A 72,089-nucleotide genomic window follows, 5' to 3' on the forward strand; every position below is an offset into this window, starting at 1 on the left:
TGGCCCTTTCGCTGGTGAAAGGTAAAGGACCAAGCGACGTGATGGTCATAGTGGACTGATGCGGTCGCACTGGTGGCACCGGTTGCGCTACTGGAACACTGATCTGAGCGGCCGGGTAGAAAATGGTGATAGTGGCAACGTCACCGTCATACTCAAAACTCTTATTTATTGAAGTAAAAACATCCGAAACATCGGAATCAAGTTCAGCAAGTACATCTGAATCAAACACAGTGTTTGGAATATCAGCAATAGCATGAGAAAAATTAAATACATCATTGGAAATTACAAAATCAGTAGGAACAACATTTGTAAATTCTTCAGCATCTTCAAGAAAGAGAGGATCAACAACTGCATTCTCAACAACCCCTTCAACAGACCTTTGGGTAGATAGGTCTTCAGCTTGAAGGACACCATCATCGAACAAGGCCTGGATACCCTGTTGCAGCCTCAAACAACCTTAGCTTTGTGCAACACAACCCAAACAACTGCTCCCACAACCTAGGAAAATGTCTACCTTTAGCAAGTATTCTTTGATTTCCAACAGCAGTGTCTTCAGTTTCAACACATCTTTAACTAATTTGACTTCTTCTTCCACCATGTTAACATTTGCTCCATTATGCTGCGGCATAGGATTGTTGACAACATTAGGAGTTGGCGCAAAGTTGATGGCCTTTGAGTCAATAAGGTCCTGAACTACGTGCTTAAAAGCTTTGCAATTCTCAATAGTGTGGCCAGGTGCCCCAGAGTGGAACTCACACTTAGCATTGGCGTCATAACCTACTGGAAGCCTGCCAATAGGAGGAGCCAAAGTGCGTAACTGCACAAGTTGTAACTGTTGAAGGTTGGGAAACAACTAGGCATACGACATCGGAAGAGGGTCGAAACGCCTATCCATCATCCTCTGTCTTTGTTGATAAGCAGGTCTGTTACCCTATTGTTGTTGTTATTGATTTTGTTGACGTTGAGGTTGTTGTTGTTGCGCTGGTGCTGCAGCCGGAATGGTCACAGCTGTAACATAAGGTTGTTGATGGTAATTCTGAAAACTGCTCCTTCGGTTACCTCTGCTCTGATAAGAAGACACAACATTTGCATCCCCTTCTCTCCTTTTCTGTCCTCCTAAGAACGACTTCTTTGACCCCGAAGGTGATCCAACCCCATTTTTGATCTTACACGTCTCCAGGTAGTTCTTTACCCTCTCACCGGTAGAGACCACATCAGCAAAATTCGAGGCGTTGCAACCCACCATACGCTCCAAATAAGATCCAGGCAGTGTGTTCATAAACATGTTGGCCATCTCTTTTTCCAACATCGGAGGATGAACACGGGAAGCCATCTCTCTCTAGCATTGGGCATACTCTTTGAAGCACTCGTTGCTCTTGAGAGACAGATTTTGGAGTTGAGTCCTGTCAGGTGCCATATCCGCATTGTACTGATATTGCTTCACAAAGGCCTCAGATAAGTTTCTCCAGTAGCGAATATGGGCTCTGTCCTGGAAGAAGTACATGAGCAGCTTCTCATCATCAGAATATGCAACCATCTTGCGGAAGTTAGCTTGTACGTGAGTCTTCGGGAAAGAGTTGCCATTGAACTTATCAAAAACTGGGACTCTGAATTTTGGTGGAACTCTCACACCTGGGACCAGCCCCAAGTCAGCGACATTCACACCAAGAGCATTCTGCCCTTCTACAGCTTTTAACCTCTCTTCCAGTCTCCGAAACATAGGGTCCATTCCATAGCCCATGCCAAAGTCCTCCTGAAGTAGGGGGAACTGATCCTCCTGATCATCATGGATGGGTTGTTGATCAAGGTTGACATGTGGGATCGGAATAGGCCCCGGCCCATTGTGTCCATTAGCCTCTCCAGCTGGAGGATCAGCCACAACCTCCGGTTGAGTAGTAGGGGGATTCCTCTGTACCAACAATCTAAGCTCCTGCTGTCCCTGAGCCACTCCTTGGACCACTTCCATGAACTGATTCATGCGAATCCTCATCTCAGCGAGCTCTGCTTGTAGACCTCCCATTTCTCTCTGTTGATTTCTTCGGGTACCGTATCGGTGAATGCCTGAGTCAGCTATCCTGCTAGTGGAATACCAAACAACTGAGAACACTGCGGCGATACCTGTTATGCAAGACATGCTAATGAATATGCAAATGCAATGACATGTTTATCAATTCCAAAGGGTATCCTACCCCTTGATTCCAGTCTCTCAATAGATAAACAGTGTAAAAAAAAACCCCGACTAGAATCAAGAAGAAGATATAAACCCCTAGGAATAGATAAACATGTGTTAAATGATATGAATGCAAAATGATGTGATGCAATGCAGTGACATGGGAATCAGGATTGCTGTATCTGCTTGAACAACGGTCAGGTCGCACTTCCCGAAGAGAAAACCACTGAGGAATATATAAGAGATCAAAGCTCTGCTGCAACAAGAATACCAGAAAACCGGGTTGGTTGAAGGTTAAGGTTTCCTGAATTTATCCCGCCCCTCACTGGTAGGTTCTAAGAACAGAAGTTTGCCAGCTTCTAGCTCTTCAGTCGAGAATAATACGTTTACCACTGAAGGTTTGGCATTATTACGAGACAAAAGACCTCAACTGACTCGCCTCAACAAGACATCCTAAAAGCAAGTTCCCATCCTCGGGGTCCTTGGATTGAGCTGCGAGAATGCGCCCACCAGAGCTAACATAACCGCGTCTCGGAGGAGAGGCCTCGACTGAGTCCTCGGGAAATGGTCACCAGAGTCGACGATTTCTAGAGGAACATACTGTCGTTACGGAACACCCGTAGGACAGAATATATCCAAAAGAAACCTCGTCTAGGTGTGGGTCTTCATGAACGACTTAACGTAGCAACATGCTACGCAAGCCTCGTGACTATCCACTCTAAAACCTGTGTGTACACTTAAGCCTGGGTAGTGAGCTTATCTCTCATAGAACACCCCATCCCAACAACCAACCAACCCCACAGATCCAACAGGTACAACAATCATATGTACACAATGCAATAAGATAAAGCAGATAAATGTTGGAAGCACTACGCCAAAAAGGTTTTTTAACAGCACATCTTAGACAGCGCTTTTAAAAGAAAGCGCTGTCTAAGGTTAAAATAAAAATAAAACACGGAAAATGTTCTAAAAAAATAATGAAAGCGCTGTCTAAGGGGGGGTCTTAGACAACGCTTTTAGAAAGCGCTATCTAAGACCCCCCCTTAGACAGCGCTTTTAGAAAGCGCTTTTAAATATAAACCTTAGTCAGCGCTTTTGAGAAAGCGCTGTTTAAAGTCTTTCAATTAAAAAAAAATTAAAACCAAAAGCGCTGTCTAAGGTGGGGGTTTAGAAAGCGCTTTTGGAAAGCGCTGTCTAAGGCATATCTTAGAAAGCGCTTTCCACAAAAGCGCTGTCTAAGGTCTAATTAAAATTAAATTTCAGACTTCTATTTTCGTTCTCAGTTCTTTTTGTTTTCCCTCCTGCGATTAAACCCCTCCAGCGAACCCTAACAGCGAACTCAACCTCTCACTATCTCAGCCATTCTCATGCAAATCGCTGTTCTCCCAATCGGAAAGTTCATGGCCGCAACTCTTCCGACGAAGGAGTACAATTTTGTTGGATGGCGTTTTACTCTAAATCCTGGACCGTTTAACATGAAGGAGCATGTTATCATCGCTATCTTCGCTAACTGTGGTGTTTCCTCCTCCGGCGGTGGTGGTGATGTTTACTCCATTGGTGCCATTACTATTATGAAAGCTTATTATAAAGAATATCTCAGTTTTCTTCTCGCTCTCCTCATCGTCATAAGCGCACAGGTTATTATTACGATTATCTTATCATGAAAAAAGTGTAGAAGATGAGTTGAATATATATCTTTCCATGGTTAAAATATTCTGTGATAAATTTGCTTTATATAGTTGTAAATTGAGTTTGCAGTTAATAGGGTTTGGATGGGCTGGGATTCTGAGGAGGTATCTGGTGAACCCAATTGAAATGTGGTGGCCAGCAAACCTCGCACAAGTCTCTCTCTTTAGGTTCATTCTTTTACCCTTACTTCTATATTAAGTCACACTGACATGTTGACACGGATACCTTAAGATGAAAACTTGCTAGTTTGTTACTACTATTTTATACTCTAGTACTAGTTTTGATTACATCATAAACCTTATGCTACAGGGCTCTCCATGAAAAAAATGAAAAATCAAAAGGACTTACAAGGATGCAGTTTTTCCTCATTGCAATGGCTCTAAGCTTCCTGTATTATGCATTCCCTGGATATCTTTTCACAGTATTAACATTCTTCTCATGGGTTTGCTAGGTGTGGCCGAATAACGTAACAGCACATCAAGTTGGATCAGGTTACCGAGGACTTGGAGTCGGCGCCTTCACATTTGATTGGGCTGGGATTTCAGCTTATCGTGGCAGCCCTCTTGTTGCACCATGGACTTCCATTGTTAATATGGGAGTTGGATTTATCATGTTTGTCTATATAATTCTACCTATATGTTACTGGAAGTTTAACACTTTCGATGCTAGAAAGTTTCCTATATTCTCTAATCAGTTGTTCACTCACGATGGACAAAAGTATGACACTACTAAGATTTTAAATGAAGAATATGATCTTAACATAGATGCATACAACAAATATAGCAAGTTATACCTCAGTCCTCTTTACGCATTATCTATTGGAGCAGGTTTCGCTAGGTTTACGTCAACCCTCACTCATGTAGCATTGTTTAAGGGCAGGTAGGCTGTTCTCAAAGCCTGTATAATAGATTTATTTCTTATCGACTTATCGTGACCCTCACTGACATAGTTTCATGTTCGCTCGCAGAAAAATATTGAGACAAAGCAGAACAGCGATGAGTAATGTAAAATTGGATGTGCATGGTAGACTCATGAAGGCTTATAATACAGTACCAGAATGGTGGTTCCTCATTGTATTATTTGGGAGCATGGCACTATCCATAATAATGTCTTTGGTATGGAAAGTGGATGTGCAACTTCCATGGTAGGGTATGCTCTTGGCTTTCGCCTTAGCTTCTGTTGTAACCCTCCTAATTAGTGTATATAGCATAGGTCTTTTTCATCTCAAAATCTCCTAGTTTAAGCTTTTTTTTTTCTTATCAATCATTATTTATGTAGTTATTTACTTTGAAATGCCTAAATAGCTGGTGGGAACTCTAGTTGCTGAAGTGATGAATGTTTTAGTGGCTTGGTGGATGTTGGATAGCATTAAGGACATTTGCATGGATGATAATGCTCACCGTGACAGTCCTTGGACTTGCCCGAAATACCGAGTGACATTTGATGCATCGGTTATATGGGGTTTGATCGGACCAAGACGACTATTTGGACCGGGTGGATTGTACCGGAACCTGGTATGGTTATTCTTGATTGGAGCTGTGTTACCGGTTCCTGTTTGGGTGTTTAGCAAAATCTACCCTGACAAAAAATGGATTGCTATGATAAATGTACCAATTATATTTAATGGTTTTGCTGGAATGCCACCTGCAACTCCAACCAACATTGCAACCTGGCTATTGACCGGAATGTTCTTCAACTTCTTTGTGTTTCGCTTCCACAAACGTTGGTGGCAGAAATACAATTATGTTCTATCGGTGGCACTTGATGCAGGCACGGCTCTTATGGCTGTTTTGATTTTCTTTGCTCTGCAAAATACAGGTCATAGTCTGAGATGGTGGGGAACTGAATTGGATCATTGCCCATTGGCTACTTGCCCTACTGCACCAGGAATTGTGGTGGATGGTTGTCCTGTATTCTAATAGAGAAGCCTCCTGGACTAAACTTTCTCTTTTGTATCTGTTTTTGTCTTCTGGGGTGGGAAACAAATTAGGCTTGGAGTATAGGTGAAAGGACTACCTAATAACCAATTGCTTAGCAATTATTTTGTATATGCTTCTTGCTTGACCATGTGAATTATTCCAATTTTGTCTAAGGAATTAAAAATATTCAAAAAAATATTATTTTTATTTTTATTGTTTGTTATTTTCTTTTTAATTTTGTCTATGTTATTTTACTAAAAAAATTAAAATAGGAGGGTCTTAGAAAGCGCTTTTGGCCAAAGCGCTGTCTAAGGGGGTGGGGCTTAGACAACGCTTTTCAAAAGTGCTGTCTAAGGTATACCTAAAAATTTTAAAATAAGAGGGTCTTATAAAGCGCTTTTGGCCAAAGCGCTGTCTAAGGGGGGGGGGGCTTAGACAGCGCTTTTAAGATTTAAAAAAGCGCTGTCTAAACCTTTAGCAGCGGAGGTTTAGACAGCGCTTTAAAGCGCTGTCTAAGGCTAAAAAAAGCGCTGTCTAAGGTCTTGTTTGTTGTAGTGAAGTAAATAACTGCACAAAACAATAAACACCCAACAAACAAGAAACTCACAAAAGCTAGGAGGGACTCACATAGGGAAACCGGATCCCCAGCAGAGTCGCCAGCTGTCGCAACTAGGCGTGAAAAAAATAACCGGCGAAAAAAAGAAACAGAAGAGTCGCCACCGTTTGTTATTTATCCCAAAGGAGGGAAAGGAAACGATCGAAGAAAACCTGAAGAGAAGGAAAAGACAAGGTCTCGCAACCAAATCTTGAGTTCGGGAGTCGATTATGCGAAGGGAAGGTATTAGCACCCCTACGCATCCGTAGTACTCTACGGGATCCACTCTTGTTGTTCTAGTCTAAAGGGTATAGGTATATCTCGTGTACTATCTGCTAAAAGAAGGGTTTAAAAGAAAATGAAAATGACTCACAAGGATGTCGCATCCACTGCCTACGTAACTCATCTGAGCATGAGAATTTGAGTCTTCGTAGCTCGGCTACCTATGGGTTAGAGAGAAGTGTGCTCGGTAAGACATCGCGTCATATGTCTACGTATCTCATCTGGAATGAGAATCAGAGCAAAACGTAGTTCAGCTAAATACGGGAACAAGGGTCTCGATTGCAACTAGGGCAAGAGAAAGGAAAGGGCTCGATTGTAATGAGGTAGAGAGAAAAGAATCACAACAAGGGCGAAAGCGATCAAGGATTAGTTGTTAGTCGTCAGTCAAAAACTCGGCAAGACATCGCGTCTCGTGCCTACGTATGTCATCTGAACATGAGAATCAGGGTTGTCGTAGTTCGCCTAACTAAGGGTTAAGGATTGCCATCTGAACATGGGCAATGTGTTCAACATCCTAGCAGTAGGGGTCGCAGCTCGCTGAATCGAGTCTTAGGTAGTTACCTCTTTGCAATAGAACGGACTGACATGCCACAAGATCGGAGACGCATGGAAGGTCTAAAAGGTGGGGAAGCTCTGCCCTAGAGTTGTCATGCAATGTGGACCTATGTGTTAGGATTTACAGAGGGGAACATCTACCTAATGTTAGCATGCAAAGAATATGGGAATTCTATTTATGTTATCACACAAAGGGTTCTACCTAGTGGGTGCTACCTAAACAGAGCAAGAGTCGCCGGATGGAGCAAGAAGAGGAGCTACGGATAAGGGTAGATGGCGATGCCTGAGGCAATCGACTTACAAAAGGTAGATGGCGATGCATGAAGCAATCGACTTACAAGAGAAATGGCGATGCGTCAGGCAATCGACTTACAAGAGGATGGATGAATACGTGTTGGTTCTGTTAAATGTTGAAAATGATTACTCGACATTGGATCGAGCTTTTGATCTTGTTTTGAAATAATTATCGGATGTTCCTTTTAATTCTTGTATTAACAGATGAATAAAGAATGAAAGAATAAATATTATACACTTCATGGGAGAGGGGTACATTTGTTATGAATGGGGATGGTTCATGGCAATCAAACAATAAGAATATATGCCTCATACATCATACAAGTAGGCAACAGTTAATCAAACAATAAGAAAATAATCAGTTATATAATCAAACCAACACATCAAAGAATGAAATAATGGAGTGTTAAACAATGCATGGGAGTATGAACATGTTAAACAATGAATCAATGGTAAGCATGGATGAAAGGAACAAGTATAAGAGATAACAGATGAACCAGGCAGATGAAAAGAAATGCACAAAAGGGTCCAGTGAATAATTTAATCGGGAAATGAGGTAAGGACCAAATAAAATCAAGATAAAAGGCCTCTAATACATGGCATATGAGATGAATAAGGGAGGATCAAAAGATCTCTTCAATTGCAATAAGCAATCCCTAAGTCAAACATCGATCATAAAGAAGTCAACTGAACATTCAATTCAACTTAAAAATTATCAAATAAATAGCAAATTAATCAAGAAAATTATGAAAAATTAAACTAAGTAAGATAGGGTCCGAACATCATCATCCCCCAAAAAGATTTCAAAAATAATGAAAACTCGTATGTGAATTAATTAAAACAAAACATAGGTCAAACCAAAAGTCAATTAACAAGACTAGGTTAGAAATAAATCAAGAATAAATAGTAAATTAATCAAGAAAATTATGAAAAATTAAACTAAGTTAGGTGGGGTCAGGACATCATCATCCCCCAAAACTATTTTAAAAATCATGAAAATTGGTACATAAATTAATTTAAATAAAATAGAAGTCAAATTAAAAGTCTACCAACCAAACTAGGTCAAAAATAAATCCACAATAAATTGAAAATGGGAAATAAAATTCCAAGAAAAGGTCAGGTTGACTATGGGACATTGGTCAACCTTCATCCCAAAAATCAAAATCTAAAAATTATTTTAAGACATAAAAATAAAATCAAGAAAAAAATATGTGTTAAAATGGACCCTTTAGAAAAATAATTAAAATAAAATACTAATATTAAATAAATACGAAAATAAATATAAAATAAAATTAAATAAGATATTAAGAAATGTGGAAAATATTTTTGGGTATTTTTATGAATAAATAAAATATTTTAAAATAATTAAAAGCAAAACAAAAATTAAATAAGAATTGAAAAAGAAAATGAAAGTGGAAGTGAATTAGTATTGATGGGCCTGGAAAAGAAGGGTGTTGAAAGTGAATGGTGCAGGGCCCAAGATCCAAACCATTATTCAGGCGTGACACCACTAAATAACATTTTAATTTTAAAAAGCATGTGAACATTTATCAATAGGGCAAGGTCACTTAAGTGACTAAAAGACAAAAATAAATGGGCGGACAAGATTAAATCGCAAGCCAAGGATCGAATGGTTCAGGAGTTGCCACACATTCATCTTCTCCACTACAACATAGGGCACCCAATGCAGTGAAAAACGCAATGAGATGAACGCAGCCATGCAAGAAAAACGCAGCCATGCAGTGAATTTTTCAAAACTTTCCCTCAAGATTACAACCACCATAGGGCACCCAATGAGATGAAATAAACACCAAAATTCAAGTACAAAATGTGTAGATCATCATGGTATCCTTGTTTGAGTAAAATAATGGCTTAATCATGGAGAAAAGTTGACCACAAGAGGTCAACATGGACACGGGCTAGGGCAAAAAATTCAGCATGCATAAACCAACATCAAGAATTACAAGCATATGATTAACATGTAAATGAATATGATGATAAGCATAGCATGAAGCAAGCATAACATAGCCATGGAAGGGATGCTTACCTAGTGGAAAATAGAAGTGGAATGGAATCTGATATGTGATGAAGCTTTGCCTCCTTGCCACGAAATTCCAATGCCTCTTAGGTTTAGGGTTTGCCTCTTTTAAATAGGGTGGACCACATGCTTCATGGGCTTTTAAATAATTGATTTATCCATAAGCAAAAATAATGCCAAAGTGAGGTGTATTAGGAATGGACATATGAGATGTTGTTATTTTGGGCCAAACATAAGTGATTAAATATCCAATGCATAGCCAAATGAGGAAAAAATGTGGGCTGGATTCATGCAACATGGCTTGGCAAGCAAGAAATTCATTTCAAAGTGGTGACTTTATGGCCATGTAACTTGATGCTCAAGCTACCAAATGATGAAGTAATGCAAACAGTAGAAAGGTCTTATGGAGTGTAACATCTTTCATGTTGAGCACAAGTTGAAATGATGAATGGAAGAAGGCGAAAAATGGCCCCAACGTCATGTCATCACAACTGCAAAACTTATTGGGCCAGTTTGGCCTAAAAGCTGCCTAGAAAATCAAGTCATGATGCCCACTTTAGATGAATGTATCTCTCAAACCATGAAACTAAATGAGATGATTCCAAAAGGAGGTGAAAGAGGACATGGCAAGGTACAGTTGTTGTGAATAAAACATTTTCAAATGATGCCTTGAAATGCAAGAAAACTGGCCAAGAAGTCTTGATAAACTTTGAAGATTTTGGACTTAGAATTTTTTCTAAGTGTCCTAAAAAAATGTCCCACTTTGACTTAGCATAACTTTCTCAATTTTAATCCAAATGGAGCAAACTTTATATCTCTAGAAAGCTTGGAACAAGAGGAACAACTATCATGTTGGAGAAATTTTCAAATGGAGCTTTTATCTTGATAGAAAATGGGCTTAAAGTGAGTGCAAAAATCATGAAAACTTGCCCTAAATGGAAAGTCAACCATTTCCAAATTAAGTAACTTTTCCAATTCTTGATTAAATGATGAATCCATGATCCAACCTTGATCAAATTTCACTTGTAGGATCCCCTAAGCATGAATTTTGAGATTCCACTCTCAAAAAGTCAGGAGTTGACTTTTCTGGCCCCACAATTGACTTTTCCCAAACTGTCTTATTCTGATTCCATTGATCAATTGAAGCACCTCTGGCTTAAATAAAGAGCTGATTTTTTGTATGTAGACCCTTGTGGACATGTGGAGGGCCATGGAAGAGAGTTTCACCAAAAGAATCAGAAATAAACTGATTTTATACCAAACCCTAGTTTCAGGGAAAAATGATCAGGAACTGATTGCACTGCTTGCCAATGGATCTTCCTGAGATAATTGTGAATCTTCCTAGGCCAAGATGCCTCTCTAATCATGACATGGATTAACTCCCTCTACTTCCAACCAAACATTTCCTGTTGCAGGTAGCCATGAAACCCTAATTTCTGATTAAATCCAGATGAACACTCTGATAGCCCTGAATCTTTCACTGATGACCTGAGGACCACAATGAGATACTTGGACCCCCTTGAGACCCTTGAGACTTGTATACTTAGAGAATGAAGTTCAATTCTCAATCTTGCTTTGTGTGGGTTCCTTCTGTCAAGGAGTGATCAATCAAAACCTGATTCCCAAGTCACTAGTGCAGTATGCAATGAGTATGACCTAGTATGATGCTAATGAAATGTGAAACATAATCCCATGCTTCCAGGAAAATTGAAGGGTAAATTTTGGGGTATTATAGGCCCAAACATAAAGTCAAACATCACAAGACCATAAAAATGGCTCAACAATATTTTTAAACATTTAATCAATTAAAAATCAATTTAAAAATCAATTAAAATACCTTTTAACTTGGTCAAATAAGGTTAAATGACCTTAGACAAAACAATTCTCTATTTTTAAAGAGTCAGAAGGATTTTTAAACAAATAAAATTATGCATAAAAACATTTAATTCATGAAAAATATCAAAATTAATCCAAAAAATAATTTTATTTCAGAATATGGAAGAGAAAAATATTTAAAGATTTTTGGGTAAAGTCCCATATTTTTTGGATTAAAAATGAAAGTTCTATGAACAAAATAAAATAAGTGGATTAAATGAAAATTTAGAAAATACAAAAAAAAGGCCATCAGATCTCCCTTATTAATTGAGGCGACATATCTGATGGCCAAACACGCATTCCAATGTGCATTGCAGTCAACGCGTAGCCCAAGTGGTAATCAGAACCAAAAGGCCTCGATTAAAACATTTAGATTGGATCAAGGGGTTGAGAGCACGCCAACACACCACCGGAGCTAGGGCTCCGGTTATCTTCTCCAGTGGACCTCATCGGACTGGTCCACCATCAAACTTCACTAAAATGAAAAACAAGGACATGATTTTAAAGGAAAAATGCTCAAGAGCACGTATCTGACCTCTATTTCTTTCAATTCCAATTATATTGAAAGTTACATGTGTCATACCCCGATTTTAGATCCATCTGCATTCATCCACTATGCATCATGCATTCATTTTAATATAAATCATAATTCACGTCTGAGGTCAATCGTTGACTTTCTGGTCAATTAGTGGACCAAAGTCAACCGTCCATTTTAATACAACTTTGAGGAAGGAAATTTTCTTATTTGACTATTAGAAAACTACGCCGAATTTCCTCTTAGTCAGATTCGTAAAAACAATAATATGCGGAAGCATAAAAGCACACACACAATTGATAACGGAGTTCGGCCAAATATGCCTACGTCTCCGGGCTGCTGCAGACCTTTTACTGAAAAGATAAAAATATACTGTGTTTACAAACACTCAAAAATTTCTCTCTCACCCACAACCCAATTACACCCAAGAGTTTCTCTTACAGAAATTTTTCTCACACTAGAAAATTTCTCTAACTCTCAAATTACAATTTTTCTGTCAAATGCAAATGCATTCATTGTCTTGAGAAGAATTGAATTTTCCTACAACTTCAATGAGTATTTATAGGATTCATGTGGTATACCTCATGTCCATGCAAAGTGACCTTTGTGATTTTCTCTTCACCAAAAACAATGTTCCAAATTCAAAGTTACTATTCTCTTGGTCAAAATTCAAAGTTACTATTCTCTTAGTCAAAATTCAAAGTCACTATTCTCTTGGTCAAAATTCAAAGTTACTATTCTTTTGTTGACTGCCATTGAAAAATAGAGGGTGGAATAGTATGGCTAGAAATGTAGGCATGTGGATCTAACAATCTCCCACTTGAAGACTGACTTCAGTCGGTCTTCACACCTCGATCATGCAGCAGCCTCTCTTGCATATTATTCTAGCAGGCCAACTGAAGTTGAGCACAACTTCAGTTTGTCAATGGTCACCACCTTTGTCAACATGTCTGCTGGATTCTTGCTTCCTAAGATCTTCCTCAATGTTAGTACCTCATCCTCAATCAGAGATCTGATGAAGTGATAACGGAGATCAATGTGCTTCGTTCGAGAGTGAAATGCTGAATTCTTTGCCAGATGTATTGCACTCTGACTATCACTGTACAAGACATTATCCTCTTGGATGAAACCCAACTCTGTTAACAATCCCTGAAGCCATATCAATTCTTTGCTAGCTTCTGTTACTGCGACATATTCAGCCTCTATAGTGGATAGAGCAACAATCTTTTGTATCCGCGACATCCAACTAACAACACTAGTACCAACAGTAAATATGTAACCAGTGGTGCTTCTTCGGTGATCAACTTCACCTGCAAAGTCTGCATCTACGTAGCCTTGTACTTTTAACTTACCTTTACTAAAGCACAAACACTTCTCCTTAGTGCCTCATAGATATCTCAAAATCCATTTCACAGCTTCCCAATGAGCTTTACCTGGATTTGACATAAACCTGCTTACAACTCCCACTGCATGGCCAATGTCTGGCCTCGTGCAGACCATCGCGTACACCAAACTTCCTATGGCTGAAGCATATGGAATCTTAGCCATTAATTCCTTATCTTCCTCTGTCTTAGGAGACTGATCCTTTGATAGACGAAAATGACTAGCCAAAGGTGTGCTAACCGGTTTGGCGTTGTCCATGTTGAATCTCTGCAAAACACGGTTCATGTACCCTGTCTGAGATAACTGCAAGGTTCCCTTTTGCTTATCTCTCGTGATTTGCATTCCAAGGATCTTCTTCGCTGGACCTAAATCTTTCATGCCAAATTCTTTTGACAATTGTTTCTTCAAATTTCTGATCTCGGTCATATCTGGACCTGCTACTAACATATCATCGACATAAAGTAGCAAAATGATATAACTGGAGTTATATCTCTTGAAGAAACAACAGTGGTAAGCATTGCACTTCTTGAAACCTTCCTTGTGCATGAAGCTCTCAAACTTCATATACCACTGCCTTGGAGCTTGCTTTAGGCCATACAAGCTCTTCTTTAATCTGCACACCATATTCTTTTTCTCTGAGAAACCTTCTGGTTGGTGCATATAGATCTCCTCATCTAGGTCTCCGTGAAGAAATGCAGTCTTCACGTCCAACTGCTCTAAGTAGAGCTCTTCACTGGCAACAATACTTAACACATACCTGATAGTATTGAGCTTCACAACTGGTGAGAAAATCTCGGTGTAATCGACTCCTTCCTTTTGCTGGAATCCTTTTACAACAAGTCGAGCTTTATATCTTTTAGACCCATCATGTTCCTGCTTCACTCGATACACCCATTTGTTGTGAAGTGCCTTTTTTCCCATATGTAACTCTTCTAGTTCCCATGTTTGATTTGAGATCAAAGACTTCCTCTCGTCTTTCATGGCAAGCTCCCACTTGTTCGCATCTACTGTCTAACATGCTTCTGCATAGTCTTCAGGTTCTCCTCCATCTGTCAACAACATGTAGCTCATGTATTTCCTGTTAGGTATAGGAACTCGAGAAGACCTCCTTAACTCCGGAGCTGGAGTAGAATGCTTTGTTCTGTCAGACTGCTGCACATTGCCTGGTTCAGTTGATTCTTCTGGCTGAGGACTATCAACTGTGGGTCTTTCAAGGACATCGTCCACATCTGCATAAACTGGCCCACTTGGATCTGAGTTGCTGGCACCTGTATCATGCTTGTCCTTGTACATTACCCTCTCATTGAAGATCACATCTCTACTGCGGATCATCTTTCTATTCTCGTCATCCCAAAGACGGTAACCAAACTCATCTTCACCGTAACCAATGAAAGTACACTTCTTTGATTTGGGATCAAGCTTGTTTCGGCCTTGATCGCTAATGTGTACATATGTTGTACAACCGAAAATTCTAAGATGTGAGAGTTTTACCTCTTTTCCGCTCCATACCTCTTCTGGTAGTCTATGTTCCAATGGCAGTGATGGACCTCGGTTGATCAAGTAAGCTGTTGTGTTGACTATTTCTGCCCAGAAATGCTTTGGAAGACCTGATTGCACACGCATGCTTCTGGCTCTTTCAGTCAATGTTCGGTTCATGCGCTCAGCTATACCATTGTGTTGAGGCGTACTTGGCACGGTCCTCTCTATTCTGATCCCATGCCCATAGCAAAACTTCTTGAATCTGGTGTCTTCATATTCACCACCATTGTCGGTTCTGAGCTTTTTGATCTTCAGCCCTGTCTCATTCTCCACCATGGCTTTCCATATCTTGAAAGCTTCAAATACTTCAGATTTATGTTTCAGAAAGTATACCCATACCTTTCTGGAGTGGTCGTCAATAAAAGTCACAAAGTATCGTTTTCCACCAATGGATGAGACTGTCGTTTGACCCCAAACATCAGAGTGAACGAGCTCGAGTCTCTCCTTCTTTGGCTTCCTTTCGTTTGTCTGAAAGCTAACTCTCTTCTGCTTTCCAAATATACAGTCTTCACACATGTCAATTTCTACTGACTGAAGACCTGGAAGTTTGCCCTTCGAGTGCATTACCTTTATCCCTTTCTCACTCATATGGCCAAGTCTCTGGTGCCATAGGTTGGGATTTCCACTTGCTGCAACCGAAATCAGATGACATTCTCCTGCCGTCTTGTAAAGAGTACCACTCTTTTTGCCGCGAGCTATCGTCATTGCACCCTTTGAAATTTTCCACTGATCTCCGTGGAAGATTGTTATGTAGCCGTCACTAGCCAACTGGCCTACTGAGATTAAGTTCTTTGTCAGGTCGGGGATATGTCTGACATTCTTCAGCTCCCAAACAGACCCGTTCAACGTGATCTTCATTACACCTTTTCCTACAATCTCGCAAGATTGTTCATTACCAAGGTAAACTTTACCAAGGTTTCCAGGGACATAATTCTCGATGAGTTCTTTCTGCGAAGTTGCATGAAAGGATGCTCCAGAGTCTAACACCCACGACTCTTCCTTGTTCTCCAAAGAGCATATTAATGCATCACCTCCTCTTGAGCTTGAAGCAACGTTTGCCTCATCTTTCGCCTCATGTCTCTTCGGTGCACTCCTGCACTGGTTTTTATAGTGTCCCGTCTTCCCACAATTCCAACACTCAATAGTCTTTGAGTTGTTAGAACTATGATGATTTCTGGACTTGGATCGCCTTTCTTTTGATTTTCCGCGTCCGCTTCCTCTGGTTGAACTCCTTCCTCTTGACTCTGTATGCAATACTGAAGAGGTTGATGATTCACCCGACTCTTTCCGTCGGATCTCCTCACTAAGAACCAACTCACGAACATCATCAAATTTTAACTTGTTGCTTCCCGATGAGCTATTCACAGCTGTGACAGTAGCATTCCAACTTTCTGGTAGGGAAGACAAGAGTATCAAAGCCCGTACTTCATCATCAAAGTCGATTCCAACTGAACTCAACTGGGTTGTGACTGTGCTGAGCTCATTTAGATGTTGCGCCGTTGATGCACCTTCTGCCATCCGTAAGTTGAACAACCGCCTCATCAAATGAACTTTGTTTGAGGCCGATGGCTTTTCGTACATGTTAGAAAGGGCCTTCATAAGACCAGCCGTAGTCTTTTCTTTGGCAATGTTGAAGGCAACATTACGAGATAACGTCAATCGAATGACTCCAAGAGCCTTTCTATCAAGAAGTTTCCAGTCATCTTCTTTCATATCTGCTGGTTTACTCGTGAGAGGTTGATGCATGCTTTTCTGATACAAATAATCCTCTATTTGCATCTTCCAAAAGCTGAAGTCCGCACCTTCGAACTTTTCGATTTTCATTTTTCCTTCGTCTGCCGCCATAGTTCCTAGTCGAACCTGACTCCTCTAGATCGCCTATGAAAATTTATGCAAACCACCGAAAAAATTGGTAATGCTGACCAATTTTCACTATTCACGAAAACACTAATCACAAAGTTACTATTCACATGAATAGTACTTTCCCCAAAAAAATTATTCGGCCGAACCAACCAGCTCTGATGTCAGTTGTTAGAAAACTACGCCGAATTTCCTCTTAGTCAGATTCGTAAAAACAATAATATGTGGAAGCATAAAAGCACACACACAATTGATAACGGAGTTCGGCCAAATATGCCTACGTCTCCGGGCTGCTGCAGGCCTTTTACTGAAAAGAGAAGAATACACTATATTTACAAACACTCAAAAATTTCTCTCTCACCCACAACCCAATTACACCCAAGAGTTTCTATCACAAAATTTTTTCTCACACTAGAAAATTTCTCTAACTCTCAAATTACAATTTTTCTGTCAAATGCAAATGCATTCATTGTCTTGAGAAGAATTGAATTTTCCTACAACTTCAATGAGTATTTATAGGATTCATGTGGTATACCTCATGTCCATGCAAAGTGACCTTTGTGATTTTCTCTTCACCAAAAACAATGTTCCAAATTCAAAGTTACTATTCTCTTGGTCAAAATTCAAAGTTACTATTCTCTTGGTCAAAATTCAAAGTCACTATTCTCTTGGTCAAAATTCAAAGTTACTATTCTTTTGTTGACTGCCATTGAAAAATAGAGGGTGGAATAGTATGGCTAGAAATGTAGGCATGTGGATCTAACATTGACGTCCATAGAAAAAGTTATTCAAGGTGGAACAAGTGAACATTTGACATGGGACTTAGAAATTTTTCAAATATGTTTGATTTCCCAAACTTCCACCTAAAAATTCATCATGATCCAAGATTCAAATGAAAAAGTGTTCAACATGAAAGTTGTTCCCTTTGATCTCACCTTTCTAAAATATCCAATATCATCTCTTTTGGACGAAAATTGATGGACTCGTGCATGGCTTCATTAGGGGTAGTGTTTTGGCAAGATTGAACATCACATGATCATTTTCATTTGCATGCTTGCACATGATTATTTCACCAGACTTTGTACACGATTTGGAGTTGGATTGCATCACTCTTAAGGCCCAAATGATTTCCCATGCACCCATGCAAAGAGATTTCAAAAATTATCCAAATTTGAAGTGGTGCAAATATCAAACACATTGCCTATTTAAACAAGCTTAAGGCTTCAGATTCATCATCAAGACCTTGCTCAAGCTTTGCTAGACCTCTACAAACCCTCACCGCCATGGAATTTTCCGAGATTTCTCTTGAAATTGAGTTTGAACTTCAACTTCTGTTTGGAAGTCCAAACTCCAGAAATCACTTCCATTTTCAGTTCATTTGGTTTCTGCAAGCAAGAGGAGGAGAAAGCAATCGAATCCAGATCAAGATCAAGTCAAATTGGATCAACTCGAAGGTGAAATTTCAGAAATTTCCACTCTTCGATTCTCTATTATTTCTCCACTATTCTTGTTGATTTTTGGTTGTCTGAAGTCCTATCAATGTAGGCAACAAGATTGATTTGATTTGAGGTCAAATCGAAGCAACTCAGTTCATGATCCTCAAAATTAAACTCCTTGTATCTTCTCATATACTTGGTGTTAGACAAAATTGAGGTCATATTCAAGCTCCCGAGCATTTTTTTCTTTAAATCCATGTCTTGCTTTTTCATTCTGGTGATGGTTGAAGGTGGATCAGTTGTCATACCCTGATTTTGTCCTAATTTTATTTTTCTCATGGATGCCATAACATAAATCATTTTCAACCATCAAACCCTGATTTCTGTATTTCTTGGTAAGGAACATTAGGCCAATCGACACATAGGAAACTAGAATTTTGTAAAGTCTGTGATGAATGTGGCACAAGGTTTGTTTGCCTGTTAAACATTTTTTCTTGTCATGACATGTATCATCATAACATGTCATCATGTACTCCACCCACGGGAGAATTTACGCACCGTTGAGTACAAACGGTGCATGGGTTCATAAACACGGTTTTGTAAACTAATTTGTCGGGAGCCTATATTTACGACTTGGGTGCATCATTTTGGTCCGTTGTAAACCTCAAGATAAAACGTTTCATAGTAAAGTTTTCCCTTATCTTAAATCAACAAACTAAGGGTGTGCGGACTAAGACGGGTGGGTAGCATTCCATCTCAATACACAACCTTCCAGTTCGGCTGTTTCAGATATGTGATGCATTGCTTATCAAGAGTCTCATGTCCACTCTTACAATTTGAAGTAACTTAGTGGGATGCATGGCTTAGGACCAATTGAAATCAAGCTTTTCCATTCCTATTTCACAGTAAATTTTCTAAAAGTTTTGTCTAATGGAGAATAAGAGGAATCAATACTGATTTAAGTTTAGAATGACGGACTGTTCGGTTGCCACGTTATACAAGCATATTACCAGAATTAAAGTATATGAAATTCTTGTTACATACAGACATAGAGAAAAGTGCAAACTACTTATTACAGGTTTTGAACAGGAAAAGAAAATAATGCTTTACAAGAACTCAATCATCCGGCTGCAACCGTTTCCATACGTAGCCATGAGTTTGCTAATTGGCCATGTGAGCAACATGTTATGACCTTCAAGATTGAGAGCCTTACATCATACTCGTAATTCCATTTTGAGAAAATAATAATAAGCAGCACACGAAACTGGCAGCATGTCAAATGGTCTGTTGTTAGAAAAGTCAAAGTCATGAGAAATGACAAGTAAAATTCATAGTAGTCTTGAGGTGCAAAGGCAACACCAAAAGTCCAATATTTTTTACCTCAAGCTCTTGGCCAGGATTTTACGGGTTCCAGGATTGAAGGACTAGCAACAATGGCAAACGTTGTTGTACTCAAGAGTCCGTTCATAAGAAAGGAGGATAAGATTCCACTATCCTTGCCAAGATCGATTAGACATACCAAGAGAATGGAGGTTAAACATGTTGTAGTTGTCGTGCTGTAAATGATGATATCCACACATATGACGTTCCAGCCGCCCAAGATTGTCGCGTTTAGGATTCCCAAAAGGCCTTAGATGAGAGTAGAAAAGGCTGCTGAAGGATGCTTGACATTCGATTGATCATCTCTTAGAGATCCTCTAAAATGAAACACGATCCTTTGTAAAGGTCCAAAGGATGCTCGTATTGGGGTAAAAAACTTTAGTTGCGCTCCTAGTGCCCCACATAGCCACACCAAACTCCCACCAAGAACGACAATATTTGGTAGAACAAAGATCAAACCTGCATTGAGTTTCGAAAGACAGAACGTTTAAAACACAAGCTACATTACCAACGTCTAGCAAAAAAAAGAGATCAAGCAACGACATACGTGATTTATGACCCACAAAACAACGTCACAAACCTGCGGTGAACCTTACCATCAGGCCTGCAATACAACAACTGTGGCCTTCAGGCCAAATCTCCATAAGTTCCATGACCTGCGAACCAATAGCCATCGAGATACAATGAGCAGCACAAACCACAGCATAAAATGGATATATATTTGTCATGCACATGTAATCAAGACCTGTGTTCCGCAAACATGTCAAAAAAGGGGAATCAAAACAGCATCAGAAACACAGTGAGGAATGCAAAATCAGTGAGGTCTCGATTCCTCGAGAAAATCTGACCATGAACCAGCCCCATGAGGTTTATAGAACATACAAAACATTGGTTGGAATTCAATATTTCACTCATGGCGAGACCTACTGCAGACCCAGTCCAGACATACATACAAGTGCAATGGCATACTTGATTTAATTCCGTCACCGTAACTTATACAACTATGCCAAGAGAAAAACCCCAATGAACAAACACGACTGAACCAAACTCGGAAGGATAATTAGAACCAGCTGCAAAATATACTGGACATGCAGAACACAAGCTAAACGTTACTTGAAGCTTTGGTCGAAAAATGCCCAATGATCCATACCTACTGAAACATCAACCAAAAATTCAAGTTACCTATTTAACCATGTTCTAAAACCAGTACAACAAGCTGCCTACATAAACATTAAACCTTCAGCAGGAAATATAACATGAGCCCTGATCAATACTCACTTAAAAAGCATAAACCAAGCAATAAGAAGTTGGGGTTATCTATCCCACGATCACAACGTGGAACCAAATACTAAACTGACATGGACGAAGTACGCACGAAGAAAATGGAATACATAGGTGAAAAGAAACAAGACTAAGACCTATGCATGTTCATTACAATATCATGGCATTCCAATTTAAGTTTCCAACAAGCAATGGAATCATACTTCCAACTCGCGAGCTACGACACCTTGGCCACTACATTTCAGAGAATGTTATGATATGTGTAGATGATTTTGATTGGCTGCATTTTGTGTTAAAACACTTACTGTACTCTGATATCTTGACTGATGTCATGACATGCTTAAGTAGTATGCTGCAGGATTAGCTAATACAGGATTTACTGAATGTCAAACTGAATGTTATGACATTCATCCCTGACAGCAAATACTGAATTATAGGTCAATTAGTTTTTCTGGTATAGTTCAGTATTTATTTAAGGCTGCTATTTTAGAAAACTAATAGCTGAGCTAGAATTAAGAAACCTAGCATATAGCTTATGTTCTGGACGTCAAACTGAATGTTATGACATTCATTCCTGACAGCATATGCTGTAGTGTAGGCTTGTTAGTTTTTCTGTTATGATTCAGTATTTATCTCACGCTATTTTTCAGGAATCTAACAGTTGTGCTAAAATCCAGGAAACTAACAACTGTGCTACAATTAAAAGGCCTAAAATATAGCCTATTTGTTAGCACCCTAATATATGGAAATTAGGTTAACTTGCTTAACCTTAATTTTAGGAAATTCAAGTACAAGGCCCAAGTGTTGCATTATAAAAGGATGGCAATCCTACTTTCAGTAACTCATGGGTTTGAAGCGTGAAGAATTTAATATATCATCATATATCACTGTTGTACTTTTATTGTGTTTTGTATTAGGTTTTACTTGTGAGCGAAGCAATTATCACCTAGATGATTGCATTGGACTAGGGTGTTCATTGAGTTGTAATTGTTGTGTCACTCTAAGCTTTTAAGCGTGAGTGCTGTGTTTCTTGATTAAAGCTTTTAAGCACAATCAAGAGTTGTTTGAAGTATAACTTCACCACTGACTTTAAACTTATTACAGGTTGTAATCACTGTTGTGATTGAGTGGGAGTGAGTAGGAACTCTGGTCTTATTTAGATTGAAATTGCATTGGGTAGGTCTTAAGTGATAGGATTAAACAGATGGTTCAAGTCCTGAATTAATACCTCTTATAGTGGATTTCCTCCTTGGCTTGGTATCCCCCAGACGTAGGTGTGTTTGTCACCGAACTGGGTAAACAATTCTCTGTGTCTTTTACTGTCTATTACATTTACTTTCTGCATACATTACCTGTCTGCGCAGAAATGGATGTCATAACATGCAGTGTGACATCGATCGTCTGTTACTAGAATTTCAATTGGTATCAGAGCAGGCACCCTGCCTGTTAATTTTTGGGTGAGATCTAGGGACGTTACTTTCTAGTACCATGGACAAGGATGTAGGATTCTCAAATAGACCACCCATGCTGGATGGTTCTAACTATGATGACTGGAAACCTCGTATGATAAAAACTTCTTGAGGTCTCTGGATAGCAAGGTCTGGAGAGCTGTCAACAAAGGATGGGAACATCCAACGAAGATAGGTAAAGATGGAATCATTATGCAAATTCTTGAAGAAGAGTGGGACAAGGAGCAAGAGGCATTAGCCCTTGGAAACTCTAAGGCCTTGAATGCACTGTTTAATGGGATAAACAAGAACATCTTTAGACTGGTGCATCACTGTGATCTGGCTAAAGAAGTTTGGGATACTCTCAAAACAACTCATGAAGGTACCTCCAAGGTAAGGATGTCTAAACTCCAGATGCTGATTACTAAGTTTGAAAATCTGAGGATGAAAGAGGATGAGACTATTCATGACTTCCACATGAATGTTCTTGAAATTGCCCACACTTCTGGAGGCGTATGAGAGAAAATGTCTGAAGAAAAACTTGTAAGAAAGATTCTCAGATCATTGCCCAAGAGATTTGCCATGAAGGTTATTGCTATAGAAGAGGCTCAAGATATCTGCAATATGAAGGTTTATGAGCTCATTGGTTCTCTCCAAACTTTTGAAATGGGCTTGTGTGAGAATGTTGAAAAGAAAAAAAAAATATAGCTTTTGTATCAAATACTGAAGAGGATTCAGAAGAAGGAAATATAGGAGGTGATGAAAGCATATCAGAAGCTATAGGCATGCTTGGAAGACAGTTCAACAAGTTTATAAAGAAGGTTGATCAAAAAGGTAGACCAAATGTCAAGAACTCTTCATTTGACATCAGTAGAAGATCAAAATATGAAGAAAAGTTCAACCAAGGCAAGGGAATCCAGTGTCATGGATGTGAAGGTTTTGGACACATTAGAGCTGAATGTCCAACCTTTCTCAGGATGCAAAAGAAGGGACTTTCTGTCACCTGGTTTGAGGGAGACTCTGAGAGTGAATCTGAAGGAGAATCTACTAAACATGTCACTGCACTAACTAGTGTATGTGCCTCTGATGATGACTCAAGTGGAGATGAACTTACATTTGATGAACTTGCTTCCTCATATAAAGAGCTATGTGTCAAAAGTGCAGAAGTGTGTATACAAGGAGAAAAGTAGAAGAAACTCATCAAGGAGCTGGAAGTTGAGAAGAAGAAGCATCTGACATTCATAGATGGTCTAAATGGTGAGATAACCTTGCTGACCTCTAAGCTAGATCAAATGACAAAATCTATCAGAATGCTGAATAAAGGAACTGACACTTTGGAAGAGATTCTAAAGGTGGGACAAAAATCAGGAACCATGTCTGGTTTAGGCTTTGTTAAGGAATCCTCAACTGAACTCAAAAGCTCAAAGGCTGAAGTTCAGAAAATCAAGCAGAAGTCACAACCAATGTCACAACATCAAGGAAACAGGAGGTTTAACCATCAAAAGAAGAAATTTCAAAGATGGAGATGTCACTACTGTGGCAGATTTGGTCACATAAAACCCTTCTATTACAGGTTGCATGGTTATCCTAACCATACCCCTCAAGTCAGACCTAAGCAGAAGGAATCTAAGCATAATGCCCCCATCAAGAAACAACAATAAGTTGCTAGATTAGCTCACACAGCTCTAAGGGCATCTACCAGAGAAGACTGGTATTTTGATAGTGGTTGCTCAAGACATATGACCGGGATGGAGAACTTATTGGTAGATAGACAACCTCATACTACTAGTTATGTGACCTTTGGTGATGGAGCTAAAGGAAAAATCAAAGGTGTTGGTAAGTTGAACAGTCCTGGAGTTCCAGATTTGAATAATGTGTTGTTAGTAAAAGGACTAACTGCTAATCTCATCAGCATAAGCCAACTATGTGATAAAGGCTTCAATGTACAGTTCACTAAGGAAGAGTGTGTTGTGAAGAATGGAGAAAATAAGGAAGTTATGAGAGGAGCCAAATCCAAAGATAACTGCTATCTATGGGAACCTAAAGTCTCAAACTACTCCTCAAGGAGCTTCTTAGGCAAGGAAGAAAAGGAAGTGAAACTGGGGCATAGAACACTTGGACATCTATATTTAAGAGGAATGAAGAAGATCATATCTAAGGAAGCAGGTAGAGGAATCCCAAAGCTTCTTATGGATGAAGGAAAAGTCTGTGGAGAATGTCAGGCGGGCAAGCTAACCAAGATGTCACATCCTAAGCTTGGACATACTAAAACATCCAAAACTCTGGAACTTTTGCACATGGAGTTAATGGGACCTATGAAGATTGAAAGTCATGAGTTGTCCTCACCTATTGTTCCTCATCAAAATGGTGTAGTTGAAAGGAAGAAATAGAAGCGTGTATCATTATCCACTACAGAAGCTGAGTACATGACATCTGGTAGCAGTTGTTCCCAACTGGTATGGATGAATCAGATGTAGATTGAGTACAATGTCACTCAGAATGTCATGACATTGGATGTTACTCAGTTTGATAATTTAAGGGGCAAAGTGGGAATATGTCTTTCTGAGGAATTATAGCAACTAATGATGTTAGGTATTTACTGTTTAATAATTCAAGTTATTAAACATTTGAGAGTATGCTCTAATTGGTCAACAAATAATAGCTATTACTCTTGCAACAAGCGTTACCTCTTCCATCGTTTCAACTTTCAGTCACGCAAGCATTCTCTCAAAGAAACTTTTCGTTTCGCCTCTAAGATATTCATCATGTCTCAACAATCCAACTCATCTTCCTCCAAGAACATGTTTGATTCCTCTAGCTCTGAACCATGCAACCCTAACAGAGAAGATCCTGTTGCTGACTCTGCGAATACCTCACATGCAAGAAGACCTAAAGAAATTGTATCAGGCTTCTCCTCAGCAATCGCTCTTGAGGAACGAACCAGAGAAGGTTCTAGGTATGTTCACAATTCCATTGCCACTATGGTGACTGGAATACTATCTGGTAGTCATAAGGTCCTGGGGGTTTCCATTCCCTTAAACACTATTGAACCTGATAGTGTTGCTTATCCAGAAAATATTGAGTCGTTAGGAAAGAATATCTCTGGTGATGTTGAGCAAACTGATGCTCATAAGGAGTCAAATGTTGACAAACCCTTAGATAATGTGGTTGGTGAAGAAGTTCATGTCACTCATGATGTCAGTAACAACCCTAACTACGAGGATGAAACAGTAGACCTGGAGGAATTTTCTAATAATGAGTTGTTGTCCTCAGTCATCCCTAGCATAGCCAAAAGGGTTAGGACTAGGAGAGAAAAGAAAACAGTGGCTCAAAGGTCCCCCAGAAATAAGATTGATGTGCCAACCTCTTCCAATACAAAGGTGACAGTTGAGAGTTCCCTCAAGAGGAATGTTCATGGTCTAACAAAATCTTGGAGCAAAGGGGTGCCCAAGAAAAAGAAAACCAAGTCTGTTGTTGTTGAGTCTGACTCAGATGTTCCATGTGATATCCCTACCACTCTGTCAAAGAAGAAGCCAACCACTAGCAAGCTTGCAGCTAGTGTCCCTGAGGTACCAATTGACAACATATCTTTTCATTTTGCTTCAAGTGTAAACAGGTGGAAATATGTTTATCAGAAGAGGCTGACTTTGGAAAGGGAATTAGCTCAGAATTTCCTGGAATGTAAGGATATTATGGACCTTAGTCAAGAGGATGGTTTAATGAAGACTGTGACTCAGTTCTCAAAGTGCTATGAGATGTTGGTAAAGGAATTTATTGTCAATGTGTCTGAAGAATGTGCTGATGGGAAGTCTAAGGAATTCAGGAAAGTGTATGTGCGAGGCAAGTGTATAAATTTCTCTCCTTCAGTGATCAACAAGTATTTGGGAAGGCCTGATGTAGCTCAACCTGAGCTTGAGGTGACTGACAACAAAATCTGTCAAGTCATCACTGCTAATCAAGTCAGGAAGTGGCCTCTCAAAGGAAAGTTGGTGGCCAGCAAACTGAGTGTCAAGTATGCAATTCTCCACAAGATTGGAGCTGATAACTGGGTGCCCACCAATCATAAATCTACCGTTGTTGTAATGCTCGGAAAGTTTATATATGTTGTTGGAGCCAAAGCCAATTTTGACTATGGATCCTATATCTTTGGTCAAACTTTGAAGCATGCAGAAAGCTTCAGTGTGAAGGGGCCTATAGCCTTTCCTTCTCTCATCTGTGGTATTGTTTTGAATCAGTTTCCAAACATCTTAATAGAGAATGATTCTGTGAAGAAAAGAGACATCCCTCTGTCCTTCAATCATAAGTTGTTCCTAGGTACCCATGTTCCTGACATTGTCATGACAACAGGTGAGACATCACGTGTAAGCATTCAACCAGGTAAAGCTGTTGTCATTGCAATGCTCAAAGAAACTTACAAGGAGTTAGAGGCAAGGAAGATGAACTTGGAAAAATTGATTAGCAAGTTGGAGATGACTGAAGGTGATGTGCTTGGTAAAGCTGCGGCTGCTGTAGAAGGAGCTGAAAGACAAGGTGAAGAGGGAGAAGCAGATGCCAGTCCTGATGATGGCACAGATGATGATGCTGACTCTAAGTCAGATGACTAGAACATTTCCTGTGTTTCTGAAAATTTGTGTGTAATTTTATTTTTGTTGGTCTGTAATATTAAGTGTTGCTTTGGCAACATTTTTGACAAAAAGGGGGAGTAACACCTGTACCCCAGGACAACAGATTTATTTGAACATATTTGTTTGGAGTTGAAGGTCCTCTAAACAAGAGGTTATGTTGTAGTTTGAAGTTTAACTTAACTTCTATGTGTGCTGAGTGTGTTGCTGTTTGTTGTCTACTTGTGCTGCTGCGGTTTATGTGTGCTGAGTGTATTAGCAAAATTGATTCTCTGCATGGATGTGTACTTTCCGCTGTTGTGAACTCTGTTGTGATGCCAAGTTGTTTTAGCCAAAAATTTGCCAAAGGGGGAGTTTGTAGATGTTTTTGATTGGCTGTATTTTGTGTTAAAACACTTATTGTACTCTGATGTCTTGACTGATGTCATGACATGCTTAAGTAATATGCTACAGGATTTACTTAATGTCAAACTGAATGTTATGACATTCATCCCTGACAACAAACACTGAATTATAGGCCAGTTAGTTTTTCTGGTATAGTTCAGTATTTATTTCAGGCTGCTGTTTCAGGAAACTAACAACTGAGCTAGAATTAAGAAACCTAGCATATAGCCTATGTTCTGGACGTCAAACTGAATGTTATGCCATTCATTCCTGACAGCATATGCTGTAGTGTAGGCTAGTTAGTTTTTCTGTTATGATTCAGTATTTATCTCATGCTATTTTTCAGCCATCTAACAGTTGTGCTAAAATCCAGGAAACTAACAACTGTGCTACAATTAAGAGGCCTAGCATATAGCCTATTTGTTAGCACCCTAATATATGAAAATTAGGTTAACTTGCTTAACCTTAATTTTAGGAAATTCAAGTACAAGGCCCAAGTGCTGCATTATAAAAGGATGGCAATCCTACTTTCAGCAACTCAGGGGTTTGAAGCGTGAAGAATTTAATATATCATCATATATCACTGCTGTACTTTTATTGTGTTTTGTATTAGGTTTTACTTGTGAGCCAAGCAATTATTACCTAGATGATTGCATTGGACTAGGGTGTTCATTGAGTTGTAATTGTTGTGTCACTCTAAGCTTTTAAGCGTGAGTGTTGCGTTTCTTGATTAAAGCTTTTAAGCACAATCAAGAGTTGTTTGAAGTATAACTTCATCACTGACTTTAAACTTCATCACTGACTTTAAACTTATTAAAGGAACTCTGGTCTTATTTAGATTGAAATTGCATTGGGTAGGTCTTAAGTGATAGGATTAATTAATTGGTTTAAGTCCTGAATTAATACCTCTTATAGTGGATTTCCTCCCTGGCTTGGTAGCCCCCAGACGTAGGTGTGTTTGTCACCGAACTGGGTAAACAATTCTCTGTGTCTTTTACTGCCTGTTACATTTACTTTCTGCATACATTACCTGTCTGCGCAGAATTGGATGTCATAACATCCAGTGTGACATCGATAGTCTGTTACTAGAATTTCAATATGCACTGCTCTGCCCAAATAATCGCAGGTCTGTAGTTCTTCTCCAACTAAAACTCACTGCACATCCTTTGTTCTATCGGTTTTGCCTTACAACGCCCCTTTTGCTATATTACAATATTAAGTGGTAATAGCAGTAAGTTTCACGCTACACCAAGAGCATTTGTCCTGCAATTCAGCAAACCACACAGAAGCAAACGTTAACATAGTGTTTCATAACCTCAAAAGAGAGAAGGTTCCAAGTTAGAATCTCATAGCAGAAGAACCAAGACATGTGTAGACGACCAAACCGTGGATCAATAGTCATTCCCATCCAAGAAAATATTTCCCAAACCAATATGAAAATAGAGCGTGAAAAGTGTAAGTTTTAAGGCAAGGAGAGTCAAAATCATTTACCAAGTTAGAAATCAGTCTTTTGTCGAAAACAATAAAAATCATCTTTCTACCACACCATATATGCATTTCACAGCAGTGCCACACTAATAGGAAATCCAACAAAAATCACGTTTATGAAAGATTGTACTACAAACGAAATTCACGCTTACCACATTCATTTCTGGGACCACCAAATCTAAAAGAATCTATTTTCTAACGGAATGATTTGCCAGCTCACAGGACCCCAAACCTCGCACCATCTCTCTATATAAGAGAACCACGACCATTGAGAAAAGGGCGACATCGAACCTCTTCTGAAATTCCTCTGAAAACCTGCATTCAAAGCTCAGTTATAAACCTCGACTTTGATTTTCACACCGAAAACCAAATTTGAAGAGCTCAGGACCTTAAACAAAACACGAACGAAAGAGTAATACAAAGAGTGATCTAAGGAAAGGAAAAGTAGACAAAAATGCATACCTACCCACTCGCCTCCAAAGCATCTCGAGCTGGTAAAACATTAGACCCTTACTTCTTGCTTTGTTGGTTTTTAACGCACCAGAGTGTATGTGTAACCTATTTTTTTTCGTATTGTGGGCTTTGTATATTGGTTGTCATCGATGTATTCTTCTCTTTCGCTGTTGAGGATCTTCCTTCTGCATCATGGTTAAGGTTCGGTAGAACTTCGCTGCGACGCATGGTTCGCACCGTTTGACATAGATCTATTTGCCGTCACGATCGTTTCTTCTTTAGATATTTTTCTGTTTTCTTCTTGAAGAGAGGTAATGAACATATACAAATAGAGGAATTAAAATAGATTTTGAAGTGTTACATCCAAGTTACGCGTACTTCTGGTTTTAAAGAGACAATAATGTCATTAACGAGGAGTCTTTCCTCACTCATCGCTCGAGGTCCGCCACTGCGGCCCATAAAGGCTTCTTCGTTTTCCTTTCCCATTCCATGTGACCGTTGGACTATGAAAAGGCCCCTGTTTGTTCCTTTTTTCCCGTTGGTCTTCTTGCAGAGACGAGAAACGATCGGTTGAAATCCAACCACACTGAACCAAGGCCAATACTTTGCTCCGTGGGCTTCCTGGTTTAGGCACATCTATTTCCATTAGAAAAATTTACCTTGTACCCCTACAATTAACCCCATACCCTTACAAAAATTTAAAAATTCCCATTTTACCCTTATTTGGTTTTAACCAATTTACCATTTCATTTTTACCATTCAGTTGAAAATTGCAAAAATTACACTTTCACACCCCTCGCACCGGAACTCCTGCAAAAAGACTTCCGGTATGTATTTTTCCAAACCGGAAGACTTTAGAAAAGACTTCCGAAACACACAAAAAAGCAAATCGGAACACTTAAGGAAAGAGTTCCGGTTCAGATAAAAAAAAAATTCAAAATTTTTTGCATACCGGAACTCTTTGGAGAAGTGTTCCGGTATGCATTATGTGTGTACCGGAAGTCTTTCCTAAAGTCTTCCGGTACGTGTTTTTTATTTTTTTTATTTTTTATTTTTTATTTTTTTTTTACAGAAATGGAAAATCTTCCCAAAATATGTGTAGATACTACTGATGCGTTTATGACGACGGAAAGATTTGGTACACGAGAAGAGGTTATCAGATGGATCAAAAAGGTTGGAATCGACAATAAAGTAACTGTTATTATCAGTCGTTCAGATACTGAAACGGGGAAGAGAGGGAGAAGTAACAAAATAATATTTGGTTGTGATAAAGGTGGGAAACACAAGATTAGTGATAGTGGTACCCAAAGTGCGTCCAGGAAATGTGGATGTCCATTTAAAATCAGGTCGACTCCGGCGAAAGATGGATCTGGTTGGAAGATTGATGTAAAATGTGGGTTACATAATCATGGTTTACCTGATAGATTAGAAGGTCATTCGTTTATTGGTAGGTTGATCACAGATGAGAAGCAACATGTCGCTGATTTGGCAAAGAGACATGTAGCACCTAGAAACATTTTGCTTTCCTTGCAAGACAAGTTTCCTGAGAATGTCACTCGGATTACGCAAGTATACAAGCATAAGAGTGTGATAGAAAAAGAGATAAGAGGTCCAAGGAGTGAGATACAACATTTGTTTAAGCTTATTGAGGATGCAGGATATGTGTATTGGAGTAGAAAACAGGATGACTCGGAAGTGGTAAGAGAGATATTTTGGGCACATCCTGATTCAGTTAAGTTGTTGAATATATTTCCGATTGTGTTAGTTATGGATAGCACATACAAGACAAACAAATATAAACAACCTTTGTTTGAAATTGTTGGCATGACATCGACTGAGTTGACTTTTGCTGTTGGATTTGCGTATATGGAGTCTGAGCAAACAGAGAATTTTTGCTGGGTATTGGAGAAATTAAAAGAGTTGTTTGTGAAGAAAGACATGTGTCCACAAGTGATTTTGACAGATAGAGATCTTGCTTTGATGAAAGCAATTGAAGTTGTGTTTCCCAACTCGATTAATTTGCTATGTAGATTTCACATTAACAAAAATGTTGGTGCCAAATGCAAACAATATGTGGTGAATGACCTGCAAAAGACGATAGACACATTATGGATGGAAGTTGTTTGGGCTAGTGATGAGGTTGAATATGGTCAGCGGTTGCATCAACTTGAGCAAGCATGTGTTGATTATAGTGGATTTATTAATTATGTGAAAGACACATGGTTGACTCCACATAGGCATAGATTTGTTGGAGCATGGATTAATCGAGTCCTACATTTGGGTAACACAACGACTAAGGAGTAGGGTATGTGGACTAGCATACCCAACAATGACAACATTGTGTCCACCACCTGAGAAAATAAAAACCAAAGGAGGAGTGAAGAAGAAAGGGAAAAAACCAGCAGATTATGATGTTTATAGGGACCCTTCGTATCATGAGTATGTTGATAAGGCATCTCAATCTTCACAAAGGCAATCTCAACCATCACAGACTTCGAAGAAGATCAAATTATCAAAGAAGCAACCACAATTCATTGTTCAATTTCCTAATCATATTAGGTCATACATTGAAGATGTAGTTAATGTTGAATCAGATGGTAATTGTGGATTTAGAGTCATTGCATCATGGCATGGATATGGTGAGGATGGTTGGCCAATGGTTCGCAGAGAGTTGGGGTTGGAAATAATAGACAAGGACAGGTCAACTTTGTATGACAAGTTATTTTCTAATCGGTTGTCAGCTGTGAGAGAATCTTTGATGATAGAATCGTTTGGTTCACAGCCACCTGAGAAATGGATGAGTCTACTAGATATGGGTTACTTGATAGCGAATCGTTATAATCTTGTACTTGTCTGTTTAGGCAATCCGTGCATCACTTTCTTTCCGATGACAAGTTCACATTCACCAAATGTCTCTATTTATTGCATTGGTTTTGTTAACCAGAATCATTGGGTTCGGGTACGTATTTATATGTCTAAATATTTTAATTATTTCAGTTAATATTTTATGTTATATGACTTAATCTTTTAATTATTTTACTTTATCAGGTTAACATGAAAGAGGGGTTTCCATTGCCACCGGTCACATTAGATTGGAAGAAATTTTGTTCTCATATAGCAACTACTTGGATGCTAGGATTTGCAGGACGTATGCAACATTGGCAATTACTTACACCTGTATTAGCATGATTATGTAATCAAAACATAAATATGTAATCAAAACATGAAATCTATATTATTATGTCTATTATATTCAAAGCTTAATACATATAATCAATGTGAACGAGAAATATGCAAAGCTTCAAATAAATCAGAAAACTGTGGGTCTTCCTCTTCAGCATTAACCTGTCTCAGATAGCGACGAATCAATGTAGATACACGAGCCCAATCAGGATCAGATGGCCCGGCGTCATATACAGGAACGGGTACGTCTCTAGGAGCGTCACGATGGGGAGGGACCAACCGTGGATGGGAAACACGATAATACCACTCCAGATAACCGTCTTCTACCTCAGATGGAGTAGTGGCCACGACAGATGAACCGATCACAGCGACAACACTCTGATGGTAACTGATCCAATCAACATCAATATCTGTCGCCATCATACAATCCAGAGGTGGGGATGGAACATACTGCCTATACCCGAACTGACGTAAACATCGATCAGGCAAGTATGGAACAACTGTTTCACCCCACTTCAAACAGCCCCTGTAAAGACATATCTCGTGAATCCAACACTGTTACAAAATAAAAACATAACAAATAAAACAAATTAAGTTACAATATTTTATAAAATGAATCCAACACTTAATTAACAAAATTAAATTATATACATGTAGGAGAGTAGGATATCCACCGAGCTGTTTACAACTGTACATGGACGCATCTCCAAGATATCGGTAGAGGGTAACTAGTGCAGCTGCTCCCCAACTATATCCTGAACATCCATCCAAGTCCCTAAACAGGAGGAGGTATCGTGCCTCTACAAGTGTAAAGGTCTTATCAGCAAATATGGTGGAACCCACCAACATCAATAGATATGCTCTAGTCGCATATGCCCAGTTGGAAGCAGCCCTATGATGTACGAATATATCATATAACCACTCCAACTTGTAATACGATCCCCTGTTGCTCCGAACATGTGACTGTGCCTGACCCTGTGACACTCCTAGGTAGTCAACAGCAAGTTCAACAGCTAGCTCTTCAGTCACATCCTGAGGACTCCAAAAGATACCCCTAATGGGCAAGTGAAGTAGACATGCGACATCATCTAAAGTAATGCTCATTTCACCAAACGGCATGTGAAATGAAGATGTCTCTAGATGCCATCTTTCCACAAATGCAGAGACAAGATTTGTGTCTATCTTGTTCAGACTCGTTCTCTGCAGTGAAGCTAAACCGGATCTAGATACCCAACTCTCCATCTATGGTGGAAGAGCCAATGGAACCCTAGAAGTCAAATTCAGTCCATGTCCTGCAACCTTCAACTCTTTCTTTGGTCCTCTTTCCTAAAAACAATTAAAACACATATTAGAAAACAAATTAAAAAATATTCAACTATTATTCATTTTCAAATATAACCCGTTTACTTACCTCACCGAACCATATATGTCGAGCAACATGATGCTCGTACTTCACCAAAAGAGACGTATCGTACGGCCCTCCTGGATATCCAGTCGGCTCAGATGCAGCTGTAGATGAAGATGCACCCCGGTCTAACGTGCGGATTGGAATCCGGCCATCTGCACCTCTTCTTCGAACCACTGCAAAAATAATGTTAAAAAAAATAATTAAAATTAAAAAAAAAAAAAAAAATCGTACCAGGACACTTCAAAGAAGAATTCCGGTTAAGAAAAAAAACAAAAAGCCTTCCGGAACACTTTCTTAAAGAGTTCCGGTATACATCATCCAAACCGGAAGTCTTGAAGAAAGTGTTCCGGTATACAAGTATACAAACCGGAAGACTTTCTAAAAGACTTCCGGTTCAGTGTCCCTTAAAGACAACAAACCGGAACTCTTTAGAGAAGTGTTCCGGTATACAATTATCCAAACCGGAAGACTTACTCTTAAGTGTTCCGGTATACAATGCAAAAACGCCAAATATTTTTCTTCTCCGGAAGTCTTCTACGAAAATGGTAAAAAAAATTTGAAAGGAAAAATATACCCTATTTATATGAGGGTATTTTGGTCAAAAAAAATTTAATGTAGGGGTATGGGTACAATTGTAGGGGTATAGGGTAAAATTTTCTTTCCATTACCGTTTGTGTGCCCTTATGGGCTTCGGAGGCCTTTCAGGCCCATTCATTTCTTACATATGATTATTTCATTTTTTTGGCATAATAAACCAATTTGAATTTTTGAATTTTGTTTATTAATTAAAACTTTCACTAACCTCATTATTTAAACATCAATTTTATAGTTTATTACCATTTAATAAATTAATATGTTGTATTATCACTATAATTTAGATATTTTTTTCTCCTTTTAGAACTTATTCGAATTATTATTTTATGTTTGTTCATTTATGCGTACGAGTTAATGAATTTCATGTGTATATTGTGTCACAAACATAAACCAATTTCATTTTATCATTGACCCAAAACCATGATTAAACCATAACAAATCATCAATTGCTTCTCGATTTAATCTCGAGCCCATTTTCAAACACCTTTGTAAGTCGATCGCGTTTAGCATCACCATCAACCTCATATAGCTTACTCTTGGGCTTTCTTATAATGAGACGTAGTCGATCGTTAATCAATCAATTAGATGACCGATTCACTAAATAAAATCCATTTCATTCATAAACACAAATTTAAAACCTCGATCCGACATCGAGTATTTCTAGTCCAATTAAATTAGAATACCTAATCACAATTAAATACCTTTTCATTTTGAAATGAAAAAAGGGCATGGTTTTGAGTTTTCAACTCCTCTCCTCAGTTATTTGAATACGAGTTCTCTTACTCTGTTAGTCAAATAATCGTCATTTCTAATCCACTTAAGCATAATTAAATCAAAACATTCTTACAATAAATAAAATGAAAAAGGGGATCATTTTAAGTCTTTAACTCCTCCCCTCGATTGTTTGAATACAAGTTTTCTTACTCGGTCAGTTAGACACTCATCATTTCTCTATAAATTTCTAAACCCGATTAAATCAAAACACTCCTATAATAAGCTGAATGAAAAGGGAGATGGTCTAGAGTCTTAGATTTCTCCCCTCAAATGCTTGGATGTGAGTTTGTTTACTCAGTTGTTCGAGTACTTGTCGTTCATCTTAAGCTACATCAACCTTACAGAAACCTATTTTCATAATCACTTAAATGAAAAAGAAAGTGGTCTAGAGTCTTCTATTCCCTTTCCCGACTATTAGGATACGAGTTGTCTTCCTCGACTATCCGAGTATTTGTCATCCATTCAAAACACCTTAATCCTCATTAAATCCTTTTATAATTAAGGATGAAAAAGAAAGTGGTCTAGAGTCTTCTATTCCCTTTCCCGAATATTGGGATACGAGTTGTCTTACTCGACTATCCGAGTATTCGTCATCCAACAAAATATCTTAACATATCAAACATATCCTTTTCCCGCCCCCGTGCGATCAAAACCAATCAAATAAAACATCGAACACATTAACTCTACTTGTCAGCCCCGCGTGACCGAAACTCTTTTCAGAAAGAACATCTTTTAATCCTTTCTAATACGCACAACAAACTAGTGTTTAAGCCTCCGCCGAGAGTAGACAAGCCAACGTTTAGCCTTTAGAATACGGTCTAAACAATTGTTCGCTGAAAGACACCAACCAACCGTAGTTCCCCGAACTACGAATGCTCTGACTTCTATATTGCACTATAAGAATACGTAGGCACGAGATTACGAGATCTTGGCGAGCAAACTAATAAAAAAACCTCCCTCTTATCCCTTCTGAGGTTCCCATCCATCTCTATTCAATTTTATTATAACTCGAAGAAAACAAACAACATAGGTTAACATTCAAATCGCAAATTAGAACTAAAAGGTGTTCGTTGAGTACAACGGACGTGAGGGGTGCTAATGCCTTCCCCTTGCGTAATCGACTCCCGAACCCGACTATGGTTGCGACGACCATTATTCTATTTCATAAAGGTTTTATCGATATTTTCCTATTCCTTCATTGGGATAAATAAAGTTCGGAGGAGACTCTGTTCGAACTAATTTTTTCGCGACCATCGCGAGGAATCATATTTTTCGAGATGCGACAGATGGCGACTCTGATGGGGACATAACTCCAAGTAAAAGAGAGTGAAGCCTAACTTAGTTTAGTTTTTGTATTGGGTGTTAATTTTGTTTGTTTGTTTGTTATCTTTATTTCGTTATTATTATTCTATGATGATGATTATTTTGTGATTTATTGGCTATGTCTTATTTGGGGATCTCTGTTAGTGGTGCTTTGTGAGATAGACTCTCTACCCGAGTCTGAGAAAAACCATAAGTTTAAGTTGGTGGTTTCATAGTGGACGCCCACAAGGAGTCTTCCTTGTTGGGAAGATACGAAGACCCCTCCTAGAGGAGATTCTCTTGAGATATTGTTGCTCGACGAGTTTTCGTCACGACGATAGGATTCTCAAGATGGATCAATGACTCTAGGGACCTTTTAACCCACTATATCCAGCGGTTATGTAGTATTCACCTAAAAAGTTTTAGACTTGTTGGGTTAATAAGAAAGACCCAATCAGATGAGATCCCTTGGGCGTATTATTACCTTACAGTAATATTCCCAACCTCGATCTATGACTCTGAGAACCTTATTAGAACCTTGGACTCGAGAGTTGCGTAGTATGGACCCACTAGGACTTTTCCTCTTTGGGACCATACAAAGGCCTCACCCAGACGAGACTCTTTTTAGGGACGTTATTGTCAGATGAGCCTTTGGGGAACCTACTAACTTTAGCATCTTCCAAAAGGTTTTTTTAGTAATCAAGGATACCCACTCTCACGGCTCGTATGTTGACTTACCTATGGTATGCATAACATTATTCATAACATGACATTCATATTATTTCATTTCCAAGGAATCTGAGTATCATAAGTTGCCGGAATTCGAGAAGCATGGAATCAAGCAAAAGAAACATTTACTCTTTCAAGTTTAAGGATCCCGATCTAAGAAGCTTGTGTGACTTGGTCTACTAAATGCACCCGGTATATATAATCAATTTTGGGAAAAACAATGACAATCTGCTCAGCATCCTCAACCAACGAGTGGACCATACAACTTTAGTCACTCTGGCCCAATTCTATGACCTACCTTTAAGATGTTTCACATTCTAAGATTTCCAGCTAGCACCAATGCTGGAAGAATTCGAGCGTCTTGTTAGGATTCCTATGAAGAACAAGCCACTGTTTGAAAGGGTGGATGAATCTTTTCCACCTGAGATCATTGCTAGAGCACTTCACATGGACGAAAGGGAAGCTGAAGCTAACCTAGAGGTCAAAGGGAATACCAAAGGGTTTTCGCTAAGCTTTCTCTTGGAAAGAGCACATACCCTACTAAAAGCAGAAATTTGGGACGCTTGTTACTCTACTATTGCATTGGCTATTTATGGCATCATCCTGCTCCCAAATATGGATGGTTTCATAGACATGGCTGCTATTTGCGTCTTCCTCACCGGAAACCCAGTACCCACCTTGTTAGCTGATGTTTACTATTACATGAGCCATAGGTACACCAAGAAGAAAGGAATGATTGATTGTTGTACTCCTTTATTATATTAGTGGTTTTTAGAACATCTCCGAAGACAGGTGTTTGGGTAGAACAGACAGATGCTAGTTGGCATCAGAAGTTGGGGTCGCTCCGATCCGAAGATCTTTCTTGGTATTCCAAAGAATATATCAGCATGGACATCATATTCAGTTGTGGAGACTTTCCTAATCTACCACTTATTGGAACTCAAGTATGTGTAAATTCTAACCCGGTTCTATCACTAAGACAGCTTGGGTACCCAATGGAAGGCCCTCCAGATGCGAGGTATTTGGAAGCCTTCTTGTTTCTTGACTTTGGAGTTGAGAATCCTAGCTTGTTCCAACAAATCAGAGAGGCTTGGAAGAATGTCAATCAAAAAGGGAGAGCTGATTTGGGAAGAGCTAATGGGATTACAGAGGAACCCTATTTTCATTGGGTAAAGGAAAGGGCCGAGGTGATCAAAATACCATTCGTCACTCGGATATCTGTACCTCTTCCCGAACCTAAACTCACCCATATCCCTTTTGAAGAGGTTGATGAACTCAAGACTACCATGGAAAAATTAGAAAGAGAAAATGAAGAGTTGAAGTTAAAACTCCAACAACTCATCAATGAGAAAAACACCATGAAATGGGAACTTGAGAGAAAGGATGTGCAGCTCCAAGCAAATGTGGAAAAGTTTAACAAAGAGGAGCATAAGAGGAAAAAGATCAAAGTTGGACTAGAACAAGCTGACCTTTGTCTAGATACTCTTAAGGGTCAATTGCGGAAAGCCCAGAAAGAATGACAAGACAATGAGCATTGGTGGCATCTGGCCATGAAGGAAAACAAGACGATAAGAGATACACTTGGGACTCAGATAAAAGAACTCACCATTTCTTTTCGGCATGCAAAGGCTAAAGCAGATCAAGAGCGCCGACTAAAAAATGTAGCCACCGAAGCCTCTAGAGTTTCACCCATAATATGGGAGGAGAAGTGTCGAGAAGTAAGAGATGCAAAAGAGTCTTCCAGTTATTGGAAGAGTCAGCTGGAGTCATTACACCAAGACAACTCCATATGGTTGAAGGAGCGAGAGTATGTGTCGAAGACTATGAATCCTTTAATAAGACCATAGACTTCTTGCAAGGAGATAGGGATAAGTTTCGTGCAAAGCTCGGTAGGCTGGTGGGATTCTGTAATTGGGCGGCTAAAGAACTGCCATGGAAGTTAAGAGACGCAGTTGAAGAATTGAAGGAAGATAGCACTCCTCCATCCATAATCAATTTCATTTTTCTCTATAGAGGGTTGTTGAAGAGATTCAAGGAAGAACTAGAAGAATCCAAGCCAGAAAGCTTGCAGTTTAATTTTCCTATGACTTATATTTTGTTCCTGTGATAATGTATTTTGAATTAGGGCGTTTTGGATCCTTGTGTTATGTACTTAAATGAATGATGTTTAAATTTCTTTGTTATTTCTATTTTAAGTTTTTCTTGTTTCTCTGAATTGCTAACAACTAATGAAACTCGAACGATTCCTTGAAAATCAAATATGCATAACATTCACATTCTCACTATGCATCATTCTTCATAAAAAAAACTCAAAAAAAAATTACCCAACCTTTTTACCCTATATCCAACAACACTGACTAATCAACACCGATACGAGACGCGAAGCAACTACAAGATGACGTTGGAGCATGTTGAGGCTAATCAGGCTACCATGAGGACAGACATCACCCCGATCCAAGGAAAGATGGATCAACTGCTAGGGCAATGCTAACAATCGCCCAAAGAGAGAGGGTCGTAGATGCAGAAATTGGGGCGAAGAAGAACGATAGCACATCAGGATTGGTCCAACAAAACGAAAGCTTCATTCACACTAAGAAGAGTTTGGTTCATATACCGGTAGGGAATAAAGGGGATGGAGATCGTGCAGAGCCTTCTGATGCGTCTGCTCATTATGGGTCTGAAATGAGAGATGACCCGTACGACGCTTTCTATGTGCTTGATCAACCAAAACCTAAGATACTCCCAGATCCTAATGCGGATAGGCTTCGCGCCTTTGAAAAGAAGATCAAAGTTATAGAGGGGAATAATATCTTCGATGCCTCCGCCATGAACATGCGTCTAGTGTCAAATTTGGTCATCCCGACTAAATTTAAAACTCCTGATTTCGAGAAATACAAAGGTCAGACTTGTCCAAGAAGTCACCTGGTAATGTACTTCAGGAAAATTGTTGCCCACACCGAAAACTATAAGCTGCTTATACACTGTTTTCAAGACAGTTTAAGTGGAGCGTCTCTAAGATGGTACATGAGTCTAGAGCAAGGGCGGATCCAAAGCTGGGAAGATTTGGCTGACGCATTCCTTCGTCAATACTAATACAACCTAGATATGGCGCTCGACCGAATGTAGTTACAATGGATGGCCATGAATAAAAAGGAGTCATTTAAAGAATACGCCCAACGACAGAGAGAGTTGGATGCTCAGGTAGAGCCATCATTGTTGGAAAAAGAAATGACTAGAATATTTGTGGACACACTGAAGGACCCTTTATTTGAGAGATTGGTGAGTAGTGCAGCGTCCGACTTTGCGCATCTAGTGACAATCAGAGATCGCATAGAAAAAGGATTAAGGGATGGAAAGATCCAAGGAGCTGTGGCAGCTCCCATCGCACTGAAAAAAATATTCTGGAGTCTTCTAGAAGAAAAGAGAAGGTGACACGAACGCTATATCTAGAAGCTACAAGGGGAATCAACAGGCTTCATATGGCCAAGTCGCAGCAGTAGTACCCATACCCTATCAACAGCCAATACAACAACAACAAGTGTATCAACAACAACATCAACAACAACATCAACAACATCGTCAACAATAGAATACCACGGAACTAAGTCAATTCAAGCCAAGGCCCCTAAGGAGGCAACTTGACCCTTTACCAGTGCCTGATAGCCAAATATTCAAGTACATGCAAAAGGAGGGACTTTTGATGTTGAGGGAATTATAACCGGCTGTTTTTCCATATCCACCCAGATATGATGCTAACGCCCACTGTGAGTTTCATATGGGAGCGCTCGGTCATACCTTGTAGAATTGTTTTGCATTTCAGAATCGGGTACAAGACCTCATTGAAGATAAGGTTGTCACCTTCACTCCAAGACGCCCGAACGTGAACACCAATCCCATGCCAACACATGGAGGTGCTTCAGTCAGTGCCATTGAGGGGAGTGATCAAGGTGAATTGATCCTTAAAGTTAAAGAAATTCAAACTCCCATCGCCATGATAGGTGCACAACTTCTAAAGAGTTGTCTAATCCCGATGGAGCTAGTTGATGAAGGAAACAATAAAAGGTTGAGGAATTTTATATAACGAATGTTGGATCAAGGCGAGTTACAGATCGATCTTCGTGTCAAAAGAAAGAGTGATAAGGAAATAGCGGTGGTTGACATCCCGTATGATGAAGTTAATATGGAAATCCCTATAAACCCATTGGTGATAGAATTTCCAGCACCATTCGCATACGAGGACGAGAAGGCGGTACCTTGGATATATCATCCCAGAGATTTTAAGCAAGGGCAGGAAGACCAACCTTTGGTAATCAATGAACCAAATGTCACTTCAATTGTGGGGCCAGCTGGAATGACGCGCAATGGCCGAGTGTTTGCACCAAGGGCTGTTGATGCTTCTGCAAAAGCTAAAGGGAAGGAAATTGCTACTCCTGTCCAAATCCCCGTCCCTAATCAAGAAATGCATGAAATGCATCTGTCTCATAAATTTGCAGTCACTCGTGAAGAGGCCGAGGAATTTCTGAGGATAATCAAGAAGAGTGATTACAAAGTGGTGGACCAATTAATTCAAACCCTTCAAAGATATCCATGCTATCTTTATTGCTCAGCTCAGAAGCACATAGGAACTCGTTGATGAAAGGGTTAAGCGCTGCGCATATCACAAAAGATATAACAGTGGAACAATTTGACGATGTGATAGCTTGCGTAACCACCAGAATTTTTTTGGGGTTTAACGATGATGAATTGTCGGTCGAGGGAAAGAACCATAATAAAGCTCTACACATCTCCTTAAGATGCATAGACACTATACTATCAAGAGTATTAGTAGACACAGGTTCCTCGCTGAATGTCATGCCAAAAACCACTTTGGTAAAGCTACCAATGAAGGGGATGAATATGAAACCCAACACTCTGATTGTAAAAGTGTTTGATGGTTCAAGACGAGCAGTGATAGGGGAGGTCTACCTACCGATTAAAATAGGCCCAACTATCTTCACTATTAAATTCCAGGTCATGGACATACATCCCGGATATAGTTGTTTACTTGGGAGACCATGGATTCATTCTGCAGGCGCCGTCACTTCCACTTTACATCAAAAGTTGAAATTCATCGCGAATGACAAGATGATTGTGATTGGAGGAGAGGAAATTATCCTGGTTAGCCACTTAATGTCTTTCCGAAATATCGAGATGGATGGCGAGATAACCGAGACATCATGCCAATCCTTGGAGGTGGTAAATGTAATGGTCGTTCAGAAGACATCGGAGACACCAAAATCGGGACAATATATGGCCTCGTGGCAAGGAGCTAAGGCTGTCATGGAGAGTGAGAATGCTCAAGACTGGGGCAAGGTGGTGGAAGTGCGAGAGAAGTGGGACAAGTTTGGTTTAGGGAATGACTCGTCATCGAATGAAGCCGGTAACCAACATGATAAGGAGCACATTCCTTCTGTAGAAGAAACGTTCACCAATGCTGGCCACATCTTTGGCAATCAGGTGGCAATGATCAATGAGGAAGCTCATCAAGAGGGGGTGTCTAACTAGATAATACAAGCCGCACCCAATGAATAACTGAAGAACTAGAAGGCTGTGGAAATTACCTAATTTTTTCAAAAGTAATTTTATTATTTTGAACAAAACCCTGTGCTCTGCCCAAGGCACAATGGCGTGTTGTAGGGCCTCCTTTATCTTTCAGAAGTTTTTTTGAATATCATTAATAAAATGGCGATTTGCATTCAAACTTTTGTTCCTTTCCTTTCATTTTTGTATTATAATAAAAATGGCATTAATTCTAATGCACGCACTTTCTAAATAAACTGCATAAATCATAACATGCAGAGACACCATCGAGACCATTGATAACGACACTGCTAGGGTCTGGCATGATTTTGACTGTCCAATTTACCAAGCTGAAGACAAAGTGGGGGAAGATTATGAACTCCTGGAAGAGTTGGCCAGATTACTCAGACAAGAAGAGAAGTTCATTTAGCCACACCAGGAAGACGTCGATGTTATCAACCTGGGGATAGAGGAAGATAAGAGAGAAGTAAGGGTAGGCGTCGCGCATCAAGATGCAGTGAAGACAAGACTGATATAGCTCCTCCATGAATATGACGATGTGTTTGCTTGGTCATACCAAGATATGCCCGGGTTAGACACTAACATCGTGACCCACAAGCTTCCCCTTAAAGAAGAATGCTCTGCCGTCAAACAAAAGATAAGAAGAACTCGGTCGGATATGGCTCTCAAGATCAGAGAAGAGGTAAGAAAGCAGTTTGACGCCGGTTTCCTAGAAGTCTCTAAGTACCCAGAATGTGTTGCCAACATTGTATCGGTACCAAAGAAAGATGGGAAAGTCCGCATGTGCATCGACTACCGAGACCTAAACAGAGCTAGTCCCAAAGACGATTTCCCATTACCTCACATTGATGTATTGGTGGATAACACAGCTTAGTTCTCGGTATTTTCCTTCACGGATGGTTTCTCTGGTTACAACCAAATTAAAATGGATCCGGAAGACATGGAAAAAACCACGTTGAGCACCCTTTGGGGAACCTTCTAATACAAAGTGATGCCATTTGGTTTAAAGAACGCTGGGGCAACATATCATTGTTCTATGGTGACTCTCTTTCATGACATGATTCATAAAGAGATTGAGGTGTATGTTGACGATATGATTGCCAAATCCTAGACAGAAGAAGAGCACATTGCTAACCTAGAGAAACTCTTTTCTCGGTTAAGGAAGTTTAGGTTGAGAGTTAACCCTAACAAATGCACATTTAGGGTTCGATATGGGAAGCTTTTAGGCTTTATTGTAAGCCAAAAGGGAATTGAAGTGGATCCTGACAAGGTCCGAGCCATTCAGAACATGCCTGCACCGAGGACTGAGAAGGAAGTTCGTGGTTTCTTGGGAAGACTGAATTACATTGCCAGGTTTATCTCTCACCTTACTGCCACATGCAAACCAATATTCAAGCTACTAAGGAAGAATCAAGGCGTGGAGTGGAATGATGAAGGCCAAATAGCCTTCGATAAAATCAAAGAATACTTACAAGAGCCACCGACTCTAATGCCCCCTGCAGAAGGAAGATCTCTCATCATGTACTTAGTAGTGCTCGACGAGTTCATGGGTTGTGTATTGGGACAACAAGATGAGACTGGTAGAAAAGAGCATGCCATATATTATATGAGCAAGAAGTTTAATGATTGTGAGTCCATGGGTTGTGTATTGGGACAACAAGATGAGACTGGTAGAAAAGAGCATGCCATATATTATATGAGCAAGAAGTTTAATGATTGTGAGACCAGATATTTGTTACTCAAAAAAACTTGTTGTGCACTCGCGTGGGCCGCTAAGCGTCTCAGGCAGTACATGCTAACTCATACAACTTGGTTGGTATTTAAAATGGATCCTATCAAGTACATATTCGAGAAACCAGCTCTTATCGGTAGAATTTCCCGATGGTAGATGTTGTTATCAAAATACGATATTAAATACGTTGCACAAAAGGCCATCAAAGGAAGCGTACTAGCAGACCATCTTGCTCACCAACCGTTAGAGGATTACCAACCTTTGAAGTTTGACTTCCTAGATGAGGACATCATGGTTGTTAAGGATGCCGAAGACTCCGAACTAGAGGAGGGACCTGAGCCAAATAAAGGTTGGACTCTCATGTTCGACGATGCTTCAAATGCAATAGGTAATGAAATTGGGGCAGTGCTGATGTCTCCCAAGAATTTTCATTTACCATTCACTGCAAAGCTTTGCTTTACCTGCACGAATAACATGGCCGAGTATGAAGCTTGCATATTGGGGCTGGAAGAAGCTATTGAGTTAAAGATCAAAGTACTAGAGGTATTCGGAGACTCCGCTCTAGTGATACATTAGATCAGAGGTGATTGGGAAACAAGACATGCTAACCTAATTCCGTACCGAGATTACGTGCTGAAGTTACTTCCAAAATTCGAAAAAATCACTTCCTCTCATATTCCTCGAGAAGAGAATCAGATGGCAGATGCCTTGGCGAAATTGGCTTCCATGTACAAGTTAATATGGCCTAACCATCAGCCTAACATCAAAATCAGGCGTTTTGATGAACTTGCACATTGCTTGACAACGGCAGAAGAGTCAGATGATAAACCCTGGTCTTCGATATCAAACATTATCTAGAGAAACAAGAATACCCGGTAGAGGCTTCCAGCCTTGATAAGAGGACTATACGGAGGTTGGCGTTGAAGTTCTTCTTGAATGGGGATGTATTGTATACGCGGAATTATGACATGGTTTTGTTGAGGTGTGTGGACAAACATGAGGCTAATCAGCTTATGAAGAACATACACTAAGTATCCTTCGGCATCCATGCAAATGGGCATGCGATGGCGAAAAAGATCCTGATGGACGGTTACTACTAGTTAACGATGGAAGCCGACTGTTACAATTACACCAGAACATGCTACAAATGCAAAATCTATGCTGATAAAGTACATGTACCTCCTACCCGCTAAATGTTATAACATCACCTTGGCCGTTCTCTATGTGGGGAATCAACATGATCGGGATGATAGAACCCAAAGCATCTAATTGACATAGAGTTATCTTGGTAGCCATAGACTACATCACCAAATGGGTGGAAGTTGCGTCTTATTGGCCTGTGTGTGGGACAGCTGTGCCAGTACTAAATCACATTCAAACATGGTATGGTCTTGGAGGCTAATCTGGTGAAGTGTGAGTTCATAGGTTGAGTTGTATTATGATTTCCGCTCATAATACCTGGCAAAACTCAAACTCTGATGTAGTTTTCCCTCATGTGGATGAAAGGCTGCTGTGTTCAAGATCTCATCATAATCTACTGAAGATGTCAAAGATACTTGAGTCTCCTCAAGTCCACTCATCATGACGTTCTCACTTCAGGATGGTAAGAATCACTTAATCACTGATTCTTTTACTCTCTTGAGTAGTGTATATGAAGACCTTGAAGACCTTCAAGGAAGGTTTGTTCCAAGGAGGTGGAACTAATGTTCTATGTGATGTTAGAACATGTTGTTCAACAAGTATGCAGCTACTGGTTGAAGAGCAGATGTTTTTAGGTATCAAACAAAGGGATACTTCTGTTTGGAACCTACTCCTGACCTGGAAGAGGAGACATCTGTGTGTGATGAGTTGACAAGGGAAGGTCAACTGTGTGTGTGCTCAAGAAGGTCATCTTTAGAAGTCTGATCTCTAGAAGTTGAGCTGGTTGAGATGTGACATTGTGCAATCTCCTACTGTTTGCCATATTCCTGCAGATTGATCAGGGTTGGATAGTGGCTCCCTGAAGTACTATGGTGTGTTGGAAGACAAGTCTCCTGGATGTTAGCAGTCAATAATGGGGTAACCTGATTGTGATATCATTTAAGGGGGTTGGAACCATGAATCTTGTTATTCAAACACCACGTTCAGAAGTGGAAGTTCTTACTAAGAGTGAGAATATGAAGATTCAGAGGTTGGTTGAGGTAATATGCTCTGGCAATGCATATCTACTATTGACTGGTGTTGTTTGTCTCACTAGTACTTATGGTCAACTGAAGTCTGGTTGGTGTGATTGGAGGAGTTAGTTGCCACTGGTAAGGGATGGTGGATGTCATGTTGAGACATTTGTGTACAATGCATGGATATTGGTGTGGAGTTTCCATGATTGTTAATTTGAGGGGGAGTTTTGGTTAATCTCCTCACGTTTGGTCAGCCTAGGGTCTGGTTGGCTGTTGACCTGTGTCACATGGGTTCTGGTTGTTGTGTGACACATTTGCAAGGAAGGATTCATCTCTCTCATTCCTAAGGGTGAATCTAATCTAGAAAGAGTCTCAAGACTATTGAGGTGCTTGCAAGCAGAAGATGTTGACACTAGAAGAGTATTTTCAAAGTATTCTTATGGTGGAAGTATCTGAAAGGATAATTGGGAAAGGATTTAAGATCAATGTCTACTTGTGTCAAGTACAAGTATTTAATTGATTATCCTTGGAGCTCAAGATAACTGATGTTCTTAAAGATGTTGGAACATCTCTTCTTCAAGACCCTTTGCAGAATCACAGGAAGGATAGTACATTGGGGTATGATCTATCTCTTTGGTGGCTGCAAAAGCATATGATCTCTGAAAAGGTTTCCTGGCAAGAAACATGTTCAGCCTTGGTGTGTACAAGAAGAAGAAGGCATCATAGTCTTGATGGTGGTTACTTGGATCAGTTTATTTCTGATCTAGGTGAGGAAGTGCATTGGCTAATGCGCACTGTGGAGTTAAGAACAAGTGGCAGCATTCTTAACCTCATGGAAACAGCTTTACTTTAGGAAGTGGAATCCTTGGTATAGCTGAAGGGTCAGTCTCTAACTGGTCCTTCTAAAGACTCATACATCAGAGTGTCTGATGTCTTTGGAGAAGAAGCAGGGATTCATCAAGGTGTGAGCTTGGATGACTTAACTGCAAACCTGCAGGATGGAGGTTGTTTACTCAAACTTGGTTCCACAATCAAGTCTATGAGAACATTGAACTCTTGTTCTGTGAAGGGAGGAAGCTCTTTCAAGTGGCAAAAGAAGGAGCTGAATTCAACAGTTGGATGTCAAAACACAATGTTGTGACATTTGGTTCAACATCAGATTCTTAGTTGATGAAGTGGCACATCAACTTGAGATAGAAGGGTCTGCAGGGTTGTAGATTGGACACTTCAAAAGGCTTGAAGTTCAAATCTCACCTGGAAGGTCAGAATATCTTTGGGAGAAGTCTGATACACGTGGAGAGGTCAAAAAGCAGCATTTGACCTTTTCATATGAGAATTCATGAAGGAGGTAATCAACCAGTGGCAGTTGGTCTATCTCAGAAGTGAGTTCGAAGAATCAAGATAATCAACATAACGCAGCTGATTATTCTTGAGGAAAGTCTGAGACAAATTACTTTTGAGCAGATAAGTATTAAGTTGAAGACAAAAGGAGGTGTTTTCTATTCATCCCTTGGAGCTTGTGGTAGAAGTTCTGAGCCATCTATGGAAGATTATCTCATGTAATGGGATGAAAATGTATATGTCCCAATTTATGTCTGGGTTCTTCTTGATCAAGCTGGTGACTCAGTGATATCTGAAGACTATCAGATGGTGTTCCCTGTTATGTGTGAAGGATGTCCTAACGAATGTTAGAACATTTTGTGAAGTGGCTTTCGGTTCTGGTTAGAAGAGAGATTGACACAGAGTGTGGATGTGTTCAACCAAGGGGGTTGAACAGAGGGTGCGCTCTTGAAGACATGAAGATGAGTCTTATATTTTCCATTCATCAAGTGGGTTGAGTTCTTTTTGAATCAGGAAGTAGGTGAAGGTCCAACCATGTTGGATATGTGTGATCTCCAGGTTTCAAGAGGAGAGTTGGGTGCTCATGACAGGGGGAGTTGTGCCTTTGTGCTGCAAGCAATCACCAAGCTTGTGGTCTATGTGTTCTCAGATAACTAGTTAGTTATTGGGATGATGTGGTGAGGGTCAAGGCTGGATGAGCAGAAGAATGTCTGACTGAATGTCATGACATTGCCCTGGACAATGCTGTTAATTTCTTCTGAATCTTAAAGTCATTAGGAATTATGAGGGTGGTGTGTCTTATTCTGTTAAATCAAAATAAGCCTGATGGCTACAGCTGTGTGGTACAGGGGGAGTAACCATCTGCTGAAGCGTGGGTATTTGGCTGTAGGAGTGCCAGATGTCAAGTCTCTGCTGGACGTATGACAGGGGTCTTGGGAAATGTTGAATACTGGCTGAATGCAGGAATGTTAAGACATCGCGTGCAACGTGTCTGACTGCATATATGGAATAGTCTCCATGCACTGGAACAGCTGTTTTGGAAAAGAAACAGTCAAGAGCTATAAAAGGTATTCAAAGATAGTCTGAGATTTTGTTGGTGATTCTCTGACTGTTTCTCAGCAAAAATAAATGAATCTTGACCAAGCATTTATTTCTACCGTTAATTCCTAAGCGCGGGTTGGACTATTTAAAGGAAGGAACAACACTCTTCTTCTCACAAGAGAAACACTCCATTCCCTCAGAATCATGGGGTATGTTAAGGTTTGGGCAAGCTGCGCCTGGATCTGGGTTTGTGAGGGGTCCCTTTTCAAATGTTTAGCTAAAAAGGGGGAGAGAAATACAGTCCTGGGGTTGAGAATGTATCAGAAGCAAGCAGACTACTATGGTAGCAAACAGAAAGTTGGTGTTAGACACAAAATCCACCAACTGGGTAGACCACTTGTGTCTTGTGATCTGAGTTAAGAGGACAGTTGTGCCTTGTAATCTGAGTTACATCTTCTTTGTACTCAGCATTACATACTCTTCAGGAAGCTCTCCTGTTGAGGGGAAGGGTTCCGGTACAACCGTTCCCTGTTCCTCTACTTCCTCATGTACACCAACATTGGTGTTCATGGTGGGGGAGATAATAACAGAGGCTTATTTGTTTTAGCTAAAATTTGCCAAAGGGGGAGATTGTTAATACCTCAGGAATGGCATTAATTTTAGAAAACAAATAATGTAATCATCTCTGTTGTTTTAATATGTTGGGTTGAAGAAATTCAACATCTGGACCAACATGTCATGTCTGATGTCACGACATCAGGTCTGTGACATCGCACATGTGTAGGAAACTGAATTAATTAATTCAGTATATGTTATGGGATCAGCAAGGATATCTGGTGAATATCCTAACTCCCTTGTGGAGGTCTTGAAGACTAAATCAGAATATATATAGGCTCTAAATATGGAGATATATATGGAGAGAGTTTAGGAACTTGAAGACCTTGTTTGTAGCAGAATTTTTCTGCTGAAGTTGTAACAGCCAAGAACAAGTCTGCTGCGATTTCTGAAGGCCCAAATCCAGTTGGGTGATTAGGTTATAAATAGCTGAGTGTAACCTAGTTTTTGTAAGCCTCTTAGAATGAATTTTTAGGGGTGTGCGTGAGGTAAACCTCCCAATCTGTGGGAAGGTTACCATGTGTTTCTCAGTTGTAAAAGCTGAGAGTTTTTGTAACTCAAAGCCTGTAGGCAAGAGTGATTATGTTCTTGAATGAAGCTGTGAAGCAAGTTCAAGGTGTTTGAACATTATAGTGTATTTGTAGTGATAGGAATGGAAATTGGAGGTTTCTATCTAGGAGTTCCTAGGTATAGATTGCATTGGGTAGGGATTAAGTGAAGAGTTGTAAACGGGTGAGTTTAACTCTGAATTAATACTGCTGATAGTGGATCTTCTTCCTGGCTTGGTAGCCCCCAGATGTAGGTCATGTTGGACTGAACTGGGTTAACAATTTCCTGTGTTTGTTTACCTACTGCATGTTATAATCCTGTCTGCCATAACTCAGGTTGTATTACAGTCTGCTTATCAAGTTAATAACAAACCTGATACATAGCCTTCTGTGAGAATGTCAATCAGAATTTTTTGACATTCATCAACAACAGCACATACTGTAGAATAAGCTGATGATTTCAGCTAGGTATGTAGTGAAGTCTGGACTTCAAAAGGATAACAGACCTGGCCAAAAGATCACTGTGAAACTGTCAAACTGGATGTATTGACAGTTCTTCCAGTAAGCTGATACTGAAGTAGAGACTGGTTGGTCTTTTACAGTACAACAAATTTAGCACAGTCTGTTTTTAGGAACTGAATAGACTTAGCATATGGACCTGGACTTGGATGTCAAACGGAATGTTGTGACATTCATTCCTGACAGCATATGCTGAATTGTTGGATGGTTAGTTTTTCTATTTCAGGATTTTTCTCAGGCTATTCTTCAGGAATGCAACAGCTGATCTAAAATCTAGGAAACTAACAACTAAGCTACAATTAATGAACCTAGCAAATAATCTATTTGTTAGCTCCTTAATAAGTGGAGATTAGTTTAACTTGTTACAACCTTTAATTTAGGAAATACAAGTACATGACCAACAAACTGGAACAATGTAACAGATGATGTCAAAATCAGGATTGAGACATCGTGCCGATAACTGTGTAGGAAAACAACAGAAGTGAATGCTATGGTGCACATAACTAGGTGTTCCTCCATTCTAGGATGACATAGAAGGAGAGGTCGTGACACTGTGAAAGGGTGCACATTAGTACAAAGTGTAATAACTGTCTTGCTGTATTAGGTACAATGTTAGATCAGATGTCATGACTTGAAGTAGAACATCTGAATACTGACTACGCCAGAATTTCAAAGACTGGTTAGGAGAATCAGTCAAGCAAGCAAGCATGTGCAATTCTCAAGGAAGCAAAGCCCTAGGGTTGGTTTATCAAGTTCATATGATTATGTGATCATTTTGAAGTGGTTTGGCCAAAGATTGGATGATCAAAGCTCAACAGTCAAGCTGAATTTCATCTGAAACCCTAGAAAGTCAACTGTGGTCAACTATGCATTTAATCAGGGATTTGAAGGTGTGAGATGGTTAGAAAGATCTAATTCATGTCCATACAAGTCTCATTTGACATTTCAAAGATCAAGATTGAAGAATTTGAGGTCAGATGAAAAGTTTCCAAAAATAGTAAGTGACCTGTAATTGGAAACTGCCAAAAATGGAAAGGTCTTCTCCTCAAATTTACATCATCATACAAGCTTCAAATGGAATTTTGTCCAAGATTAAAGTTGAAGATCTTGCTCTCACCTTTCCAAAAAGTCCAAGAACATCCATTTATCATGTGTGGTTGGCAAGTTATGATCAAATCATTGTCAAGAAAAGTTGAACTTCAACAAGGCATAACTTTTGAACCAAAAGGCCAATTCATGTGATTCTTTTTTAAGCAAACTCCATTTTACATGCTTTATCATAATAATTCATCACATCTCATCAAAAATCATCACATAAAAAGTCCATTTTTCAAGTGAACCAATTTGAATTTTGGTGGGAAAAAAAGTCATTTTGAAAAGAAAGCACAATTTTCATGCCAAACCATTTCCAATTGCCTCTAAACAGAATTTTGGACTTGCTGCAAATGAATTTACACTGTTCCATTGATCACACTTGCATAAGGTCATTTTGGCCAATTGCACATAAATTGCATTTCACTAATTACCAAGGCTTTTGGCTAATTGAGATTAACAAAGTGATTAAACAGCTCATATATATTCTTAATCATAACAGAAAATCACATGAACACTTCACAATCTCAGATCCAAATCTCAAAAATCTCAAATTCTCTCCAATTTTCCTCAACTTCTTCCATTGATTTTCACCATTTCTCTTGCTTGTTTCTTGTATTAACCATCATTTGCAGGCCTTATGGGAGTGAATTGAAGGAAGATCATTAAGAATTCATGCTGAATTGGAACTGCTGAAGATTGCACATTCATATAGCAGTTGAAGATTGCATCGAACCTGAGCATTGTTGAGCTGTTTCCTTGCCTTGAATCATCTTCTGCATCATCACTAAGCATCTGTTTCAACAAGACCAAGCCAGAAACTCAAGATTCCAGCTCTGCATTACTTGAAGGCTGGAATTCGAATTCTCTAATTGTTGAAATTAGGATATGGCTTATGTAGATCTTCCATTGTAGAGCATGCTGAACCTTGTCTTTTTTATTTTCATTAAGAATTGAAGAAGATATGTGGATTTGAATATTGGATGTTGAAACTTATTGTGCTCGATCCTTTTGCCATGCGTAGAATTAGGACAAATCAATGCCATATTATTGATGTATGATGAAGGCTGATTCGATTGGCATAAGTTTCATGAATTTCTGTGGAGTTTTGTTCTTGACCTTGATGAACACGATGAATGTTGCTTGAATGTCCAGATTTTCGTTTTCCAACACTGCTTAGATCCATTTGTCCGAGTGTTTGCATGAAACTTTCTGTTTGTGAGCCATGAGCCAATGAGAGCGCGCCACACACTTAAGTGAAACGCGGCGTTTCACTTAAGTGGCGCTGGATTTGAATCGATCACCACTTCGATTCCGCATGATGACATTTTCTATTTTGGCCTTTGCATTATTTTCTTCATTTGCTTCACATGTTCACTTTGCCTTGTTCACTTTTTTTTAATTTTTCACCACATTAAATAAATCATAACTCATTCATTTTTTGTCCAAATAATATGAGATTTTTTCCATGATGATCCTTGTAATATCTAGAATTTTTTGATGATTTTTTTGGAAATTGTGCACATGTGGATTTCTGTTTTGGCCAGGGTTTGCTCATACATGTCATTTTGTGTACCATGCTTATCATTTTGATAATGAAAGGATGATGCTTAATTGGAAATTCTTGAAACTTTGCATGCTTATTCTAGACATCTTAAGGAGCATTTTGATATGGGGTTTGTGATTTTTGAGTTTCTTGATTGTGAGATATGCTATGATCTTTAGAGGTGTGACAATTTGTGTCACACCATTTCTTGTGCAACTTCTGGATGACTTGAACTCTAAATGACTTGAATTTTTGCACGTTGAATCTTCTGGATGTTAAGTTTGAATGTGAATTTTTGTGGATTTGTTGAGTGCATTTCCAGTTTGATTGAGATTTTCTTCCTTGCTTGACCAATTGTTGACTTCTTATGAGTCATGATTTTATATGATTTGTGAAATTCTTGTTGCTTATTGGATGGACTTGAAATTTGGAATGTGTATTATAGACATCTTGAAGTTTGCCATGGCTTTGGTTTCATTCGTTTATCTTATGCCAATTCTGTTTTATGATTGCTTGAAGTGGATGCATGTTTTGGTGCCTTGTATGAGCTAGTTTGAACTTGTGTTGACTTGATGAATTTAATTGACTTGCTTCCCTTGGTCCAAATGACTTGAAATTTGGTGTGTAGGTCATGTTATGAATGCTGTTTGATCATGAATGTTTTGGTGATTTATTGAAATGTTTGTGAGTTGATTTGGATTGAATCATTCTGTTTGGTCCTTTGAGGTTCTAAATTGCATGTATTGTACTCTTTACCTCATGAAATGATAATGGTTGATGATATGAATGTGAAACCACTTGTATTTGATTTTTATTTGATTGATCTTGACTTTTGATAAGTTTCATGTTCTGTTTTGACTTTTTGCTCTCATTTTGACCCTAGTCTTGTACTAGTGGTTTGTGCTCTCACATTTGAGCTTTGTTTCAAGTTAAAAGCACAATTGCTTATGCTTGATGATGTGCACTCAATTGGAGTGGGCCTATTGCTTGTTTATGACTAACTTTGAGTTTGTTTTGTAGGTTTTGAAACTTGAGTTTGTGCCATGTGGCTTGCACCTTTGGGCATTAACTATTGTTTGACTGTATAGTTAACTGTTGACCATTGTCTGTTTGCTTTTTGTTTGAGCTGAGTACTGATTATGTTGGATTGATTTCAGGTACCTTAGTTGCTATAGTTCCCTTGAGAACTTGCTTTTGCTTTGCTTGCTAGCTTGAGCATTGAGGTATAATGATCTCTTCTCCATGTAGTCTGGAAGACCTGGTCTGTTACTTGGCCAGGCACCTGTCTGAAGTCCTCCTTAAGAGGCAATGTTTGTGCTTGTTTATTTTTATCCCCAAGCAGGAAAAGACCTTTTGATAAGGCAATTGGCAGAACACAAGAGATGTGCAATCCATCTCCTGCTATTCTTGTTGAGTCATCCCTCTGCTCACACAACTGGTGTTGATGCATTGGGATATTAACCCAAGATCCTTGTACAGTTGTACAGTTGAGTCAGTGTCATAAGTGTAGAAGGGTTCCCACTTTCTGAACCCACACTTCTTTGTCTGAAGCTCTCCCTGGCCAGGGATAAGAGCTGTGAAGTCTTATCTTCACTCACCTTTCATCAGCTTCACCCTAACTCTCAATGTTACGGTTAAGAGCTAACATCACCCTGATACAGTTGGCTTGCTCTTGCAGCCTAACCTTTGATTGAGCCTCACTTTGTGTGCATATAGTGTGTGCTATTTGTGATTGTTTGCTTTGTTGTTTGTGCTAATAGGATAGCTTGCTCCATGTGCAAGTTAGCTAGAAACCTTGACTTAGGGACGATTTTGCATGATAACATCTAGGCTCGAGTTAGTCTCCCTAGTTGTGTCTCCCTCTGTTATCTGGTTAGGCTAGTCTTGTGTCCCTCCGTAGGGGAACTACGTCGCCCTGATCCTCATACCAGATGAGGTACGTAGGCAGGAGATGAGCAGATCTCTCCGGGCGCCCGTTTTTGTTTTGTCTTTGTGTGTGTTAGGAGATGGATGTAAGCCCAACGATTGGCATTCCGTATCCTCTTGTTGTGTGCTTGGAGTCCGGTATAAGTCCATCAAGTGGCATATGGTTTCCAGTGTGGGTGTGTTTTGGTTCGGAATCTGATGTAAGTCCAGCGATTGGCATTCGGATTCCACGTTTGCCCGTGTCTGTGTTGTTTGTGTGCGTGAGCCGAGCTACGGATGCTCTGATTCTTCTTAGTCCAAGAAGATACGTATGCATAGGATGCGATATCCTAGCGAGCATGTGTTTTCCCCAGTCCAAACTACTTCGACTCTGATGTCTATGCTTGATAGACTAAGTAGGCCCAGGATGCGATATCCTGCCGAGTCATTCTTGTTTGTTTTCTTGTGTCTCTTTCAGCTAGTGTGTGTTTGTTTGTGAGCAGTGTTTAGCAACCATTTTCCTTCCTTTTGTGCGTGGATCCCGTCGGGTACGACGGATGCGTAGGGGTGCTAAAAGCTTCCCTTCGCATAACCGACTCCCGATCCCATTTTCTTTGGTCGCGAGACCATGTCCTTTCCAGGTTTACTTCGAGCGTTTCCTTTCCCTCTTTTGGGATAAATAACGCACGGTGGCGGCTCTGTTGTTCTGTTTTCCCGCCGGTTTTTCGCGTAATGCGCCAGCTGGCGACTCTGCTGGGGACATAGAGAAGTTGACCTCTTGCTGGTCCATCTTCCCTAAGCGAGTCTCTCCTAGCGTTTTCTAGGTTAGGGCTATGGTTGATGTTTGCTGCTTTATTCATTGCATTCATTCATTTACTGTTTGCATTTATGTGTGCATTAATGTTTGCATTCATTCATATTCATCTACTGGCTGCACTGTGTTTCTCTGTTTGGGGTGGGAGTTACTCGAGGTAAAAGGCCCAATACCCAGGCTATGAGTGAAATCTAGGAAACCTAGTAATAGAGTGATTCATGGGAAGTGGGTGGTATGCGCCACATAGCGGAACATTGATATCACGAGCAATTCAGACCCTGGTGAGATATTATCGTTACATACTTCGGGTATGTATATGATGATATTCTGCGAAAGGTTATTTATGCTGCGTTTCTCTCGACCTTACCCTGGCCTAGATGACACCCGTGAGTGGGGAGGGAATGATCATTTTAACAGGTACAGTTGGTGACCGGTTGGTGACTTATGGTCCTATTGGTGACTCGGTTTTCTCAGATTGGGTTCAGATGACAGTTTATCAGATGACTTTGGGTTTCAGATGAATTGTGGTTCCGAGTTCGAGCCGAAGCTTCGATCCTGTGTTCCGAGATGCACAACCTGCCAGTCTTGTCTGCATCATCTGCATCATAGCATGTTCATTTTCAAAAGAAACGCAATAAAAAAAAAGGGAATTGAAAAAATAAAGAAAAGAAAAAGAAAAACTAATCTCTGCATGCATATCATTTCTCAGGTACATTCCAGAGCTTGTTCACTGATAGAGATTACAACAGTCCCAGAGCCGAAGCGGAAGACCTGTTCCTACAGCTTTCACCGTGAGCCTTTGACGTCTCTGATTGAGTTGAGTAGCCTTGTGACTAGTGATCATCTGAAGGGGTTCGTGGATCAGTATGGGGATATTCTGACACTGTTGAAGATGATAGTTGACCCGGTGCCGTTGCAGACTCTTCTTCAGTTATACGACCTAGAGCTTCGATGCTTCACATTTCAGGATTACCAGTTGGCGCCTACTCTCGAGGAGTACTCCATTCTGTTGAGTGTCCCGATTCAGCATCAGGTTCCTTTCTTGGACGTACCGAAGGAAGTTGATTTCAGAGTCGTTGTTGGGGCTCTCCGTTTGGGTATCAAAGAAGTCAGTGATAGTTGGAAGACTAGTGGGGATGTTGTAGGTCTGCCTTTGAAGTTTCTGCTGAGGGTTTCCAGGGGAGAAGCAGATAAGTGGAATTGGGAAGCTTTTCACGCCCAGCTTGCTGTTATGATCTATGGGATCGTCCTGTTTCCGAGTATGCCCAACTTCGTTGACTATGCTGCAGTTAGTATCTTCATTGGAAGGAATCCGGTTCCTATTCTGTTAGCTGACACTTACTATGCTATCCACAGTAGGCATGGTGAGGGTGGAGCTATCAGATGCTGTCTACCACTCCTGCTCAGATGGTTCATGTCTCTCTTGCTAGTCAGCGGACCGTTTGTGGATGCTCAGAGCACTTATAGGTGGACTCAGAGGGCCATGTCTCTTACTTCATATGATATCAGATGGCAGTCATACCAGATGGACGTGCGTGATGTTATTATGAGTTGTGGAGAATTCCGGAACGTGCCACTTGTAGGGACCAGGGGTTGCATCAATTACAACCCAGTTCTTTCTCTTCGCCAGTTAGGGTTCGTGATGAATGGAAGACCACTTGAAGCTGAGATAGCTGAGAGTGTGTATTTTGAGAAACGAAGCGACCTTGTTAGATTGGAGCAGATAGGGAGAGCTTGGAAGTCTATTGGTGTCAGAGATGGATCTGTCTTAGGGAAGAAGTTTGCCATCGCTATGCCTGATTACAATGATTGGGTGAAGAAGAGAGTGGAAACTTTGCTGTTGCCCTATGATAGGATGAATCCGTTGCAAGTGCAACCACCTTTGATCCTTGCTGATAGTGTACCTGCTGAGCAGTACAAGCAAGCTCTGATGGAGAACCGCCGTCTGAAGGTGAAAGAGCAAGATGCCCAGATGGAGTTGTATCAAGCCAAGGCTGATAGGCTGAACCTGACTCATCAACTCAGAGAAGCAAGAAGAGATCTTATGTAGAGATGGAGAACTTGCTGAATGCAGAGCACAGAGAGTGTTTGAGATTGCAGAGAGCTGAGGCCAGTTATCTGAAGAAGATCAGAGACTTGGAGAAGCAACTCAGAGACAAAGATATCCAGTTGAAGAAGGAAGTCGACCAGAGACTTGCATCAGAAGACCGACTTGGGTCAGAAGTTGTAGAGCTTAGAAGACAGTTGAAGGAGAAGATCACTCCCTTGCCAGAATGTTCAGAGTGTGAACTGTTGATAGACCAGTGTCACTACTTGAAGACGCTCATTATTGGAAGTCGTTTGTCTTAGCTTATACTTTCTGATGTTTATGTTGAGAATCACCCCCAGGCTTGTTGGGTGGGATTCGCTGTTGTACTTTTATGGATCTTTGTTGACATTGTTGTATGATCCTGTTGCTCATTTATAGATGAGATTGTTGTTTTACTCTGTACTCAGTGCTGTTCTGTTTGCTGTTCCTGTGTTTCCTGTGTTGTTCTTGCTGCAGGTTGCCATCTTTCGAAGATGAATCAGGCTCTTTGAATGCCTGAGAAATGAGCATTTCATGTGCATCATATGCATTAGCATCATACTCATATCATATTGCATAACAGGTGTTCTAGTTCGGACTTCTCACTCTGGTTCCTGTGTTAGGCAGGATAGCTGATCAGAGACCGCACCGGTATTCTACCAGACTCAATCAACAAAGAAGTATGGATCAGGTTCAGACTGAGTTGGCGGAGATGAGGGCGAACATGGCCCAATTTATGTCAATGATGCAAGGGGTTGCGCAGGGTCAGGAAGAGCTTAGAGCCTTGGTTCAGAGACAAGAGACCGTGATTCAGACATCCAACCGTGCTTCGCCTGTTGTTGCACCTGCTCATGAGACTATCAATGCCTGGGGTATAAGGATCAATGGACAACCTCTTGCTGCAGAGACTGTCAATGCCAGAGCTACTCGGGCTCCAGTTCGTCATCCAGCTCCTATTGTCGACAGACAAGAGGACATGTTCACATTGCTGAGTGAAGATGAGGATGTTGTCAGAGTTGAGGATAGGGATCGTAAGGTCGACGCCCTGGCTGAGAAGATTCGTACGATGGAATGTCAGAACTCCCTTGGTTTCGACGTTACTAATATGGGGTTAGTTGAAGGTCTGAGGATCCCATACAAGTTCAAAGCACCGTCCTTCGACAAGTACAACGGTACTTCTTGCCCTCGCACTCATGTGCAGGCATACTATCGGAAGATCTCTGCTTACACAGACGACGAAAAGATGTGGATGTACGTTTTCCAAGATAGTCTATCTGGGGCATCTTTGGACTGGTACATGGAATTGAAGAGAGATTCTATCCGCTGTTGGAGAGATCTGGGAGAGGCCTTTTTGAGGCAATATAAGCACAACATGGACATGGCGCCTAGCCAGACTCAGCTGCAGAGTCTGTGTCAAAAATCCAACGAAAGCTTCAAGGAGTACGCCCAGAGATGGCGTGAGTTGGCTGCGAGAGTTCAACCCCCTATGCTGGAAAGGGAGTTGACTGATATGTTTATTGGCACCCTTCAGGGAGTGTTCATGGACCGAATGGGGAGCTGCCCATTCGGTAGTTTTTCTGATGTCGTTATTTGTGGGGAGAGGACTGAGAGTTTGATTAAGGCTGGGAAGATCAAAGATGCTAGTTCCTCGTCTTCCAAGAAACCTTTCTTTGGGGCACCTCGCCGTAGAGAAGGAGAAACTAATGTTGTTCAACACCGCCGGGTTCAGAACAGAAATCAGAATCATTACCGACAGGTTGCTGCAGTGACCATTCCTGCACCTCAACAACGTCAACCTCCACAACAACCGAGAGTACAACAACAACAGCAACAGCGTCCATATCAGCCGAGGCAACGGATGCCCGAAAGGCGTTTTGATCCCTTGCCGATGACCTACACTGAGTTACTGCCTGAGTTGCTCAAATTAGGATTTGTGGAATTAAGGACTATGGCTCCGCCAACAGTTTTGCCTCCTGGGTACGACGCCAATGTCCGGTGTGATTTTCACTCTGGTGCACCAGGACACCAGATTGAGAAATGTCGGGCTTTTCAACACAAAGTCCAAGATTTGATCGATGCCAAGACGATCAACTTCGCTCCAGTGCCTAATGTTGTTAACAATCCTATGCCTCAGCATGTGGGGCATAGGGTGAATTGTGTTGAGGGTGAAGAAGCTGAAGATTTGGTTGTCAGGGTTGATGAGATTCAGACTTCACTGCTGGTTATCAAGGGCCGTTTGTTGAGTGGTGGTATGCACCCGGGCTGTGATGAAGTTTGTATGGGCTGTGCAGAATCTGATAATGGATGTGATCAGTTGCGGGCTGGTATTCAGAAGCTGATAGATGAGGGTTGTGTTCAGTTTGGCCGGGCTGATAATAGAGATCGTGGGGCAGTGTCTACTGTCACTATCTTTTTTAAACCGTCAGAAGGACGTGGGCCGAGAACTGTTGGTAGTGCGCCTACAACAAGTGGTAATCCTGTTACCATCTCCGCACCAGTAACTGTCAACACTCCAACTACTATTGCTGTATCAGGTAGAAGACCTGTGGTTGAGAATAGTAAGGCTGTTCCTTGGAGGTACGATAATGCTTATCGGAATAACAGAAGGGCTGAGAATCGGGTCAGGCCGACCAATCAAGCGCCTGTGACAATCAGTGCACCAGTCAGTAGAACTCCGGCCGTTGTGAGTCCCGTTGTGGACAACGTTGGGTGTCCGGGAGGCTTTACTAGAAGTGGACGACTGTTTGCGCCTCAACCGTTGAGGGATGCCAATGCTGAGGCATCTGCTAGAGCAAAGGGTAAACAGGCAGTGGTTGAAGAGGAACCTGCTCAGACGAATGTGCCTGGTGGCTCGTTTGAGAAGGACGTGGAGGAATTCATGCGAATCATTAAGAAGAGTGATTACAAGATTGTGGATCAACTCAACCAAACTCCGTCCAAAATCTCTATTCTTTCTCTGTTGTTGTGCTCTGAGGCACAGCGCAACGCCTTGCTGAAAATGTTGAATATGGCGTATGTACCTCATGAGATTTCCGTCAACCAGCTGGAGGGCGTGATTGCCAATGTGAGCACCAGGCACGGCTTGGGGTTCACTGACCTTGATTTGACGCCTGAAGGGCGAAACCACAATAAAGCCTTGCACATCACTATGGAGTGCAAGGAGGCTGTATTGTCTCATGTGCTGGTCGACACCGGGTCTTCTTTGAATGTGCTGCCGAAGCAAATTTTGAAGAAGATATCTGTTGAAGGGGTCGTGCTTACTCCTAATGACCTGATCGTTCGTGCTTTTGACGGATCCAAACGTTCTGTGTTTGGTGAAGTCACCTTGCCTGTGAAGATAGGTCCCGAGGTGTTCGACATCATCTTCTATGTTATGGACATTCAGCCCGCTTACAGTTGTTTGTTGGGGCGTCCATGGATCCATGCAGCAGGGGCAGTCTCGTCGACTTTCCACCAGAAGCTCAAGTATGTCTGGAACGGTCAGATTGTGACCGTGTGTGGTGAGGAAGATATCTTGGTGAGTCACCTGTCCTCGTTCAAATATGTTGAGGTGGATGGCGAGATCCACGAGACCTTGTGCCAGGCGTTTGAGACTGTGGTGAGAAGGTGGCGTACGCTAATCAGAGGAAGCCGGGTGCTTCAATTGCTTCGTACAAGCAGGCCAAAGAGGTTGTTGACTCCGGTAGAGCTGAAGGCTGGGGCAAGATGGTGGATTTGCCTGTCAAGGAAGACAAGTTTGGTACTGGCTATCAACCGTTGCAAGCTGAGCAGGCCCAAGCAGGTCCAAGTACCTTTACCAACGCTGGGCTGATGAATCACGGTGACGTCTTTGCAGCTGATGTTGAAGATGGTGACAGTGATTGTGATCTCGACTGCTGGGTTCGCCCGAGTGCACCAGGGGAAGTGATCAGCAACTGGACTGCAGAGGATATAGTCCAAGTTACTCTTCAAACAGAGTAATTTTCTTTTGTTTTTTCATTCTGCACAAAACCCTATGTTCTGCCCAAGACGTAGTGGTTCATTGTAGGGCCACATCATGTTTTAAATGATTATCATTAATAAAGGACGTTTTGCAAACAATTTTGTGATCCCTGTCTTTCTATTTTTGTCTTTCACTTTTCAAAAAAATAAAAATGGCAATGTTTTTGTTTTTGTGACTTTATTGAACTCTTTTTCTAAAACAAAGCATTAAACATGCAGAAGTGATATCACGGCATCTACTATGAACAGTGCTGTTATGGCTCAGTATGGTTTTGACAATCCCATCTACCAAGCTGAGGAGGAGAGTGAGGAAGATAGTGAACTCCCTAAAGAATTGGTCAGATTGTTGAAGCAAGAGGAGAGGGTCATCCAACCTCATCAGGAGGAGTTGGAGATTGTTAATCTTGGTACTGAGGACGCCAGAAGAGATATCAAGATCGGGGCTGCTTTGAAGACAGAGGTCAAGAGCAGGTTGATTGAGATGCTGAGAGAGTATGTGGAGATATTCGCCTGGTCTTATCAAGATATGCCTGGGTTGGATACCGATATTGTGGTTCATAGACTACCTCTCAGAGATGATTGTCCTTCGGTTAAACAGAAGCTTCGTAGAACGAGTCCTGATATGGCAGTGAAAATCAAGGAAGAGGTTCAGAAGCAGTTCGATGCGGGTTTCTTGTCAGTAACAACTTACCCACTGTGGGTGGCCAACATCGTTCCTGTGCCAAAGAAGGATGGCAAAGTCAGAATGTGTGTCGATTACCGGGATTTGAACAGAGCGAGTCCGAAAGATGATTTCCCATTACCTCACATTGATGTATTGGTGGATAATACGGCTCAATCCTCGGTATTCTCTTTCATGGATGGTTTCTCGGGCTATAATCAGATTAAGATGGCGCCAAAGGACATGGAAAAGACGACATTCATTACACCTTGGGCACGTTCTGCTATAAGGTGATGCCATTTGGGCTGAAGAATGCTGGTGCTACCTATCAGAGGGCTATGACGACTCTCTTTCATGACATGATGCACAAAGAGATTGAAGTGTACGTGGATGATATGATTGCGAAGTCGCAGACAGAAGAGGAGCACCTGGTTAATTTGCAGAAGTTGTTTGATAGATTGGTCAAGTTCAAACTGAGGCTGAATCCAAACAAGTGTACGTTTGGGGTGAGATCAGGGAAGCTGTTAGGCTTCATTGTCAGTGAGATAGGGATTGAGGTTGATCCAGCAAAAGTCAAAGCTATTCAAGAAATGCCTGAACCGAAAACGGAAAAGCAGGTTCGTGGGTTTTTAAGGAGATTGAACTACATTGCAAGGTTTGTATCTCACCTAACTGCCACGTGTGAACTGATATTCAAATTGCTCAGAAAGAATCAAGCAATCAGGTGGAATGACGACTGTCAGAAAGCTTTTGATAAGATAAAAGAGTATTTACAGAAACCTCTAATCTTGATTCCTCCAGTTCCAGGGAGACCGCTGATAATGTACCTGTCAGTGACTGAGAACTCGATGGGGTGTGTATTGGGAGAGCATGACGAGTCTGGTCGAAAAGAGCATGCCATATACTACCTTAGCAAAAAGTTTACCCACTGTGAAATCAAATATTCACAGCTTGAGAAAACTTGTTGTGCTTTGGCCTGGGCTGCTCGCCGACTAAGGCAGTATATGTTGAACCATACTACCTTGTTGATTTCTAAGATGGATCCAGTGAAATACATCTTTGAGAAGCCGGCTCTCACCGGACGTGTTGCCCGTTGGCAGATGATCTTAACAGAGTATGATATCCAGTACACGTCGCAGAAGGCTATCAAAGGTAGTGTTTTGTCAGACTATCTCGCCGAGCAACCGATAGATGACTATCAGCCTATGATGTTTGAATTCCCCGATGAAGACATCATGTATCTTAAGATGAAAGATTGTGAAGAGCCCCTTGTCGAGGAAGGACCGGATCCTGATGGCAAGTGGACATTGATGTTCGATGGGGCTGTAAATGTGAATGGTAGCGGTGTTGGTGCAGTGTTGATCAATCCGAAAGGTGCCCATATACCTTTTGCTGCCAGGTTGACTTTTGACGTCACCAACAACGAAGCTGAGTATGAGGCTTGTATCATGGGAATAGAAGAAGCCATTGATTTGAGAATCAAAACTCTTGACATTTTTGGAGATTCAGCTCTAGTAATCAATCAGGTCAATGGAGATTGGAATACGAACCAGCCTCATTTGATTCCGTATAGAGACTACACCAGAAGAATACTGACGTTCTTCAAGAAGGTGAAGTTGTATCATGTCCCCCGGGATGAGAATCAAATGGCTGATGCCTTGGCTACTTTGTATTCTATGATCAAAGTTCATTGGTGGAATCATGTGCCACATGTTGCGGTGAATCGACTCGAGAGGCCTGCGTATGTGTTTGCAGCCGAGTCTGTTGTAATTGATGAGAAGCCGTGGTACTATGATATCAAGAACTTCCTCAAGAGCCAGGAGTATCCTGAAGGTGCAACAAAGAATGACAAGAAAACCCGAAGAAGGCTAGCTGGAAGCTTTTATTTGAATCAGGATGATATGCTGTATAAGAGAAACTTTGACATGGTCTTGCTCAGATGCGTGGGTAGACACGAAGCAGACATGTTGATGCAGGAAGTGCATGAAGGTTCGTTTGGTACCCATGCTGGTGGTCATGCAATGTCTAAGAAATTGTTGAAAGTCGGTTATTACTGGATGACTATGGAGTCCGATTGTTTCAAATACGCTCGGAAGTGCCATAAGTGTCAAATTTATGCTGATAAGGTGCATGTACCACCAAGCCCGCTGAATGTCATGAATTCGCCTTGGCCGTTCGCCATGTGGGGCATTGACATGATTGGGAAGATTGAGCCTACTGCTTCGAATGGACATCGCTTCATCTTGGTCGCGATTGACTACTTCACCAAGTGGGTGGAAGCAGCTTCCTATGCTAATGTTACCAAACAAGTGGTTGCCCGGTTCATCAAGAAAGAAATCATCTGTCGTTATGGAGTTCCTGAGAGAATCATTACTGACAATGGTTCGAATCTCAATAACAAGATGATGAAAGAGCTGTGTAGAGATTTCAAGATTGAACATCACAATTCTTCTCCGTACAGACCAAAGATGAATGGTGCTGTAGAGGCGGCAAACAAGAATATCAAGAAGATTGTGCAGAAGATGGTCGTTACGTACAAGGACTGGCATGAGATGCTGCCTTTCGCTTTGCATGGGTACCGTACCTCGGTACGTACGTCGACCGGGGCAACCCCGTACTCCCTTGTGTATGGTATGGAAGTTGTCCTACCTGTTGAAGTGGAGATCCCTTCCTTGAGGGTATTATTGGATGTCAAGCTGGACGAAGCCGAGTGGATTCGAACAAGGTTTAACGAGTTGAGCCTTATTGAAGAGAGACGGCTGGCAGCTGTGTGCCATGGGCAGTTATATCAGAGAAGGATAAAGTGAGCCTTTGATCAGAAAGTGCGTCCTCGTAGCTATCAGATCGGTGATCTAGTTTTGAAGAGGATCCTTCCTCCCGGTACAGATAACAGGGGCAAGTGGACTCCTAATTATGAAGGTCCATATGTTGTGAAGAAGGTCTTCTCCGGTGGAGTCTTGATGCTTACAACTATGGATGGTGAAGATTTTCCGTCCCCTGTTAACTCAGATGTAGTCAAAAAATACTTCGCATAAATTGACCCGCTGGACAAAAAGAATAAAAGAGTCCAGGCAAAAAAGGGCATCCCGGCGAACCAAAAAACAGAAAGAAAAGGTTCGGGCAAAAATTAGGGATAAAATGAAAAGAATTTGTACACCCGGTAAGTCGAAAACCCGCAAGGGCGACTTAGGCAAAAAAGGGTATCCCGGTGGATTGAAAACCAGAAAGGGCAATCCAGCCAAAAGAGGGATTAAAGCGAAGACTACAGTCCGAGTTATCTGTACTTCATCGCGCTTCGTCGTCTGCCATCTCGAAAGATGTGATCGGTCTAGTCATTCTTTTCAGAAAGCAAGGAGTTGGGAGGAAAACTGATGATCTGTGGGTTATAACCGAATTGGGAAATAGTGGATGCCGTGTTCACATTGCCATTAGGATAGATTTTTCCTTTTGTGCGCAATTACCTCTTTCTAGGAATTGCTTCCCAATGTATTTGCCTTTTCAGGCACATTTTCAATCAATAAAAGTCGTTATTCAGATAAATAGCTCTCTTGTTTTTATTTTACTGTTTTGTTTGCAAAAACGTCCGAATTTTTGATAAACATTGCATATAAAAACATGAAGGCTTGACAATAACTTGCAGAAAGATAAAACATTTGGAAATCATTTTGAATGTTGAGGACACTTGAGCGTATCTTGTCCATGTATCCCCTGGGGCATTTTGTGGTGCTGTTTTGCAGGTCGTCATCTGTGAGATTGTTTCCCCAGCAGATTTTTCTCCAAGCAAGTTGAGAGCTGTCAGAGCTATGTTCCCCTGCAGAGATGTCTGTGGATGGTACCTTCTTTCCCCAGCAGATCTAAGGATTGCCTATCCCCAGCAGGCCTGTGTTTGCAGATTTCCCCAGTGGGTGTATTCCCTAACGAATATTTCCCCAGTTGAGATTCCCCACTGAATGCCTGACCGGTGTTTTCTCCAGGAGAGTTCCCCAGCGGAGTTTATCAGTGGAGTGTTGTTCCCCAGCAGTCGGGTTTGTGATACTGTTATCCCCAGCGTGGTTGTGAATGCTCATCCTCAGTAGGGTTGTGGATGTCTCTCCCCAGCACAGAGTCTGATGTGTGTTTGTACCCACCCGAGTTGCTCATCCACGGCAGATAGAATGGTGTGTTATCCCCAACAGGGTGGTTTTCCCTAGCAGATCTCCCGAGCAGAGGTTTGTGTGTTATTTTCCTCAGCAAGTCCCCGAGTGGAGCGGGTTTCAAAGAAATATTTCTCCAGCAGTTATCCTACCTGTGGATGGGATGAGTTTTCCATAGCCGAATGATATTTGCATCCCAAGCTGAGTCTATCCTATTTGTGGATTAGATGGGTCGTCCCCAGCGGAGTGGCAGTTATTCCCCAAAGCAGAGTATCCTAGTTGTGGATTGGTTGGCTCTCCCCAGTGAAGTCGCCTGATTATCCCTAGCAAAGTCCTGTTACTCCCCAGAGAGTTGCTTTGTTTGATTTCCCTAGTGGAGTTGTATGGATGGTTCCTCAGCGCAATCGCTTTGGATAATCTTCAGCACAGTCGCCGTTGGGTGATCCTCAGCGGAGTTGTAGTGGTTGCTTCCCCCAGCGGAGTCCCCGAGTGGATTGGGTCTTGTGATGGATGTCCCCTAGTGGAGTCTATCATTTCTCCAGCAACAATATTGTTTCTCCAGCATGAGTGAGAAGTCGGTGCTCTCCCCACAGAGTATTCATCAAGCAGAATCTCCCCACAGAGTCGTAGTATCTGATCAGTTTGGCTCCCTAGCCAGTTTTGCATTTTGCATATAGTAATCATCGCATCCTCCAAATGCGTAGCGTTTCCATTTGTATGGAGCATTACGCCATAGAAAAATTCAAACATATGCATTCATGTGTTCGAAACCCATCAGACCGTATCCCCGGCAGAGGCGAATTTTAGTTCAACATCTGTATAGCACGTTTGCTACAGTTGCTCCTGACAGCATTCAGGATTGATACCCCAGAGAGGTTTATTTCCTCGTCCGTTGGTGAAAGGAAAGTTTGTTTCTCCCCAGTGAGACCCCTGCAAGTGTGTAGCCTTCTTCCCTAGTGAAGCTTTCCTCCTCTCCGTTGGTGTCGATAAACGTCGAGTTTTTCCCGATCATCCGCTGATGATTTGGTTGTGTTCATTATCCCCAGAAGAGTTTCTCCTCTCCGTTGGTGTCGATAAATGTCGAGTTTTTCCTATGCGTCTGATGGCGTATAGTTGCTTATCCCCCACAGATCATTTGTTAATGCCGGATGATTCCCCTCAGATTCCTCCTCTCCGTTGGTGTCGATAAACGTCGAGTTTTTCCTAGTCGTCCGATGACGTCTAGTTGTACCCTTCCCCATGCGGATTTACCTCTCCGTTGGTTTCGATAAACGTTGAGTTTTTCTCATTCGTCCGTTGACGTTTGATTGTATATCTTATTCTCCGGTCATTTGTTAATGTCTGGTTGATTCCCAGCCAGAATCCCCAGTAGAGTCGTCGGTGACGTCCTATTCGGTTTCCGGTTGTTGTATCCCTTCCTCAGTGAAGTCTTTCTCCTTCTCCGATGGTGTCGATAAACGTCGAGCTTCTCCCTTTCGTCCGTTGACGTCTGGTCGAGTCTTTCTCCTTCTCCGTTGGTGTCGATAAACGTCGAGCTTCTCCCGTTCGTCCGTTGACGTCTGGTCGAGTTTTCTCCTTCTCCGTTGGTGTCGATAAACCCCGAGCTTCTCCCTTTCGTCCGTTGACGTCTGGTCGAGTTTCCCCATTCATCCGTCGATGTTTGGTCACCTCTCCGTTGGTTTTGGTAAACGTCGAGTTTTTCCTGGTCGTCCCCAGTTGATTTACCTCTCCGTTGGTCTTGGTAAACGTTGAGTTTTTCCTAGTTGTCCGTTGGCATCTAGTTGTGATTTTTGTTCCCATTCATTGTCTTGCGATGTCTGGATGTGACCGTATCCTTTGAAGAAGAAAAATCAAAATCCCAATAATAAATATCAGATCCTAGTGGACGTCTCCGTTGGTGGATCCCTGCATTGTGCAAATTTCTACGGTTCTTCGGTATTCAATCCCTGTTTACCCTGAAAGTCTGACAGCCGTTGCTCTCATCCGTTCGGGTTCCCAGTTGATTGAATAGGGGCAGCTGTAGCACCTCAAATTTGCAACTCCCATTTTGTAAATTCATTTTCATATTAGGTCATTAACATAACATAGTCCACTGCATAACATTGCATTGTCCTTTGCCCAAGTGCAAGTCATCAGACAAGATTAGGTCAAGACTGGTTAGGAGAATCAATCAAGCAAGCAAGCATGTGCAATTCTCAAGGAAGCAAAGCCCTAGGGTTGGTTTATCAAGTTCATATGATTATGTGATCATTTTGAAGTGGTTTGGCCAAAGATCGGATGATCAAAGCTCAACAGTCAAGCTGAATTTCATCTGAAACCCTAGAAAGTCAACTGTGGTCAACTGTGCATTTAATCAGGGATTTGAAGGTGTGAGATGGTTAGAAAGATCTCATTCATGTCCATACAAGTCTCATTTGACATTTCAAAGATCAAGATTGAAGAATTTGAGGTCAGATGAAAAGTTTCCAAAAATAGTAAGTGACCTGTAATTGGAAACTGCCAAAAATGGAAAGGTCTTCTCCTCAAATTTACATCATCATACAAGCTTCAAATGGAATTTTGTCCAACATGAACGTTGAAGATCTTGCTCTCACCTTTCCAAAAAGTCCAAGAACATCCATTTCTCATGTGTGGTTGGCAAGTTATGATCAAATCATTATCAAGAAAAGTTGATATTCAACAAGGCATAACTTTTGAACCAAAAGGCCAATTCATGTGATTCTTTTTTGAGCAAACTCCATTTGACATGCTTTATCATAATCATTCATCACATCTCATCAAAAATCATCACAAAAAAATCCATTTTTCAAGTGAACCAATTTGAATTTTGGTGGGAAAAAAAGTCATTTTGAAAAGAAAGCACAATTTTCATGCCAAACCATTTCCAATTGCCTCTAAACAGAATTTTGGACTTGCTGCAAATGAATTTACATTGTTCCATTGATCACACTTGCATAAGGTCATTTTGGCCAATTGCACATAAATTGCATTTCACTAATTACCAAGGCTTTTGGCTAATTGAGATTAACAAAGTGATTAAACAGCTCATATATATTCTTAATCATAACAGAAAATCACATGAACACTTCACAATCTCAGATCCAAATCTCAAAAATCTCAAATTCTCTCCAATTTTCCTCAACTTCTTCCATTGATTTTCACCATTTCTCTTGCTTGTTTCTTGTATTAACCATCATTTGCAGGCCTTATGGGAGTGAATTGAAGGAAGATCATTGAGAATTCATGCTGAATTGGAACTGCTGAAGATTGCACACTCATATAACAGTTGAAGATTGCATCGAACCTGAGCATTGTTGAGCTGTTTCCTTGCCTTCAATCATCTTCTGCATCATCACTAAGCATCTGTTTCAACAAGACCAAGCCAGAAACTCAAGATTCCAGCACTGCATCACTTGAAGGTTGGAATTCGAATTCTCTAATTGTTGAAATTAGGATATGGCTTATGTAGATCTTCCATTGTAGAGCATGCTGAACCTTGTCTTTTTGATTTTCATTAAGAATTGAAGAAGATGTGTGGATTTGAATATTGGATGTTGAAACTTATTGTGCTCGATCCTTTTGCCATGCGTAGAATTAGGACAAATCAATGTCATATTATTGATGTATGATGAAGGATGATTCGATTGACATAAGTTTCATGAATTTCTGTGGAGTTTTGTTCTTGACCTTGATGAACACGATGAATGTTGCTTGAATGTCCAGATTTTCATTTTCCAGCACTGCTTTGATCCATTTGTCCGAGTGTTTGCATGAAACTTTCTGTTTGTGAGCCATGAGCCAATAAGAGCGCGCCACAGACTTAAGTGAAACGCGGCATTTCACTTAAGTGGCGCTGGATTTGAATTGATCACCACTTCGATTCCGCATGATGACATTTTCTATTTTGGCCTTTGCATTATTTTCTTCATTTGCTTCACATGTTCACTTTGCCTTGTTCACTTTTTTTTAATTTTTCACCACATTAAATAAATCATAACTCATTCATTTTTTGTCCAAATAATATGAGATTTTTTCCATGATGATCCTTGTAATCTCTAGAATTTTTTGATGATTTTTGTGGAAATTGTGCACATGTGGATTTCTGTTTTGGCTAGGGTTTGTTCATACATGTCATTTTGTGTACCATGCTTACCATTTTGATCATGAAAGAATGATGCTTAATTGGAAATTCTTGAAACTTTGCATGCTTATTCTAGACATCTTAAGGAGCATTTTGATATGTGGTTTGTGATTTTTGAGTTTCTGGATTGTGAGATATGCTATGATCTTTAGAGGTGTGACAATTTGTGTCACACCATTTCTTGTGCAACTTCATGATTTTTGTTACCATGCCATATGAACTCTAAATGACTTGAATTTTTGCATGCTAAATCTTCTGGATGTTAAGTTTTAATGTGAATTTGTGTGGATTTATTGAGTGCATTTCCAGTTTGATTGAGATTTTCTTCCCTGCTTGACCAATTGTTGACTTCTTGTGAGTCATGATTTTATATGATTTGTGAAATTCTTGTTGCTTATTGGATGGACTTGAAATTTGGCATGTGTATTATAGACATCTTGAAGTTTGCCATGGCTTTGGTTTCATTCATTTATCTTATGCCAATTCTGTTTTATGATTGCTTGAAGTGGCTGCATGGTTTGGTGCCTTGTATGAGCTAGTTTGAACTTGTGTTGACTTGATGAATTTAATTGACTTGCTTCCCTTAGTCCAAATGACTTGAAATTTGGTGTGTAGATCATGGTGTGAATGCTATTTGATCATGAATTTTTTGGTGATTTATTGAAATGTTTGTGAGTTGATTTGGATTGAATCATTCTGTTTGGTCCTTTGAGGTTCTAAATTGCATGTTTTGTACTCTTTACCTCATGAAATGATAATGGTTGATGATATGAATGTGAAACCACTTGGATTTGATTTTTATTTGATTGATCTTGACTTTTGATAAGCTTCATGTTCTGTTTTGACTTTTTGCTCTCATTTTGACCCTAGTCTTGTACTAGTGGTTTGTGCTCTCACATTTGAGCTTTGTTTCAGGTTAAAAGCACAATTGCTTATGCTTGATGATGTGCACTCAATTGGAGTGGGCCTATTGCTTGTTTATGACTAACTTTGAGTTTGT

At 40.5% G+C, this 72,089-nt stretch overlaps 2 protein-coding genes and 1 pseudogene across 2 annotated transcripts; all 3 read left to right on the forward strand.

Annotated features, from left to right (window-relative positions):
* The first annotated feature begins 3,522 nt into the window (after positions 1 to 3,522).
* LOC127128980 (oligopeptide transporter 3-like) lies at positions 3,523 to 5,778 on the forward strand (annotated as a pseudogene).
* Positions 5,779 to 25,044: 19,266 nt separating this feature from the next.
* LOC127130011 (uncharacterized) lies at positions 25,045 to 26,883 on the forward strand. Its single transcript, XM_051059097.1, has 3 exons — positions 25,045 to 25,799; positions 25,896 to 26,196; positions 26,311 to 26,883. The coding sequence occupies exons 1-3, from the start codon at positions 25,045 to 25,047 to the stop codon at positions 26,881 to 26,883; spliced, it is 1,629 nt and encodes a 542-aa protein (XP_050915054.1).
* Positions 26,884 to 37,555: 10,672 nt separating this feature from the next.
* LOC127130012 (uncharacterized) lies at positions 37,556 to 38,736 on the forward strand. Its single transcript, XM_051059098.1, has 2 exons — positions 37,556 to 37,929; positions 37,992 to 38,736. Exons 1-2 carry the CDS (start codon positions 37,556 to 37,558, stop codon positions 38,734 to 38,736), a joined length of 1,119 nt encoding a protein of 372 aa, XP_050915055.1.
* Positions 38,737 to 72,089: the final 33,353 nt, after the last annotated feature.

The sequence above is a fragment of the Lathyrus oleraceus genome, chromosome 3 (assembly GCF_024323335.1).
Source record: "Lathyrus oleraceus cultivar Zhongwan6 chromosome 3, CAAS_Psat_ZW6_1.0, whole genome shotgun sequence".
In the NCBI taxonomy this organism is placed as follows: domain Eukaryota; kingdom Viridiplantae; phylum Streptophyta; class Magnoliopsida; order Fabales; family Fabaceae; genus Lathyrus; species Lathyrus oleraceus.

Excerpts from the sequence above, each read along its gene's own strand:
- LOC127130011 (XM_051059097.1), top strand. The coding sequence starts at position 25,045 with ATGTCTCAACAATCCAACTCATCTTCCTCCAAGAACATGTTTGATTCC. Across the intron at positions 25,800-25,895 it reads TGTGATATCCCTACCACTCT|GTGGAAATATGTTTATCAGA; the intron begins GTCAAAGAAGAA and ends AAGTGTAAACAG. Across the intron at positions 26,197-26,310 it reads TAGCTCAACCTGAGCTTGAG|ATTGGAGCTGATAACTGGGT; the intron begins GTGACTGACAAC and ends ATTCTCCACAAG.
- LOC127130012 (XM_051059098.1), top strand. The coding sequence starts at position 37,556 with ATGCTGGAAGAATTCGAGCGTCTTGTTAGGATTCCTATGAAGAACAAG. Across the intron at positions 37,930-37,991 it reads TACTATTACATGAGCCATAG|AACATCTCCGAAGACAGGTG; the intron begins GTACACCAAGAA and ends AGTGGTTTTTAG.